Consider the following 72,089-nt stretch of genomic DNA (forward strand, 5'->3'; position numbering starts at 1 on the left):
TTTACAAGAAAGTGAGTGGGAGCTCTGTAGCATTTCTAATATTATATGTGGATGACATATTGTTGATTGGAAATGATATAGAAATTCTGGATAGCATGAAAGGATACTTGAATAAGAGTTTTTCAAAGCAAGACATCGGTGAAGCTGCTTACACATTGAGCATCAAGATCTATATAGATAGATCAAGATGCTTATTGGGCCATACGGGAATTCGCCGGGGAGTATATGGGCCTTATTGGGCCATACGGGAATAGAGGAGAGAGGCAAAAAGGAAGGAGGCATGCGCCCCCCCTCTGGTCCGAATTGGACAGGGGGAGTAGCCCCCTTTTCCTTATCCCTCTCCTCCTTTTTCCTTCTCTCCTACTCCAACAAGGAAAGGAGGAGTCCTACTCCCGGTGGGAGTAGGACTCCCCCCTTGGCGCGCCTCCTCCCTAGGCCGGCCGCCTCCCCCTTGCTCCTTTATATACGGGGGCAGGCGGCACCCCAGAGACACAACAACAATTGATCCCTTGGATCTCTTAGCCGTGTGCAGTGCCCTCCTCCGCCATAGTCCACCTTGATAATACTGTAGCGGTGCTTAGGCAAAGCCCTGCGACGGTGGAACATCAAGATTGTCACCACGCCGTCGTGCTGACGAAACTCTTCCTCGAAACTTTGCTGGATCGGAGTCCGGGGATCGTCATCGAGCTGAACGTGTGCTAGAACTCGGAGGTGTCGTAGTTTTGGTGCTTGATCGGTCGGGCCGTGAACACATACGACTACATCAATCGCGTTGTTATAATGCTTCCGCTATCGGTCTATGAGGGTACATGGACAACACTCTCCCCTCTCGTAGCTATGCATCACCATGATCTTGCGTGTGCATAGGATTTTTTTGAAATTACTATGTTCACCAACACGTTATACGTTCTACCCACTCCTGGTCTTCGATATAGTCGAGTGATTCCCATATGGTCGAGTGTGGGTGAGGAATGACGGTCAAGTGATTACATCGTCGAGTGGATTCTTGGTCTTCTTATCTTCTGGGGTAGTGACCTTGGGTAGGACGTGTAGGTCAGGCCTATGACCCTACCCCAGGTCTGTATCCTCCTCATCAGTAGCCCCCGAATGGATTAAGGTGCGAGTGCAAAGTAGGCTAAAATTGAACCTGTTTCGGGCTTTGGGACCTCGAGAGTGCTTTCTGCAAGTCTGAACGCCTGCATCGGTATTTGGTGTCGACTCAGTCGCCTTGATCCATTCAGTGGACAGTCGAGTGAACTATTGATCTCATGTTCCGAGTGTTGTGTTGGAGCGCGGGATCCTGGGCTCGATTGTCTGCAGTGTATCCCGGATTTCGCGGGATACAAAATTTCGGGGAAGTGCGCCGGACGGGGAGTGCCGAAGTGGGCGGAGCGGATAAATAGTGATTCCTCGATTCCCGTGCCGCCTTTTTCGCCACGTACGCCACGCGCGACTGTTGCGGGATTTGACGGGATCGTCCGGTCCCATGCGTCAGTCACTTGGAAATAATCACTTATAAGGTGACCGGACCGAGGCGTCCGCACTGTGCACATCTTCTCTTCCTTCTTCTTTCTCTGCTTCTCCGCGGCACCTTACTCTTCCGCTCTAACGCTGCTGCCCCATCGCCATGGTGAAGGACAAGAAGGCGGCGCTGGAGCACGCAAAGAAGACGAAGGAGGTGGCGAAGGGCAAGAAGCAGCAACGCGGGTCGTCGTCGCGCGCGGGGCTGCCACCGGGCTGGATCTAGGGCGATTGGATCCGGTCTTCGATTCGGCAGGCGGACCTGGACGAGCTGGCGGAGTCGGGGTTAATCCCCAAGGTAGCGGCGAGGCTTTCGGAGGGGGAAATGAGTCCTCAGCCTCGACCAGGTGAGTGCGTTCTGCTCGCCACCCATGTCGATCGCGGCTTTTCGCTTCCCCCGCATCCTTTCTTTCGGGGGTTTCTGAACTTTTTCGGCGCTCAACTCCACCATTTCTCCCCCAACACCATCACGCATTTAGCCGCTTTCATGTTGATGTGCGAGAACTTCTTGGGGTGTCGACCGCACTGGGGTCTTTTGAAACACATATTCACCATTTGTTCCCGATCGGTAAAAAAGGCGAAGTCGAGTGACTCGAAAACCCATGTCATCCAAATGTGTGGGGGTTTAGGTATCCAAAAGAGAAAAGGGAGTGCCTTTCCTTCCATGACTCTTCCTGGCTCTGTTAGAGGCTGGCAGTCGACTTGGTTCTATTGCCAGGATGCCGCGGCTCCAGGTCAGTCGACCGACCTCCCCCACTTCTCATTTGACCGAGTCTAGACTCCTGCTCCACTAAAAGTGACTGCTGGCGAGACCATGGAGACAAGGATGTTGGTGGATAGGGTGGTTCAGCTTATCAATGATGGCGTTACGGGTCTGGATCTGTTGGAGGTGTTCCTCAGTCGACGCATCCAGCCTCTCCAGGCCCGCGATCAACCGATGTGGCTGTATTCCGGGCCGGACGACACCGCTCGGGTCCATCCAGAAGAAGTGCTGTCTCAAACAGTAGCTTTGTGGCTGAGGAGCATTACAGGCAATCAGGACAATCCCAGAGGATCTAGGCGAGTCGTTCCCTTTAGCAGCATAAACCCACCCGATAAGGTACGCTTTTCGTTCCGACTGCTTCTCATTCATGCTCCGACTGCACTTGATATTGACTGACTCTCGTTCGACCAAAATGTTCTGCAGTTGTTCACTGAGATGCATTTGATACCCAACGGAGAACAGGCTTTGGAACAGGCCCAGGAGGGGGAGGACAGCGCGGAACATAGTGCCAAGTGGGATTCTCAGGGAGACGACGAGGAGGAGGAGAGCAAGGAATCGGACGAGGAGGAGGAAGTCGACTCGCCGCCACGCTCCGGACGTCGATCCAAATAGCAACATGATCCGGTCAGCGGGCGCAGGAAAGGCATGGGTCCGAGTGCCAGTACTCAGAAGCGCACTCGGACGTTGACTCCGGAGCCGACGGAGAAGGTGGCCAAGCAGTCTAAAGTTGCTCCCTCCAAGACCCGGAAGACATTGCCGCGAATCAAGATGGACGTCCCCGTTGCCTCAGGGTGGGTATCTTGTTTGTGTTTCCGTAAGTCGACTGAAGGTTTTCTTGATCTGACCGACCAATTCTTGGGTACTTCCAGCCCCACCTTTGCTGCCACTGACATGGACATAGACAAGGCACTAGGATACGAAGAGGCCACCTCACGAGCTGGTAAGTTCATCCAACCCAGTTCTCTTTAGTCGAGTGGGTGGTCGATTGACTGAAAACTTGATACTTCTCTTCTTATGTAGCTCCGCAAGATATCGTTGTGCTTCCTGACGACGATGAAGAAGAAGTGCCTCTACAGGAGAGGAAGAAGAAGAGTGGAGGCTCGAGCAGGAGGAGACTTGAAGTCCAAATCCCTCAGCCGACACCGGCGCCTGAGGCGATAGTTCGGACTAACGTCACATTTGCTAACCCGTTGACGACTGATCGTCCATCGGGGTCGACTGCACAGACGCCTGCTGCACCAGTGCAACTCCACTCATCTGACCCGACAACTACTTCGACCCCTCTGGAGCCATCCCTCTTTGATACATATCAAACTCCAGACGACTCGTCGGGTACCGCTAGGGAAGCTCTTCGCCAGGCGAATCTTGTCATGGAGCAGGTGAAAGTGATGCATGAAGCCAGTCAGATAGCCTACAATGCCAGCACTCTCCTTCAGACCAATGTCCAGGTCAGTAAAATTCCGACTGAACTTTTGAATGTTGCTTTATATCTGATCACCCACTGGGTGTTCCTTCGTTTAGAACTCAGGAAATCTTCAATTTTGCACTTTCCGAATCAGTGGGGGCACGTCGAGTGCACCCACTGGGTGTAGTCTCCGAGACCATGGTCGACTGCTGGCAGTTGACTGAGGTCTGATGATATTGTTGGAAATATTAAGTTATTATTATATTTCCTTGTTCATGATAATCGTTTATTATCCATCTATAATTGTATTGATAGAAAACTCAGATACATGTGTGGGTACATAGACAACACCATGTTCCTAGTAAGCCTCTAGTTGACTAGCTCGTTGATCAATAGATGGTTACAGTTTCCTGACCATGGACATTGGATGTCGTTGATAACGGGATCACATCATTAGCAGAATGATGTGATGGACAAGACCCAATCCTAAGCCTAGCACAAAGATCGTGTAGTTCGTATGCTAAAGCTTTTCTAATGTCAAGTATCTTTTCCTTAGACCATGAGATTGTGCAACTCCCGGATACCATAGGAATGCTTTGGGTGTACCAAACGTCACAACGTAACTGGGTGGCTATAAAGGTGCACTACAGGTATCTCCGAAGTGTCTGTTGGGTTGGCACGAATCGAGACTGGGATTTGTCACTCCGTGTGACGGAGAGGTATCTCTGGGCCCACTCGGTAGGACATCATCATAATGTGCACAATGTGATCAAAGAGTTGATCGCGGGATGATGTGTTACGTAACGAGTAAAGAGACTTGCCGGTAACGAGATTGAACAAGGTATCGGTGTACCGACGATCGAATCTCGGGCAAGTACAATACCGCTAGACAAAGGGAATTGTATACGGAATCGATTGAGTCCTTGACATCGTGGTTCATCCGATGAGATCATCGTGGAACATGTGGGAGCCAACATGGGTATCCAGATCCTGCTGTTGGTTATTGACCGGAGAACGTCTCGGTCATGTCTGCATGGTTCCCGAACCCATAGGGTCTACACACTTAAGGTTCGATGACGCTAGGGTTATAAAGAAGTTTGTATGTGGTTACCGAATGTTGTTCGGAGTCGCGGATGAGATCTCGAACGTCACGAGGAGTTCCGGAATGGTCCGGAGGTAAAGATTTATATATGGGAAGTCCTGTTTTGGTCACCAGAAAAGTTTCGGGTTTTATCGGTAACGTACCGGGACCACCGGGAGGGTCCCGGGGTCCACCAAGTGGGGCCACCGGCCCCGGAGGGCTGCATGGGCCAAGTGTGGGAGGGGACCAGCCCCAGGTGGGCTGGTGCGCCCCCCCACAAGGGCCCAAGGCGCCTAGGGTTGGGGGAGGGGGCGCACCCACCTAACTTGGGGGGCAAGTTTCCCCTCTCCCCCCCCTTGGCCGCCACCCTAGATGGGTTTGGGCTGGCCGCCGCCCCTAGGGGTGGAACCCTAGGTGGGGGCGCAGCCCCCCCTCTCTCCCTATATATACTTGAGGGGTTTTGGGGCTGCCAACACATGAGTTTCACCTCTCCTTGGCGCAGCCCTCCCCCTCTCCCAAGTCCTCCTCCTCTCCCGCGGTGCTTGGCGAAGCCCTGCAGGATTGCCACGCTCCTCCACCACCACCACGCCATCATGCTGCTGCTGGCTGGAGTCTTCCTCAACCTCTCCCTCTCTCCTTGCTGGATCAAGGCATGGGAGACGTCACCGGGCTGTACGTGTGTTGAACGCGGAGGTGCCGTCCGTTCGGCACTAGGATCTCCGGTGATTTGGATCACGACGAGTACGACTCCTTCAACCCCATTCTCTTGAACGCTTCCGCTTAGCGATCTACAAGGGTATGTAGATGCACTCTCCTTCCCCTCGTTGCTGGTTTCTCCATAGATAGATCTTGGTGACACGTAGGAAAATTTTGAATTTTTGCTACGTTCCCCAACAGTGGTATCGGAGCTAGGTTTATTGCGTAGATTCTTTGCACGAGTAGAACACAAAGTAGTTGTGGGCGTTGATTTTGTTCAATATGCTTACCGTTACTAGTCCAATCTTGTTTCGATTGTATTGTGGGATGAAGCGGCCCGGACCGACCTTACACGTACACTTACGTGAGACAGGTTCCACCGACTGACATGCACTTGTTGCATAAGGTGGCTAGCGGGTGCCAGTCTCTCCCACTTTAGTCAGATCGGATTCGATGAAAAGGGTCCTTATGAAGGGTAAATAGCAATTGACATATCACGTTGTGGTTTTTGCATAGGTAAGAAACGTTCTTGCTAGAAACCCATAGCAGCCACGTAAAACATGCAAACAACAATTAGAGGACGTCTAACTTGTTTTGCAGGGTATGCTATGTGATGTGATATGGCCAAGAAGAATGTGATGAATGATATGTGATGTATGAGATTGATCATGTTCTTGTAATAGGAATCACGACTTGCATGTCGATGAGTATGACAACCAGCAGGAGCCATAGGAGTTGTCTTTATTTATTGTATGACCTGCATGTCATTGAACAACGCCATGTAATTACTTTACTTTATTGCTAACCGGTAGCGATAGTAGTAGAAGTAATAAGTTGGCGAGACAACTTCATGGAGACACGGTGATGGAGATCATGATGATGGAGATCATGGTGTCATGCCGGTGACGATGATGATCATGGAGCCCCGAAGATGGAGATCAAAAAGGAGCAAAATGATATTGGCCATATGATGTCACTATTTGATTGCATATGATGTTTATCATGTTTATGCATCTTATTTGCTTAGAACGACGGTAGTAAATAAGGTGATCCCTCATTAAAATTTCAAGAAAGTGTTCCCCCTAACTGTGCACCGTTGCGAAAGTTCATTGTTTCGAAGCACCACGTGATGATTGGGTGTGATAGATTCTTACATTCACATAAAACGGGTGTAAGCCAGATTTACAGACACGAAACACTTAGGTTGACTTGACGAGCCTAGCATGTACAGACATGGCCTCGGAACACAAGAGACTGAAAGGTCGAGCATGAGTCGTATAGTAGATACGATCAACATGAAGATGTTCACCGATGATGACTAGTCCGTCTCACGTGATGATCGGACACGGCCTAGTTGACTCGGATCATGCAATCACTTAGATGACTAGAGGGATGTCTATCTGAGTGGGAGTTCATAAGATGAACTTAATTATCCTGAACATAGTCAAAAGATCTTTGCAAATTATGTCGTAAGCTCAGGTTTTAGTTCCACTGTTTAGATATGTTCCTAGAGAAAAATAGTTGAAAGTTGACACTAGCGATTATGCGATCAGTAGAAAGCTTATGTCCTTAATGCACCGCTCAGTGTGTAGAACCCCAAACTCGTCTGTGGATGTTGTGAACATCGGACATACACGTTTTGATAACTACGTGATAATTCAGTTAAACGGTTTAGAGTTGAGGCACCAAAGACGTTTTTGAAACATCACGGAACATATGAGATGTTTCGAGGGCTGAAATTGGGATTTCAGGCTCGTGCCCATGTCAAGAGGTATAAGGCCTTCGACGATTCTCTTAGCCTGCAAACTAAGGGAGAAAAGCTCAATCGTTGAGCTTGTGCTCAGATTGTCTGAGTGCAACAATCACTTGAATCGAGTGGTAGTTGATCTTCCAGATGAGATAGTGATGTTTCTCCAAAGTCATTGCCACCAAGCTACTAGAGCTTCGTGATGAACTATAACATATCAGGGATAGATATGATGATCCTTGAGGTATTCGCGATGTTTGACACCGCGAAAGTAGAAATCAAGAAGGAGCATCAATTGTTGATGGTTGGTGAAACCACTAGTTTCAAGAAGGGCAAGGGCAAGAAGGGATACTTCATGAAACGGCAAATCAGTTGCTGCTCTAGTGAATAAACCCAAGGTTTAACCCAAACCCGAGACTAAGTGCTTCTGTAATAAGGGGAACAACCACTGGAGCAGAATCACCCTAGATGCTTGGTAGATGAGAAGGCTGACAAGGTCGATAGAAGTATATTGGATATACATTTTGTTAATGTGTACTTTACTAGTACTCCTAGTAGCACCAAGGTATTAGATACCGGTTCGGTTGCTAAGTGTTAGTAACTCGAAATAAAAGCTACGGAATAAACGGAGACTAGCTAAAGGTGAGCTGACGATATGTCTTGGAAGTGTTTCCAAGATTGATGTGATCAAGCATCGCACGCTCTCTCTACCATCGAGATTGGTGTTAAACCTAAATAATTGTTATTTGGTGTTTGCGTTGAGCATAGACATGATTGGATTACGTCTATCGCAATACGGTTATTCATTTAAGGAGAATAATGGTTACTCTGTTTATTTGAATAATACCTTCAGAGGTCTTGCACCTAAAAGGAATGGTTTATTGAATCTCGATCGTAGTGTTACACATTTTCATGCCAAAAAATATAAGATAGTAATGATAGTACCACTTACTTGTGGCACTGCCATGTAAGTCATATTGGTATAAAACGCATGAAGAAGCTCCATGTTGATGGATCTTTGGACTCACTCGTTTTTGAAAAGTTTGAGACATGCGAACCATGTCTATTGGTGTATACGCATGAAGAAACTCCATGCGGATGGATCGTTTGGACTCACTTGATATTGAATCACTTGAGATATGCAAATCATACCACATGGGCAAGATGACTGAAAAGCCTCGTTTTCAGTAAGATGGAACAAGATAGCAACTTGTTGGAAGTAGCGCATTTTGATGTGTGCAGTCCAATGAGTGCTGAGGCATGTAGTGAATATCGTTATGTTCTTACTTCACAGATGATTCGAGTAGATGTTGAGTATATTTACTTGATGAAACACAAGTCTGAATTACTGAATGGTTCAAGTAATTTCAGAGTGAAGTTGAAGATCATCGTGACAAGAGGATAAAATGTCTATGATATGATCATAGAGATAAGTATCTGAGTTACGAGCTTTGGCACACAATTAAGACATTGTGGAAATTGTTTCACAATTAATACCGCCTGGAACACCATAGTGTGATGGTGTGTCCGAACATCATAGTTGCACCCTATTGGATATGGTGCGTACCATGATGTCTCTTATCGAATTACCACTATCGTTCATGGGTTAGGCATTAGAGACAACCGCACTCACTTTAATGGGGCACCACGTAATTCTGTTGAGACGACACCGTTTGAACTGTGGTTTGGAGAAACCTAAGCTGTCGTTTCTTAAAAGTTTGGGGCTGCGACGCTTATGTGAAAAAGTTTCAGGTTGATAAGCTCGAACCCAAAGCGGATAAAATGCATCTTCATAGGACACCCAAAACAGTTGGGTATACCTCCTAATTCAGATCCGAAAGCAATAGGGATTGTTTCTTGAACTGGGTCCTTTCTCGAGGAAAAGTTTGTCTCGAAAAGTTGAGTGGGAGGATGGTGGAGACTTGATATGGTTATTGAACCGTCACTACAACTAGTGTGTAGCAGGGCACATGAAGTTGTTCCTGTGGCACCTACACCAATTGAAGTAGAAGCTTATGATAGTGATCATGAAACTTTGGATCAAGTCACTACCGTACCTTGTAGGGTGACAATGATGCGTACTGCTTCAGAGTGGTACATTAATCCTGTCTTGAAGGTCATGTTGCTAGACAACAATGAACCTACGAGCTATGGAGAAGCGATCGTGGGCCCAAATTCCGACAAATGGTTAGAAGCCATGAAATCCGAGATAGGATCCATGTATCAGAACAAAGCATGGACTATGGTGGACTTGCCCAATGATCGGCAAGCCATTGAGATAAATGGATCTTTAAGAAGAAGACGGACGTGGATGGTAATGTCACCATCTATGAAGCTCGACTTGTGGCGAAGAGTTTTTCACAAGTTCAAGGAGTTGACTGCGATGAGATTTTCTCATCCGTAGCGATGCTTAAAGTCCGTCGGAATCATATTAGCACAAGCTACATTTATGAAATCTGGCAGATGGATGTCAAAACGAGTTTCCTTACCAGTTTTCCCAAGGAAAGGTTGTATGCGATACAATCAGAACGGTTTTGTCGATCCTAAGGATGCTAAAAGGTATGCTCTAGCGATCCTTCTAAGGACTGGAGTAAGCATCTCGGAGTTGGAACGTACGCTTTGATGAGATGGTCAAAGATTTTGGATTTATACAAAGTTTATGAGAAACTTGTATTTCCAAAGAAGTGAGTGAGAGCACTATAGAATTTCTGATGAGTATATGCTGTTGACATATTGTTGATCAGAAATGATGTAGAATTTCTGGAAAGCATATAGGGTTATTTGAAAAGTGTTTTTCAATGGAAAACCTTGATTAAGCTACTTGAACATTGAGCATCAAGATCTATAAGGATAGATCAAAAACCGCTTAATGGTACTTTCAAATGAGCACATACCTTGACATGATCTTGAAGGTGTTCAAGATAGGATTAGTCAAAGAAGGAGTGCTTGCCTGAGTTGTAAGGTATGAAGTTAAGACTTAAAGCTCGACCACGGCAGAAAAGAGAGAAAGGACGAAGGTCATCCCCTATGCTTTAGACGTAGGCTCTACAGTATGCTATACTAAGTAGCGCACCTGATGTGTGCCTTGCCACATGTCTGGCAAGAGGGTACAAAGGTGATCAAGGAGTGGATCACCAGATAGCGGTCAAAATTGTCCTTGGAGAAATAAGGACAAGTTTCTCGATTATGGAGGTGATAAAGAGTTCGACGTAAAGGGTTACGTCGATGCAAGCTTTAACACCTATCCGAATGACTCCGAGTAGCAAACCGGATACGTATAGTGGAGCAACCATTTGGAATAGCTCCAAGTGGAGCATGGAAGCAGCATTTACAATATGACCTAGAGATTTGCGAAGTACATACAGATCTGAATGTTGCAGATCCGTTGACTAAAACCTCTCTCACAAGCAAAACATGATCAAACCCCAGAACTCATTGAATCTTAATCACATGATGATGTGAACTAGATTAGTGACACTAGTAAACTCTTTGGATGTTGGTCACATGGCCATGTGACCTGTGAGTGTTAATCACATGGCGATGTGAACTAGATTATTGACTCTAGTGCAAGTGGGAGACTGTTGGAAATATGCCCTAGAGGCAATAATAAGTTAAGTTATTATTATATTTCCTTGTTCATGATAATCGTTTATTATCCATGCTATAATTGTATTGATAGGAAACTCAGATACATGTGTGGGTACATAGACAACACCATGCCCCTAGTAAGCCTCTAGTTGACTAGCTCGTGGATCAATAGATGGTTACAGTTTCCTGACCATGGACATTGGATGTCGTTGATAATGGGATCACATCATTAGCAGAATGATGTGATGGACAAGACCCAATCCTAAGCCTAGCACAAAGATCGTGTAGTTCGTATGCTAAAGCTTTTCTAATGTCAAGTATATTTTCCTTAGACCATGAGATTGTGCAACTCCCGGATACCGTAGGAATGCTTTGGGTGTACCAAACGTCACAACGTAACTGGGTGGCTATAAAGGTGCACTACAGGTATCTCCGAAAGTGTCTGTTCGGTTGGCACGAATCGAGACTGGGATTTGTCACTCCGTGTGACGGAGAGGTATCTCTAGGCCCACTCGGTAGGACATCATCATAATGTGCACAATGTGATCAAAGAGTTGATCATGTGATGATGTGTTACGTAACGAGTAAAGAGACTTGCCGGTAACGAGATTGAACAAGGTATCGGTATACCGACGATCGAATCTCGGGCAAGTACAATACCGCTAGACAAAGGGAATTGTATACGGGATCGATTGAGTCCTTGACATCGTGGTTCATCCGATGAGATCATCATGGAACATGTGGGAGCCAACATGGGTATCCAGATCCCACTGTTGGTTATTGACCGGAGAACGTCTCGGTCATGTCTGCATGGTTCCCGAACCCGTAGGGTCTACACACTTAAGGTTCGATGACGCTAGGGTTATAAAGAAGTTTGTATATGGTTACCGAATGTTGTTCGGAGTCGCGGATGAGATCCCGGACGTCACGAGGAGTTCCGGAATGGTCTGGAGGTAAAGATTGATATATGGGAAGTCTTGTTTTGGTCACCGGAAAAGTTTCGGGTTTTATCGGTAACGTACCGGGACCACCGGGAGGGTCCCGGCGGTCCACCAAGTGGGGCCACCGGCCCCGGAGGGATGCATGGGCCAAGTGTGGGAGGGGACCAGCCCCAGGTGGGCTGGTGCGCCCCCCCCCCCCCACAAGGGCCCAAGGCGCCTAGGGTTGGGGGAGGGGGCGCACCCACCTAACTTGGGGGGCAAGTTTCCCCTCTCCCCCCCTTGGCCGCCACCCTAGATGGGTTTGGGCTGGCCGCCGCCCCTAGGGGTGGAACCCTAGGTGGGGGCGCAGCCCCCCCTCTCTCCCTATATATACTTGAGGGGTTTTGGGGCTGCCAACACATGAGTTTCACCTCTCCTTGGCGCAGCCCTCCCCCTCTCCCAAGTCCTCCTCCTCTCCCGCGGTGCTTGGCGAAGCCCTGCAGGATTGCCACGCTCCTCCACCACCACCACGCCATCATGCTGCCGCTGGACGGAGTCTTCCACAACCTCTGCCTCTCTCCTTGCTGGATCAAGGCATGGGAGACGTCACCGGGCAGTACGTGTGTTGAACGCGGAGGTGCCGTCCGTTCGGTACTAGGATCTCCGGTGATTTGGATCACGACGAGTACGCCTCCTTCAACCCCGTTCTCTTGAATGCTTACGCTTAGCGATCTACAAGGGTATGTAGATGCACTCTCCTTCCCCTCGTTGCTAGTTTCTCCATAGATAGATCTTGGTGACACGTAGGAAAATTTTGAATTTCTGCTACGTTCCCCAACAGATATATCTCTCTGTTTTTTTGAACTCATGCTGAGTATTGATCTGATCCAGTGGGGGCACGCTAAGTGCACCCACCGGGTGTAGTCCCCGAGACTACTGTTGAATATTTGATTCGGCAGTAGTCCTAGAGTAATTCCTTTCCTTCACTGTCTCTTATTTCTGTCGACTGAAATGTTTGTCTTTCTGGCTGCAGAGGTCTTGTGATCTTGGAGCTCGACTCACCGAGTTGAAGAATAAGCATATCAGCGTTGAACTTGACCTCGAACTGGCAAAGAAGAATCTGAAGACTGCCCAACAAGAAACGACCATCATGGGAGGTAACCATTCGACTGTTTCGTCTGCTTGGTGGACTTTCCGCTGATTTTCCTTCAGTCTCTTTGAACCGAGTGACTTCACATAAGCAGATGTGCATAGTGAAAACCGCCAACTTCAGTCTCATCTGAAGAGTGTTGTTTCTTTAGAGAGAATGAAGGAGGCATTGGAGAAGAAGGACCAGGATCTTGCTGCTGCTCAAAAAGAAGCTCGTGAGAAGATGACGCTTGCGGACCAGAAACTGGCTTCAGTTGGCAAGTTGGAGGATGAGAACGCGGAACTGAAGACGGCCGTCTCAGACGCCAATCGTGAAGTCGAGCAACTGAGGAAGGACAAGGAGAACCTGGCCACTGAAGTTGACGGTCTCAGGGCCAAGACGGGCAAGCTAGAGTCCTATTTGGAATAACTTGCGGCGAAGCTTGTCTTGAAGCTCGAAGGTATGACTATTCAGTTAGATAACTGTCATCGACTGAGAATTGCAATATTGTCGACTCATTGATTTTTGTGATGGAACAGAACTCTGTCAGGACTTCGAAGCTGAAACTGGACGGGTCGAGACAGGTCTCGACCCCATCAACTGTCCCACATCAACTGTCCCATCAAAGATGAAGTTGCAATGAACTTGCTTTGACTAGAATCACGCTTGGACGGTGCAATCGACTATCTGGCTTGGCTGAAGGCAGCGATGGCCCGAGTGGACGCCGAACTCTGGCCTCAGGCGGAAATGTCTCAAGACCTCGAGTCCTTGATGACTCGGCTAAATCAGATTCCAGGCCGAGTGCAAGAGTGGAAGAAATCTTCTGCCCGCTGTGGCGCTGATGTCGCCTTGTCTTTGGTCTGAGTGCACTGCAAGGAGGCTTAGGAAGACAAGCCGACAGCTCTCAAAGTGGCAAACACTAACAAGCACTCCTTCGAGGACATCATGGACACTTTCCTTGAGGCAGCCACTCGCATCGCCGACATCATCGATCTCGACAGCTTCTGCGACCCGGACAGTCCTTCTCCCGCCGAGTGATTAAAAAACATTATGCCATCGCTTTTATTTGCCGCAGAATGCCGAGTGGATTTGTAACCGTTAAAACTCCTTCGGGCCTGATGCCCGAGCACTTTATTCCGCAGTTAAGAAACTTTGGATTGATCATCTCATATATTGCGTCTGTCTTCGAACGAAATTCGTTTTTCTCTCGAATTGTTGTCCGTTTGCTTGATGCAGCTTCTGGAAAAGAATGGCCGGTTGTCTGATCGGGCGATCCTTGAGCAACATTGATCAGCTCATCAGTGAGGCATTTCAGCAATGGTCTTGGCGTTCCAGTCGACCGATCGGGCGATCCTCGAGAAGCATTGGTCGGCTCATCAACAAGGCACTCATCAATGGTCTTGACATTCTAGTCGGCCGATTGAGTGATCCTTGAGTAGCATCGATCAGCTCATCAGCAAGGCACTCAGCAATGGTCTTGACGTTCCAGTCGACCGATCAGGTGATCCTTGAGTAGCATTGATCAGCTCATCAACAAGGCACTCAGCAATGGTCCTGACGTTCCTGTCAATCGATTGGGTGATCCTTGAGTAGCATTGATCAGCTCATCAGCAAGGCACCCCGCAATGGTCTTGACATTCCTGTCAACCACCCGGTAAGGTTTTTCAAACTTAGGCGAGCACTGGGCTACAGCTAAGCCCTCGAGTGGGAGGATTGCTCCCCACTCGGTAGGATTTTTCAAACTTAGGCGAGTACGGGACTGCAGCTAAGCCCCGAGTGGGAGGATTGCTCTCCACTCAGTAGGATTTTTTCAAACTTAGGCGAGTACGAGACTGCAGCTAAGCCTCCGAGTGGGAGGTTTGCTCACCACTCGGTAGGATTTTTCAAACTTAGGCGAGTACGAGACTGCATCTAAGCCTCCGAGTGGGAGGTTTGCTCACCACTCGGTAGGATTTTTCAAACTTAGGCGACTACGAGACTGCAGCTAAGCCTTCGAGTGGGAGGTTTGCTCACCACTCGGTAGGATTTTTCAAACTTAGGCGAGTACATGACTGGACCTAAGCCCCTGAGTGGGGGAGTTGCTCACCACTCGGTAGGATTTTTATCACTTAGGCGAGCACTGGGCTGCAGTTAAGCCTCCGAGTGAGAGGCAGACTCGTCGCTTGGTAGGATTTTTATCACTTAGGCGAGCACTGGGCTGCAGCTAAGCCCCCGAGTGAGAGGCAGACTCATCACTCGGTAGGATTTTTATCAGTTAGGCGAGCACTAGGCTGCAGCTAAGCCCCCTAGTGAGAGGCAGACTCATCACTCGGTAGGATTTTTATCACTTAGGCGAGCACTGGGCTGCAGCTAAGCCCCTGAGTGAGAGGCAGACTCATCACTCGGTAGGATTTTTGTCACTTCGCCTTAGGCGAAATAGATTCGCAGCTAAGGTAATGCGCACAAAAGAAACAAACAACAATCATTCGGAAGAAGTAAATTATGTCTTTTGATAGCCAAACTAAAAGGTATTTCTTATTACATCTCATCAGTCTAAATATTTAAGAATAGAAAGGGCGGAGCAGATCCGGATTCCAGGCGCGTGGATCATCTTTATTGTGTTCGACGTTGAAGAGACGGTATGCTCCGTTGTGGTGCACCTTGGTGATGACAAAAGGGCCTTCCCAAGCAGGAGCGAGCTTGTGAGGTATCTGCTGATCCACTCGAAGAACCAGGTCTCCTTCTTGAAATGCTCGACCCCTCACGTTTCTAGCATGAAATCGATGCAAGTCTTGCTGATAAATGGTCGACCGGATCAAGGCCATTTCTCTTTCTTCTTCTAAGAGATCGACCGCATCTTGCCGAGCTTGTTCTGCTTCTTCTTCTGAGAAGAGTTCGACTCGAGGCGCATTGTGGAGCAAATCACTGGGGAGTACGGCTTCAGCTCCATAGACTAAGAAGAATGGAGTCCTTCTAGTCGACCGGTTAGGGGTTGTCCTCAACCCCCACAGTACTGATGGAAGCTCGTCGACCCAAGCTCCTGCTGCATGTTTCAGGTCACACATCAACCGAGGTTTCAATCCTTTAAGAATCAATCCATTTGCCCGCTCGACCTGCCCATTCGACTGAGGATGAGTGACCGAAGCGTAGTCGACTCTCGTACCTTGGGAGGCACAAAAGGCTTTGAACTCTTCAGAATTGAAGTTTGAGCCGTTATCCGTGATGATGCTGTGCGGGACGCCATATCTGAATATAAGTTATCTGATGAAACTCACGGCTGTGCTTGTTTCAAGGCTTTTGATGGGCTTGGCTTCGATCCATTTGGTGAACTTGTCGACTGCTACCAGCACATGAGTAAATCCACTCCTGCCCGTCCTCAGAGGTCCAACCATGTCCAGTCCCCAGACGGCAAAAGGCTAGACAAGTGGAATTGTTTTCAGAGCTGACGCAGGTTTATGAGACATGTTGGAGTAAAACTGGCAGCCTTCACACTTGTCCACTATTTTCTTAGCCATCTTGTTGGCCCGCGGCCAGTAAAATCCGGCTCGGTATGCTTTGGCCACGATGGTCCGAGAGGACGCGTGGTGACCATAGGTTCCCGAGTGAATATCATTGAGGATCACTCGACCTTCCTCTGGTGTGATGCACTTCCGGCAAACTCCAGTTGCACTTTCTCTGAACAACTGCCCCTTTATCACAGTAAAAGCCTTGGATCGCCGGATGATCTGTCGAGCCTCTTCTTCATCCTCTGGAAGTTCTTTCCTAAGAATGTATGCAATGTACGGCACTGTCCAGTCGGGAGTGATGACCAGAACCTCCATTACTAATTCGACCACAGCTGGGATTTCAACTTCAGTTGGATCTGTGGCACTCTTGGGCTGTGGCGACTCTTCTGTGAAGGGGTCCTCCTGAACCGAAGGTGAATGAATGTGTTCCAAAAACACGTTGCGGGGAATGGCCTCTCTCTTTGAACCTATCTTCGCCAACTCATCTGTAGCTTGATTTTTCAATCGGGGCACATGGTGAAGTTCCAACCCCTCAAACTTCTTTTCCAGCTTCCTAACAGCATTGTAGTAACCAGTCATGGCTGGACTTCTGACATCCCACTCCTTCATCACCTGATTAACCACCAAATCTGAATTACCATATACCATGAGGTGACGGACGCCGAGTGAAATGGCCATATGCAACCCATATAAAAGTGCTTCGTATTCTGCTTCATTATTGGAGGAATCAAAATGAATCTGGAGAACATAGTTGAGCTTGTCTCCACGGGGGGACACCAATACTACTCCAACACTTGCTCCGTTTAGCATCTTGGAGCCATCGAAGAACATAGTCCAATGTTTCGAGTGAACTTGAGTCGGTAGTTGCTGCTCAAACCACTCGGCAAGGAAATCCACGATTGCTTGGGACTTGATAGCTTTCTTTGCCTCAAACTTGATGTCCAGTGGAAGGAGTTCAATCGCCCATTTTGCTACTCGACCAGTTGCATCTCTGTTATTCAGAATCTCAGACAACGGTGCGTCGCTGACGACCGTAATAGAGTGATCAGAGAAGTAATGTGCAACCTTCTTCATGGTCATGTAAATTACATAGACAAGCTTCTGATAATGAGGATATCGTTGCTTGGACGGAGTCAAAACTTCGGAGAGATAGTAAACTGGGCGTTGAACCTTGTAAGCTTTTCCTTCCTCTTTCTCACTCGACCGTGAGTACTATACTGATGACCTGTCCAGTGGCTGCAATGTAAAGCAGTAAAGGCTCTTTGCTGATTGGCGCAGCGAGCACCGGCTGGGTGCAAAGCAGGATTTTGAGCTCTGCAAACGCTGCATCAGCTTCCTCAGACCACTCGAACTTATCAGATTTCTTCGTCAATCGGTAAAGAGGCAAGGCCTTATCATCGACACGAGAAATGAATCGACTCAAGGCGGCCAAACAACCAGTCAGCTTCTGAACGTCATGCACTCGCACGGGGCGTTTCATTCGGAGGATGGTATCAACTTTTTCTGGATTGGCGTCGATCCCTCGTTCGGAAACGAGGAAATCGAGCAATTTTCCTCCTGGAACTCCGAATGTGCACTTTGACGGATTAAGCTTGATATCGTACCTTCTTAGGTTGGCAAAGGTTTCTGCAAGGTCAGTCAATAGGTCGGAACCCTTGCGAGACTTGACCACGATGTCATCCATGTACGCCTCCACATTTCGACTGATTTGGGTGAGCAGGCACTTCTGGATCATTCTCATGAACGTGGCTCCGACATTTTTAAGACCGAATGGCATGGTGACATAGCAAAAACACCCGAATGGGGTGATGAAAGTTGTTTTTATTTCATCGGGACCATACAATCGGATCTGATGATACCCGGAATATGCATCAAGGAAAGACAGGCGCTCACACCCCACAGTCGAGTCAATAATCTGATCGATACGGGGGAGAGGGAAGTGATCTTTCGGGCAGGCCCGATTGATATGCTTGAAATCAATGCACATGCGAAGTGAATCGTCCTTCTTGGGGACCATGACGACATTGGCAAGCCACTCGGAGTGGTAGATTTCACGGATGAACACTGCTGCCAACAGTCGAGCCACTTCTTCGTCGATTGCTTTTCTCTTCTGAACAGCGGACCGCCGAAGGTGCTCTTTGACGGGTTTTACCTTGGGGTCGACGCGCAAACGGTGCTCAACCAGTCCTCTCGGTACACCTGGCATGTTAGAGAGTTTCCATGCGAAGATGTCCCAGTTCTCACGGAGGAACTGGATGAGCGCTTCTTCCTATTTGCTGTCAAGTGTTGTCGATATATGAGTCGGGGCGGCATTGGGGTCGGTCGGTGAACATGAATCGGTTTTGTTTCACCAGTCGACTGAAATGCAGAGTCTGTAGCAGGCTTCTTGGCTCGGAGCAAATCACTCGGATCTGCACTCTTCTGGTACTCCTGGAATTCAACTGCCGCCATCTGTGCATCGGTGATTTTGGAACTTTTCTGGAAACATTCTTCTGCTTTCTGCCGATTGCCAGTGACTGTGATCACACCTTTGGGGCCAGGCATCTTCAGCTTGAGGTACACATAACATGGTCGATCCATGAAATGTGCGTATGCCGGCCTCCCCAGGATGGCGTGATAAGCACTCTGGAAATCCACGACTTCAAATGTCAACTTTTCTTTTCTGGTAATGCTTGGAGTCACCGAAAACCACGTCGAGAGTGATCTGACCGAGTGACTCGGCCTTCTTTCCGGGGATAACGCCGTGAAAGCTCATGTTGCTCTCGCTAAGCTTGGACATCGGGATGCCCATCCCCTTCAAGGTTTCAGCATACAGGATATTCAGACCGCTGCCTCCATCCATCAGCACTTAAGTCAGTCGAGTGCCACCAACCACTGGGCCGACCACCAGCGCTTGCCTCCTGGGGGTGACTACGCGAGCAGGATGGTCTGACTGGTCGAATGTGATGGCTGTCTGGGACCATTTTAGGTACGTGGTCGTCGTTGCCGGACCAACCATATTCACCTCTCTGTTGATGACCTTCAACCGACTCTTGCTCTCAACATCAGCAAAAATCATAAGAGGGGAATTGACCTTGGGGTAACCGTCATCTTCCTCTTCCTCATCATCTCTGTCCGACTCCTTCTCCTTCTCATTGGGTTTTTCTCCCGGAACTGTTGGATCAAGAGTCGACATTGCCGAGTGGTATGTTTTGGGTAAATCAGATTACCTTCTTCATCTTTCTCTGTGTGGATGTGACACGGCAAATCCAGCACGTCATTACCATCTTGATCTTTTGCCTTCTTAGGGGGCCAGGGCCCCTTAGGTTTTCCCTTAAACCTTCCTTGATTCACTGCCGCAATCTCTCCAGGTGCCGCTGGCTTGGCCTTGCGCTTCTGTTTTCGATTGGAGTTACCTCCACCGGCCTCTTGACCAACTGGTTTGCTCTTCCCTCTACAGAGTCGATCCTCTTCTTCCCCGTTAGCGTACCGGGTGGCTATCTCCATCATTCGAGTTAGAGTCATATCCCTAGTCCGACCGAATTTCAAGACCAACTCCCTGTATTTGACACCTTCCTTGAAAGCACAAACAGCTTGATGCTGTGAAACATTCTCGACGGTATGATGCAAAGTGGACCATCTCTGGATGAACTCCCTCAAATTCTCATTCGGTTTCTGCACACAATGTTGCAACTCGGGCAATCCTGCTGGTCGCTTGCACGTGCCCTCAAAAGTTCTCACGAACACTCGAGATAGCTCTTCCCAACTATGAATACTGCCTCGAGTCAACTGGGTCAGCCACGCTCGGACCGATCCTTCCAGCATAAGAGGAAGATGCTTCATCGCTATCTCGTCGTTGCCGCCTCCAATCTGCACAGCCACTCGGTAATCCTCAAGCCAAGTTTCAGGCTTGGATTCACCGGTGAACTTACTAACCCCGGACGCCAACCTGAAGTTGGGAGGTATCACTGCTGCCCTGATGGCTCTGCTAAAACTCTCGGGACCAGAAACATACACCCGGCTGCTGCTTGGACGATCTCTGCCAGCGTCTTATCTGTGTGCTCTATTCCGGTCGACCAGGCCTTGAACGAGGATAGACCTCGCGTCGAAGCCCGGTTCTCTTGGGTCAACTGAAATCCCGTGCTCACCACTGTGACGGCGTCTGTCATCGTTCCGCCGAGGCACATACGACACACTCCTCGGAGGAGGCATGGGTCCCCGACGATGATTGTCGCGGTCGAGTAGATGATCATACTGTCCACGGCCTTCACGCCGCAGAGGTGATCTTGGCCTGTGTGCCGACTGAACCATGTCCGCTGCAACAGATCTGCTGTGAATCATATTCCGCGACTGAGATATTGTTGTATTCCGCTCTCCTGCTGCCCTGAGCAGGGCCCGGATCTACATCAACCCTCTGCCAGCTTCTGACTGGGAAGGTTGGATCGACTCTGCTATTCGGGCCGCCGCTGTGAGATTCTGAATCAGAGTGCGGTATACCTTAGGTGGAGGCGGAAAACGTTGTCTTTGACTGGACTCATGGATCCGCTCCTGGGCGCGCTTGTCGAGAGCATGCTGAAGGTTATCCAGTCGAGTGCGCTCAACCAAGTTAGCTAGGCGCGCCTCCTCCAAGGCCCAAGCCTCGGGGGTTTCTCCAACGATGGGCGTGTGGAGTGCATCCATGTTGCGGCGACGAAGTTCTTCCATCTGCTGCGAAGAGAGGGGCTCGGGTCAGTATTCCTCATGGACGTGCAATGGATTGCTGCCTCCGTCCCCGTCGCCCTCGCGGAGGAACCTGGGCGGGCTGTGAGGACCATCGACCATCAGGACTTTGGCTGCAGGATCGCTGCTATCGCACTCGGATGAGTCTCCGCGGAGCCAGTCGACAGATCGAATAGGCCGTGGAGGGTTTCGTCGGGCTTGATTGTTGTGACTTGATGGGTGGTCGAACACCGAGCCACCATGTGTTTCACCCGGCGCTGAAGCTGCGATCGACTGGACCGCTTGCAGTGGCGAACAGCGGGGAGAGAAAACACCGTCGGAGCCGACTGATACTGAGTCGACGACTGCCGGAGAAGGACGCCACGAACGCACGCGTGAAAGTGCGTTGCCCCTCGGACGGGGAGCGCCTCAACATCGAGCGGAGCTTCCTGAAGCCACGCCGAGTCGTCGGCGACGAAAACGAGCGCGCCGAGACGGATCTCGCGGCCCTCAGCCATCTCGCCGCCGGAAACCATGATGATGATCGGAAAAACTTGCAACTTCACCAATAAGTCGCTAAGACACCTGCCCCACGGTGGGCGCCAACTGTCGTGGTTCTAAGTCTGACAGTAGAAAGGGGGGGTAGGTATGGAGAGGCAAGATCTTAGCTATGGCGAAGATGTACACACGAGGTTTACGAGTTCAGGCCTTTCTTGGGGGAAGTAACAGCCCTACGTCTCGGTGCCCGGAGGTGGTCGATTGGATTATGTGTGTTGTGTTACAGGGAGTGCGAACCCTTGTCTCAGAGGAGGGGGTGGCTTATATAGAGTGCGCTAGGACCCCCGCCCACCTCCATTACAAAGGGCTTAATGTACATAAAGTGGGGGCATTACAGGTAACGGCAGTCTTAAATGTTCTTAATGCTCATGAAGACTAAGGAGTGAACGCCCGGCCGTTGTATGTTCTACCGACTCCTGGTCTTCAATATAGTCGAGTGATTCCCATATGGTCGAGTGAAGGTGAGGAATGACGGTCGAGTGATTACATCGTCGAGTGGATTCTTGGTCTTCTTATCTTCTGGGGTAGTGACCTTGGGTATGACGTGTAGGTCAGGCCTATGACCCTACCCAGGTCTGTATCCTCATCACCCGGCGTGGATCTCAATTCTAGAAAGACCTTATTAAAGCCCGACCTCTTTTCCTCGAACATGTTAAGTTTTGTCATAGAAGATGGTTCCTCGGTTCGTTTTTGGCTTGACTGGTGGTGCGGAGACGCTCCTCTCTCTGTGAGATTTCCTATTCTTTTCTCTTACTGCCCTAACCCGAATATCTCCATCGCGGAGGTGTCGGCTAATAATTGGGACCTGGCTTTCCGCCGTTCCCTCTCTCCTAAAGAGTTGGAAGATTGGCAAAGTCTCTCTGCCTTATTCCCCACGCTCTCGGAGACTCCGGATTCGGTGGTTTGGCCTCATACCGCCTCGGGCCGTTTCTCGGTTAAGTCCTTGTATTCTAAACTTATTGGTGGTTCCCCTACTAATAGATTTTCTAGCATTTGGCATTCTCGTGTGCCTCCGAAAATCAAAATCCTCCTCTGGCAGGCCTTTAGAGGACGTCTCCCCGCGGCTAACCAAATCTGTAAGAGGAATGGACCGGGCTCGGAATTGTGTGCTCTTTGTGGTGTCTTGGAGGACACGAATCATATTTTCTTCCATTGTGTGCTTGCTAAACTTGTTTGGATCTGTGTCAGATCCTTGCTTCAGGTTACTTGGGATCCCTCCTCCTTTATTGAGCTGAGAGGCCTTGCCAATTCATTGGCTGGTGTGACAAATATGGTCTTCTGGGTTGGTCTGGGTGTCATATGCTAGTCATTATGGACCATTAGAAACAAATTTACGATCGAATATGTCTTTCCTACTAAAGCAGCTGATTGTTTATTTAAATCTTGTATCTTCTTGTAGCAGTGAAGATTATTGACTAAGGTGAAGGACCGGAATGCTCTTGATCTGCTCATATCTAAAATTCGGGCCTCGGTGTCGTCTCTTACTGGGCAGGATCCTGATGTCCGATCTCGCATTTTTGTGGTTCTTCGACTTAGTTGCTGGCTTTGTCTTTCCTAAGTTATCCGGCCTGCGTGTTGTGTCTGGCAAGGTGCCATGTATTTGTCATACTTTCGTGCTCGTCGTTGCGTGCCCGTGTTTGGGTGAACTGGTGGGGGCTTTGTCCCCCTTGTTGTTGTGGTTGTTCTGTGACTCTGCCGTGTGGCTTTATTTATAAAGTCGGGTCTAGGCCTTTTCTCTAAAAAATAGTATCTCCTCAAAAGTCTCCGTACGCACAGCTTGCAAATTTGTCCATGCATGTTCATCCTACAAACATTTTGTTTTTTATTGATGATGTGTCGAGGATCGAATTGAATATCGTTATTTTTTTTCTGGGATGGTAGATGCCAAGCTATGCCATTAGTCTCCGGAATGGTAGACCGATCAGGGGTGACGATGTAACTTGAAATACACATGGGTCGCTCTCGAAGAAGAAACGGTACGTGGCCTCTGGCCTGAGCTTGAGCTTAAGCCTTCTCCAAGCACCACGAGAGCTTTTGCTGAGAACGAGCTCTCGAGGACGTCGCGGTGGTTCTTCCGGGCACGGATCAGCTGATGGCGATGAGACCTTGTTAGTTGGCCCCGATTAGGTGAGGGGTTAATCATCAGCTTCGTCATCACATGCTCCCTCTGTTCAGAATTACTTATTAAAAAAATAATAAAAATGAATGTATCTATAACTAAAAAACATCTAAATGCATTTATTTTTTAAACGAGTAATTTCAAACGGAGGGGGTAGCTAGTAGCCAAACACCATCTTCCCTAGCTAGTTGGAAGCTACGGCTGCCCTCACACGGTCATGGCTCACCCATCAATCCAATATCCGCTTCCTACGATGCACACCACGACACCCGGCCATGCATCAAAGGCAACGGCTCCGGTACGATCATGCCCCACTTTTGATGGCAAAACTATTCTCGAGTCGAACTAGAAAATGGGCTAGCCAGCCAGAACAGGTCCGCGGCAGCAGGCAGCTCCCCGTCCACGTCGGTTCACTGGTCGATGCTACTGGTAACTGCGACTTGTGCCGTCATTTCGTGCCCCGATTCGCAACCTAGCTGGCTAGCTAGCCAGGAAGCTTCACGTATCACAGTCGGTCGACGTGGACTCCATCGCACGTGGAGGAGACACAACAATAGATGAAGCAGGGAAATTCAGAGACAGGGATCGGTAGTTGGATCCTATAAAACGTACTGTTCACACTAGCCATCATACCAGTACTCTGTTTCACAAACTTGATCAAAATTTAGAAAGTTGGACATTAAAAAATATTCTATACGCACTACATTTTGAAACGGGTCTCTTTTTAAAATGAAGACGTCAGATGCGTCCGGCTTTAAATTAATAAAGCCCTAACGGCAGAGTGACAGCAATAAGTCTTACACCACAAAAGCCACATTAGCCCACGCACAAAGTTCGGGCGACAAATTAAGAAGTTACTGACGCATTATAAGGCATAGCCCGTACAGAGCGCGCAGGCTCGTCAAGCACGCAAAAAGACCACGTGAACCACCGTAGTCACGACTCCCTAGCCGCCGCGTACACTTGCAGAATTCGTTGTTGAGCTGTCTTGATCAAATCAGCATACTTGCGCCTCCCTAACGGACTCCACTGCTGCAAAAGGAGATTGCATTTGAAGGTAATATTAGCCGGATGAGTTGGCAAAATCCCATCAATCGTGAGTTTATTCCTAGTTAGCCACATGGACCAGAGAAGTGCCCGACACAGCTCCACACCACCCGTTTCGTTGGGCCTTGCAACGCGTCTAAAATGTGAATCAGCTCTGCTGCCGTACGGGGGTCCCAAGTGACCCTAGCCGCAGACCTCACTGCGCTCCACGCAAACCGCGCCAAGGGGCACCGAAAGAAAACGTGGTTCGCGTCCTCTGGGTCCCCGCACAACGCACATGGCCCATCGGCCGGACCATTGCGTTTGGCCACGTTCAGGGAGGTTGGTAACTTATCGCGGAACATTTGCCAAAGAAATAATTTGATCTTAAGAGGCAACCGTGCTTTCCATAACCCTGCCACCACAAGTTGCGTCGGCCCCCGGCACAACTTACGGTATAGGGAGTTGACCGAGAACTTCCCAGAGCTGGTGAGCGCCCAGCTCACTGAGTCCGGTTGGTCCGAAAGATCCACCCGAGCAATCAGCTGCCGCAGACGCTCGAGGCTGGCCTGCTCTTGCCCCTGAAGTTCACGTTTGAACCGAATCTCTGGAGGGACTGATCGCAGCGCATCAGCGACCGACATGCCTGGATTCACCGCGATGTCGTACAGATCGCGGAATTCCTCCCATAAGGGGCGGGATCCTATCCAAAGATCTGTCCAGAAACGCGTTGATCGCCCATCTCCAATCATGAATTTAGCCCCCAAGGCAAAGGCCGCCTTGATCGACTGGAGATCGTTCCAAAAAGGCGAGCACCTTGCCCTACCTTCAAAGAAATTCCCATTCGGGAAGTACTTGGCCCTTAGGATATCTACCCACAGACTAGACGCCCCCTGGACGATTTTCCAGATCCACTTACACATCATCGCGATGTTAAGCAATCTCGTGTTGGTGATCCCAAGGCCCCCCAGGTCCTTGGGTCGACACACCCATGCCCCTTTATCCATATGGTATTTGCGGTTCGGGCTCGTTCCTTCCCAAAAGAATTTAGCGCGGGGTGTGTCGAACTTTGCATGCACTCCCTTTGCAAGCAAAAACAGGCCCATAGCAAACATAGGCAAGGAAGAGAGGCTTGAGTTCATGAGAACTAGCTTGGCCGCTTTTGAAAGGAATTTACCCCTCCAAGGGCACACCCTACCCCTCACCTTTGCACATAGAGGTTCCCAATCCTCTATCGTAGGCCTTTTGGTGTCAACTGGGAGGCCGAGGTATGTCATCGGGAATTTGCCCATCTTACAGTTGAGCAAATCAGCAATGCGCCTATCCTCCTCCGGCTCAACCCCCATCGTGAGCACCTCGCATTTGTGGAAATTTATTTTGAGCCCCGACATGAGCTCAAAACAGATAAGAATCGCCTTGACCGACGCTATACTGTGGTGGTCTGGGCGAAACAGAAGCAACATGTCATCTGCGTATTGTAGATGCGTCACTCCCCCTGGAATGAGGTGGCCTACCAACCCCTGGATATGGCCAGCTGCGGCTGCTTTCCGAAGCATTGCGGACAGCGCATCGACAACAAAGTTGAACGGGAGAGGGGACATTGGGTCCCCCTGCCTGAGTCCCCGTTTGTTCCGGAAGAAATGCCCTATTTCTCCGTTCACCGAAACTGCAGTTTGGCCCCCTGATACCAATTGCATCGTGCGGTGAACCCAAACCGCGGAGAAACCCCTACCGATAAGCACTTGACGCAAGAAATCCCAATTCACACGATCGTATGCTTTTTCGAAATCGAGTTTTAACAAAACCGCCGATTCCTTAGAGCGCTTAAGTTCATGGATGATCTCTTGAAGGGCGAGCGGACCCTCTAAAATGTTGCAGCCGCGAATGAAAGCAGATTGGCTACGGTTAATCGAGCGGTGCGCCACCTGACCTAGTCTATTGGCGGACGCTTTTGCACAAATTTTAAAGGGCACGTTAATGAGCGCGATCGGCCGGAATTGTCTGATGTTGTCTGCCCCTGGACCTTCGGGATGAGCATTAAGACACCAACGCGATATGTCAACCGTCCCCCGCATGAAACCGTTGCAAATATCAAAAATATGTCCCCTAAGGATAGGCCAGAAGCGCTTGAACATAGCCACCGGCCACCCGTCTGGGCCCGGCGCCGTGTCCACTTTCATACCAAGGAGAGTTGCGTCAATCTCTTCTGGCAGGAACGCGAGCCCTAGCGCGTCGTTCTCACAGTCCAACACGCGTTGTGAGTCCTCCCAGACGTCCGCACGAAGGCCTGTCCCCTGGGCCTCACACGAGCCCATCAAATTGATGTAGAACTCGTAAACATGGTGTGAGATGTCCTCCTGTCGCAACAGAAGCCCCTGCTCTGATTGCAACCTGAGGATGGAGCACTTTCGACGGCGCCCGTTAGCATACGCCTGGAAATACTTAGTATTTGCGTTGCCTTTCAGAATCCATTTCAAACCACTTCGTCTGCGCCAGTATTCTTCCTCCGCGCAAAGTGAAGCTTCGACCTGACCCTCTAGATCGTAGCGGTGAGCCCAATCCTGTTCTGAAAAGGCCCGAGCGTCGGCCATCGCATCAATCCTTGCGATATCCGCAAGGATCGCGGCACGGTGCTCTTTGTCATTCCTCCCTAGGTTCGCTCCCCATCCCTTGAGGCTAGCCCTGAGACGACCCCCAGCCGCATTCCAAAACTCCATCGGGCCCCTCTGGGGACCCAACGAATCAACACACGCCCGCCATTTCTCCCTGAAAATCACCTCGAAGCCTGGTACTTCAAACCAGGCTGTTTCGAAGAAGAAGCGTGAGCTACGTCGTATCCTCACCTCCCCCGAGGAATATACGAGCGGTACATGGTCAGAGCCTATGCGTGTCTCCGTGACCAATGTACAGAGAGGGAAGCCCATTTCCCACTCCAGCGACATGAACACCCTGTCCAGCACTGATCGCACCGGAGCAAGTTGTTTGTTAGTCCAAGTGAATCTCGCGCCTGACCTGGCCACCTCCCTAAGGGCCATGGAAGCAATGGCGGAGTTAAACATAGCCACCCTAGGCCAATTTATGTTGCTGTTGTTCTTATCGGCTCCCAACCTGATAAGGTTGAAATCTCCACCCACCAGAACCGGAAGCGTGGCAGCGGTCACCATGGTGACTTTGGCCTAGAGCTCCGCCAGGAACTCCGCCGAACGAGCGTGATCGGCCGGTCCGTAGACTTGGATGACAACTAGCTCGCGAAGCGAGGCGCAGATGCGAAACTTAGCCGCGATGAAAAACGAACCTACATCCCAGTCGATAACCTCGTACAGGGCTCGGCTCAAGCCCAACAGCATGCCACCTGAGTGCCCTACAGCAGGTACATGCTGCCACTCGAAGCACTCCAGAGGATCAAGCGCAAGCAGATCGTGGTAACGCAATTCCGCCTTAATCATCTCTTGAAGCCCTACGATATCTACGTCTTCTTTGCGCATGTACTCCTTAAGTTGGGTGCGCCGTCCTACGTGGCCGAAGCCACAAATATTCCAGAACAAGGCTCTCATTTAGGTCACGCGGTTGCGAAGCCGGACACCCCTGGAGGTGACCGCTTTTGCCACTCACCTCATCTTGCCCTTGCAAGGCGAGGGAGAGGGGGCAACCCCTATTGCTTGTCCCCCCTCATCAGGCGCAGAGATCACCATGGCGTCCCCTCCCTCGGGTACCAGGGTTCTCTGCTCAGCACACTCTGCAGCGGCTGCCGCTAGCGCGGCCTGTGCCAACTCCTTAGTGCGCACAAGCGAAACTAACTCCCTAGTCCCTCCTACGCAGGTGGGATCCACCCCGCTCGCATCCAACACCTCATGCAAATGATCGTCCGAGAAGTCATCAAGAATCGTAAACCGGGGAGGTGGGTTACCTGAGATATCCATGTTCTTCTAGGCTTGGAGGAGTTGCGCCCACTGCAGCGACGACATGTTGCCCTTGGCCCCCTTGGAACGCAAGCTGGTGTGCACCGGCGCCGCCGGCACCGTCTTAGTGCGCTTGGCCTTTGAGATCAACGCCGTCTTGGAGGCATCCAGCAGCATCATGTCCACCGGGGGAGGCATCGTCGGGGCCGCCAACGCCATGACATACTGCCTTGGAGTGACAGGCACCCCCAGCGTCTCCATCGCCCGCACCGCCTCCGCGCCGACCTTGACCACCGCCGTCTTCTTCATCGGCTTCACCGAGCCACTGAGGGTGGAGCCACGGCCACCAGAGGCCGGAGACCCAGCCGGGCGGGGGCGCGAGGGGGCGGGGGAGAGGCCAAGCGGGGACTGGCCACCATCCGCACCCGCAACCACCATGGGGGGAGAGGAGACCGACCCCAAGTTCGATCCATATTGGTTGGGGATCGAGATCGTCACCTCATCCGAGCCCCCAGCCACCGCCGCCCGCACCTTCGAAGCCCCGTCCACCTGCGCAGTAGGGCCCGCGCGGAGATCCCAAGCTTATCCCACGCCACCGTGTCGATAGGGTCGTCATCCTCCATGCTTGCATCCTGCTCATGATCCTTGTCCTTTGGCTTGTCCTTGTCCTTGTCCTGATCTTTGGGCCCGCGGCCACTAGGAGGGGGCAGGGGGGGTGGGAGAGCAGGGGCCGCCGGACGCGATCCCAACTCCGGCTCGAGCTTGATGTTGTACCCGTCCCCGTTGAACCAGATCTGCACGGAGCCACAGAGCTTGGCCGGCACACGGCACGCAAAGAGCATGTGCACCGAGCCCGAGCGAATCAGAGACAGCTCATCCACCACCAGGGGGCGCCCGATCATGGTCGTGGCCGCCATCAGCCGCTCCGCGCGCCGCTGCTTTGAGGGGATGCCCCACATATTGACCCAAACCTCCAGCATCTTCAGCGCCTTGGGCTCGGCAAGGACAGCATCACGGATGTTCGCCGTGATGTTGTTGATGGGGAGAAACAGCTTGCCGCTGCGCGACGCCATCCTCAACAAGGCCGGATCGGGGAATGCCACAGAGAAGCAATCCACGTCGAAAGGGGCCACCTGCCAATCCCACGCCCCTTCGAAGAGGTGGTGGAGCTCAGCCTCCAGAATTTCCTTCGACAGGACGACGGGCGCAGCCGACACCAGAGCGGCATTGACCCCCAGCAGCTCCGACGCCCCCGTGTCCGCCTCCTCGGGGTACTGCAGGGAGAAGAAGACGCCCCCAGCGAAGGTGTGACCCATGGTCTGGAGCACCATCTGCTTGCCGCGCGTGGGGCAGTGCGCCGACGCATGGCCCTCTATGCTACAGAGCACGCACAATTGCTGGAAGGCGCACTCGTTCTGGTAGTGGCCCGTGCGCCCGCATCTGAAGCATTCCGGTCCCGCCAACTCCTCGATGGGGATTGGCTCCGCCGCCGTGCCCTTGGAGGAGGAGGGCTTGGAGGCCGCCTTCATCGTTGGCTTGGAGGCCGCCTTCATCGCTGGCTTGAATTTCTTCATCTTCGGCTTGTTGAAAGGGTCGCCGACACGGTCGCCGCAAAGAGGATGGAGCGATTTCTTGCACTTGAGCTCCAGCCCCTTCTTCTTGTATTCCTCTTTCCTTTTCTTCTTGCGCTCTTGCTCTTTGAGCCACCAAGCAGGGGAGGCCCCCAGCCGCCCTCCTCGCCGGCGCGCTTCGCCGCCCGCACCTTAGCTTGCTCGCGCAGATCTCGCTCGCGCCGCCGATCCGCCTCCGGATCCGGCGCCGCCCGCCGATCCGCCTTGGATCCCATGGCGACGACCTCCGCGAACGAGCGATCTAGGGGAGGGGGAGGAGGAGGTGGGGAGAGAGAGCATGCGGCACGACTGAAGCGCCGCACCTCTGCGGGAGTGGCTGGAAACCCTAGAGCACGGTCAGTGGTGCCCCGGCGAATCCAGAGCCACTTAAGTACTGGCCGAGCCATGGCAGGGGCGGGCCTGGGCCTCACTGGGCCGTCCGCGACCGCCCGTACCGTTGAAACGGATCAAGTATTGTTTTTTGCTCATATGCAACGTTCAAAAAAAGATGACGAATTGTCACTGATGGAAACGTCATTTTGTGTGTTTAATGTGATGAAAACATCATCTTCCATCCATGAAAACGAGTCCCAGAAAGGAATACTGGCATCGTCGCACAGATGTACATCATGTCCCTAAAGAATGGCAACCACGTTTTGCTCCGGTGATCACTCGAACCATACTATGAAGATGGCCGTCGACATATCCGTGTTTATTGTATGTTGGATTACACTCCGTGCATGTCATATTAATTGTAGTTCAAATGGATGTATCTAGCACAGAAATACATTTAAATATATTCATTTAGCGACAACTAATATGGGAAGAAGGGATGATCTGCAAGTGCAAAGGTCAGTTGTAGATTTACGGTGTTCATATTATTGCACTAATCTACAATTGATTAGTAGAAAAAAACATATAATTAGACACGATCATATCTCAAGGGTATTATAATCTTTTCAACAAACAAAGGACATCAGCCAGAAAAACCTAAACTACTTTCTCAGGGCTGAGCGTGTGTTGGTGAACCAATCTGTGGTTGAATGTTTAGGAGGACAGTGGTATCCTCAACCCATCAGAGTTCAGTCCTGGTGCTAAATATTTTTGGATTTATTTCAAGATATCTGACGGTACGCGTTTAGTGGGAGGAGGCGTTCATGTCGATTATGACACGCCTATGCTGACTTCATAAATCTCAAGATGATAGGCCGACTCAGTCTCTCACAGAAGCTCACAGGGATAAGGTGTACATGTGTGCATTTATAAAAATGAGTGTATGCGCGTATAATGAGCGCTTACATCTGTGCTGTGTTCGAAAAATGCAGGGTGTGTGTTTTCACCGTTGTTTCTATGTATAGGTAAATTTAAGCCATTCCGGAAATTAAAAACTCGGCCAAATTACATTTAAACCATGCGATCTAAAATGCCCCCGAGAAAATGTGATCTTAGTGCATCTCCAAAGCTGACTCTCAAACCACCTGCAAACGCCCGGACTGCACGGTTCAGACGTGTTTAGCCTGTATCGGTCCACCGCTGGGTTCAGACGCACTTTTTCCTGTAAACCCAAGACAAATAAGGGGGCTCTACCGAATCCGGACAGCAGCCGCGCAGGACTCCCACACCCCTGGCCCATCCAAAACCCCTCCCAGACCTCGCACATCCATCCTCCCATTTTTTCTCCTTCCATTTTTCTCTTGCATCGCCGCCGCTCCACCATCCCGGCCGCCCCGTCACATCCCTACCAGAACTCATGAAGTCCATCATTTCTAATGGTGCACCTAGGCCTCCACGCCACTTCTCCTCTGTAGCCGTTTCACATCTCCTCTCCTATCGCCGCACGTACCATCCGCTTCTACCATACTCGCCTTGCCAGACAACTATTCGGTGAAGTGCACGTGCTATAATTTTGTCCCTTCTTCTTTGAAGCAATGGATTCAAATATGGAGTACATATATGAGCACTATGTTGAGTCGCTCGTCGGTTTGTCCGATGAAGAGGACTACATGGATGAGTCGGCTATGATGCAAACGGTCATGGCAGACGCAGAGCATGCGCAAGCACATGTTCTCAATTTTAAGGGACCGATCAAGGGTCACCGAGTGCTTATCCACAGCAGGGGGTGCGGTCATTTGGCGCTGATGAACAACTACTTTACCCCTGATGCCCTCTTTGTTGACAATTTTGCCGGCGCTTCCGGATGCACAAAATATCTTTGATCGTCTTTACCATGGCGTTTGGTCCGTCATCTTGAAGAAGGACGTCATGTGAAGTACATCTATCCTCTAGCTTTGTGAACACCATCTCTAAACCAGTTGGCCAGAAAAAGTCTCAATTTGACCAAAGACAAGAAGTAGCTAGAAAGGATGTTGAGAGGGCATTTGGTGTTCTGCAGCACTAGTAGAAAAGGGGGCAATGGTCCAGGCCGGGTCAGCCCATTAGTCCCGGTTCAATCCAGAACCGAGACCAATGAGGGCATTGGACCCGGTTCCTGAGCCCCGGGGGCCGGCCGGGCCACGTGGGCCATTGGTCCCGGTTCGTCTGGACCTTTTGGTCCTGGTTGGAGGGAGGAACCGGGACCAATGTGCCTTGCTCCTGGCCCACCACCATTGGTCCCGGTTGGTGGCCTGAATCGGGACCAAAGGCTTCCCTTTAGTCCCGGTTCAAGTCACGAACCGGGACCAATTAATTGCCTATATATACCCCTCGCCCGCGAGCAGAGCACTCTCACTGCTCTGTTTTTCGTGGCCGGCGAGGATAGAGCTTTGTGGTGCTCTAGCTCACCTCCTATGCACACGAGGTGTTCGATGGAATGCCCGAGCCACACTACTTAAGCTTTCTCCTCTCCAAGTTCGACCTCCAAGCTCCATTTTCCTCAATATTTGTCTCGGTTTAGCGGTCTGTCACGTCCCGTCCCCGTCTTCACCGCCGTCGATCGCCCGCGCCGATCTCATCGCCGGCACCACCGTGGTGAGCCTCTTGTTCTTATCTTCTTTCTGAAAGGAAAAAAATTCTTACTTGTATGTTTATATAGATACTTGTATAATTTTCTTACTTTTGTTATTGCATCTTATATAGTGTGATGGTTTTGGTATCCGCCCCCGTCGGCCCTCGTCCTGTCTATGATTCAGATGTGGTATATATTATCTTTTCATAACTATTGGTTCATCTATTGTTTATGACAATTATGCCGACCAACGTGACATAGATTTTATTTATCTAGGAGGTTGTTGAACCGGAAATTCCAACCGACCCTATTGTCGAGAGGTTAAATTTAGTTGAAGAAGAAAATAATTTCTTGAAGGAAAAAATAGAAAAATTGAGGAGGAGAAGATGATATTGGAGTTGCATGTTGCGGATGTCGTGGATGATCACAAGATCAAGATGGATGCAATGCGCTTGAAGATTAGAAAGATTAGAAAATATGCCATTCATACCGAGGCTTGGTATCATTATGCCGTTGGATCAGTTGTTACATTGGTTGCGATTATGATCGCATTTGTTTTCGCATTGAAATGTTTTACATAGTTTCAATGTATGGTTTAATTAATTTAGATGCTCTGCAGAGCTTTATGTTGTTAGATGAGAACTATGTATGTACTTTGGTTTTAATGTGATGATGAACTTCTATTAATTTGGTCACTTAATTATCTATTCATGATGTTCTGTAATGATTTTTGACACACTTAATTATATATAATGCACGCAGATGAACCGGCAATGGATGTACGGTTCAAGACACACCTCCGAGTACATTAAGGGCGTGCATGAATTTCTCGAAGTGGCTGAGGCAAACAAGCAGAATGGTTTTATGTGTTGTCCATGCCCTATATGTGGGAATACGAAGTCTTACTCTGACCGGAAAATCCTTCACACCCACCTGCTTTACAAGGGTTTCATGCCACACTATAATGTTTGGACGAGGCACGGAGAAATAGGGGTTATGATGGAAGACGGCGAAGAAGAAAAGTACGATGACAACTATGTGCCCCCTGAATATGGTGATGCTACTGAAGATCAAGAGGAACCAGACGATGTGCACGATGATGCTGCAACAGGCGAAGCTGCTGAAGATCAAGAGGAACCAGACGATGTGCCCGATGATGATGATCTCCGCCGGGTCATTGTCGATGCAAGGACGCAATGCGAAAGTCAAAAGGAGAAGCTGAAGTTCGATCGCATGTTAGAGGACCACAAAAAAGGATTGTACCCCAATTGCGAAGATGGCAACACAAAGCTCGGTACCGTACTGGAATTGCTGCAGTGGAAGGCAGAGAATGCTGTGCCTGACAAAGGATTTGAGAAGCTACTGAAAATATTGAAGAAGAAGCTTCCAAAGGATAACGAATTGCCCGACAGTACATACGCAGCAAAGAAGGTCGTATGCCCTCTAGGATTGGAGGTGCAGAAGATACATGCATGCCCTAATGACTGCATCCTCTACCGTGGTGCGTACAAGGATCTGAACGCATGCCCGGTATGCGGTGCATTACGGTATAAGATCAGACGAGATGACCCTGGTGATGTTGACGGCGAGCCCCCCAGGAAGAGGGTTCCTGCGAAGGTGATGTGGTATGCTCCTATAATACCATGGTTGAAACGTCTGTTCAGAAACGGAGAGCATGCCAAGTTGATGCGATGGCACAGTGAGGACCGTAAGAAAGACGGGAAGTTGAGAGCACCCGCTGACGGGTCGCAGTGGAGAAAAATCGAGAGAAAGTACTGGGATGAGTTTGCAAGTGACCCAAGGAACGTATGGTTTGCTTTAAGTGCGGATGGCATTAATCCTTTCGGGGAGCAGAGCAGCAATCACAGCACCTGGCCCGTGACTCTATGTATGTATAACCTTCCTCCTTGGATGTGCATGAAGCGAAAGTTCATTATGATGCCAGTTCTCATCCAAGGCCCTAAGCAACCCGGCAATGAAATTGATGTGTACCTAAGGCCATTAGTTGAAGAACTTTTACAGTTGTGGAATGGAAACGGTGTACGTACGTGGGATGAGCACAAACAGGAGGAATTTCACCTTAAGGCGTTGCTGTTCGTGACCATCAACGATTGGCCCGCTCTCAGTAACCTTTCAGGACAGACAAACAAGGGATACCACACATGCACGCACTGTTTACTTGACACCGATAGTATATACCTGGGAAGCTGCAGGAAGAATGTGTACCTGGGCCATCGTCGATTTCTTCCGAGCAACCATCAATGTCGAAAGAAAGGAAAGCATTTCAAAGGCGAGGCAGATCACCGGAGGAAGCCCGCCATGCGTACCGGTGATCACGTACTTGCTATGGTTAATGATTTACACGTAATCTTTGAAAAGGGTCCTAGCGGACTAGCTGCTCCGAGTGACGCTGGGGGACACGCACCCATGTGGAAGAAGAAATCTATATTTTGGGACCTACCCTACTAGAAAGACCTAGAGGTCCGTTGTTCGATCGACGTGATCCACGTGACGAAGAACCTTTGCGTGAACCTGCTAGGCTTCTTGGGCGTGTACGGGAAGACAAAAGATACAGCTGAGGCACGGGAGGACCTGCAACGTTTGCACGAAAAAGACGGCATGCCTCCAAAGCAGTATGAAGGTCCTGCCAGCTATGCTCTTACCAAAGAAGAGAAGGAAATCTTCTTTGAATGCCTTCTTAGTACGAAGGTCCCGACTGGCTTCTCGTCGATATAAAAGGAATAATAAATATGTCAGAGAAAAAGTTTCAGAACCTAAAGTCTCATGACTGCTACGTGATTATGATGCAACTGCTTCCGGTTGCATTGAGGGGGCTTCTACCGGAAAACGTCCGATTAGCCATTGTGAAGCTATGTGCATTCCTCAATGCAATCTCTCAAAAGGTGATCGATCCATAAATCATACCAAGGCTAAGGAGTGATGTGGTGCAATGTCTTGTCAGTTTCGAGCTGGTGTTCCCACCATCCTTCTTCAATATCATGACGCACGTCCTAGTTCATCTAGTTGACGAGATTGTCATTCTGGGCCCCGTATTTTTACACAATATGTACCCCTTTGAGAGGTTCATGGGAGTCCTAAAGAAATTGTCCGTAACAGCGCTAGGCCAGAAGGAAGCATCTCCATGGCCATCAAATAGAGGATGTCATCGGGTTTTGTGTCAACTTCATTCCTGGCCTTAAGAAGATAGGTCTCCCTCAATCGCGGTATGAGGGGAGACTGACTGGAAAAGGCACGCTTGGAAGGGACTCAATAATATGCAGGGACGGATATTCTTGGTCTCAAGCACGCTACACAGTTCTACATAACTCTACCTTGGTGACCCCGTATGTCGATGAACACAAGAACAGTCTGCGCTCCAAACACCCGGAGCAGTGCGACGACTGGATTACATGAGAACACATCAGGACTTTCAGCAGTTGGTTGGAAGTACGTCTCAGAGGTGACAACACTGTTTGTGATGAGCTGTACTTGTTGTCCAGGGGACCATCTTCGACTGTTACGATTTGGAAAGGATACGAGATAAATGGGAATACATTTTACACGATTGACCAAGATCAAAAGAGCACCAACCAAAACAGCGGTGTCCGCTTTGATGCAACAACTGAGAGGGGAAAGGACACATATTATGGTTACATAGTGGACATATGGGAACTTGACTACAGACATGATTTTAAGGTCCCTTTGTGTAAGTGCAAATGGGTCAATCTGTCAGGAGGCGGGGTACAGGTAGACCCATAGATCGGAATGACAACAGTGTATCTGAAAAATCTTGGGTACACTGACGAACCGTTCGTCCTAGCCAATGATGTGGCACGGGTTATCTATGTGAAGGACATGTCTACCAGACCGAGAAAAAGAAAAGATAAGGAAGCGAATACATCATACGATGAGCCAAAGCGCCACATAGTTCTTTCAGGAAAAAGGGACATCATGGGAGTGGAGGGCAAGACAGACATGTCTGAAGATTATGAAAAGTTTCATGAAATTCCTCCCTTCAAAGTCAAGGCTGACTCCAGCATCCTGATAAGCGATGAAGATTATCCATGGTTACGGCGCAATAAGCAAATGACATAAGCGAAGAAAAAGTGAAGACTTTCTCCCGCAACTATTATGATGATACCATGCCAACTTTGTAACACACGAGTACGATATCATTGTCCGTTTTGTACATGCACATGCTATGTGGGTGAATTTATGATACCATGCCAACTTTCAACTTTTTCATAGTTCATTTGAAATGCTTTAATGTCTTATGGTTCGGCCCTCGTAATAATTAAAAATAGCAACAATAAGTATTTTGTTGTAAGTAGAAAGAAAATAAAATAAATAAAGCAAGAAAGAAAACAAAAAAACAAAAAAACAAAAAAAGTGTTTTCAAATTTGAAAACTAATGGCACTAACAGAAAGTTTATAATTTTTCTAAAACTAAAAGCAAAAAGAATTTAAAAATAAAGCAAAAAACAAAAGAAAATAAATAATGCAGAAAACAAAACAAAAAAACAATTAAAAATAGCAACAATAAGTATTTTGTTGTAAGTACAAACAAAATAAAATAAATAAAGCAAGAAAGAAAACAAAAAAACAAAAAAAAGTGTTTTGAAATTTGAAAACTAATGACACTAACAGAAAGTTTATAATTTTTCTAAAACTAAAAGCAAAAAAGAATTAAAAAATAAAGAAAAAAACTAAATAAAATAAATAATGCAGAAAACAAAACAAAAAACTGGAAAATAATTAAAAATAGCAACAATAAGTATTTTGTTGTAAGTAGAAACAAAATAAAATAAATAAAGTAAGAAAGAAAACAAAAAATGCCTCCTACTGGGCCCCCATGGCCTGAATACGACTAGAAACCCAACCATGGGCCAGAAGGCCCATCAGGCAAAGCAGTAGCAAATAGGCCCGCAAGCCTACGGTGGAGAGGAGCTCAGGAGGGGTGCGGCAGTGGGGCTTATAAACTACTGCGCGCCCCTCTCAACTAGCGAGGTGGGACTAAACTTTGGCCCCGACGCTGGCAGCACAGGGTCCTTTGGTACCGATTCGTGGCACCAACCGGTACCAATGCCCACCCTTTAGTCCCGGTTGGTGCCACCAACCGGGACCAAAGGTCGCCGCTTCAACCGGGACTAAAGGTGGCATTAGTCCCGATTGGACTCACGAACCGGGACCAATGCTCTTGCTATATATACAACACTTAGGAAAATTTGACGAACACATCGCCAGTTGCCCCCGGCCCGCCCGACGACGCCGAGCTCATCGACGCCACCAGGCTGCCCAGATCGACGTCGTCCGCTGCCCCGACGCCGCCCGTCGCCCCGACACCGTTCGCGCGCCCCCGCCGACGACGTCGTCGTCGCCCGCGCCCGTCGTCGCTGTCACTATCGCCGTCGTCGCCGGCCACGCCCCTGCCCCGGCCCGCCGTGGTCGTCGCCGTCACCCTCGCCGCCGCCGCCGTCGCCCTCGCCGGCTGCCCCCGTTGTGAGCCGCCGCCATCGAGGCTCTGTTCAGTGCTTTTTTTTTCATACATACATGTGTATTTTTTGTTCATTGCATTTTTTCATATATATAATTAATGTATATATATATATATGTGGTAGCTATATGATGAATGGATGTGGCTATGTATGTATGACTATAATGTTCATAGCATTTTATTGTTTATATATGTTTTTTCATATATGTATTAATTTTTTATTTAGGTTGTTAGTAGATATCGATTTTAGGTTAGTGCATTTTAATTAGGTTAGTGTAGAGGAAAAAGTAAAATAAGGAAAAGGAAGAAAAGAGGAAGAAGGAAGAAGGAAGAAGAAGAAGAAAAAGAATGAGAGGAAAAAGGGAAATAAGAAGAGGAAGAAAGGAGAAGAAGAGGAGAGGAAAAGAAGAGAAGAAATAAATAAGAAGAAGAAAAAAGAAGAAAAAGAAGAGGGGAAGAAGAAAGGAATAGAGGAGAAGAAGAAAAAATAGAAAAATTCTATTTTTTCTTCTTGTCCTCTATTCCTTTCTTCTTCTTCTTCCTTCTTCCTTCTTCCTCTTTTCTTCCTTTTCCTTAATTATTTTCCTTTCTCGAGGGAGAAGAAGAAAAAGAAGAGAAGAAGAAGAAAGAAAGGAATAGAAGAGAAATAAATAAGAAGAACAAAAAAGAAGAAAAGGAAGAGGAGAAGAAGAAAAAAAATAAAAAAATAGAATATTTTTCTATTTCTTCTTCTTCTCCTCTTTTTTTTTCTTCTTTTTTTCTTAGATCTTCTCCTCTATTCCTTTCTTCTTCTCCTCTTTTTATTTCTTCTTCATTTTCTTATATTTTATCGGGTCTGTCGCCGTCAGGCTGCTCGCCTTCGCCCTCGCCGCCCCCTCGAGATTACTTCGACATGAGGGGCGGTCGATATATATACCCCCTCTCGACCGTGATAACCTATACAACGGCAGCACCCCCCTCGGCCCTCTCGCTCGACCAAAACTCTCGAGGCCACCCAAATTTACCAAGTTAAAAGAGTGTTGTCGTCGAGGCCACCCCAAACCCTTGAAGCGTTGTGTCGAGGCGATCCCAAACCCTAGAGAAGCAACATCGAGGCCACTAACATGATTCCTTATTGTGATTAGCTAGCTAGTTCCACGTTTGCCACTAATATATATCCATCTGTACCATGTTTGAATAATAATTGACATGTTGTAAATATTTGCAGAAACTATGAAGCACTACCGAGACGAAGCAACAGAAGCGATGTTGGGGGAGATAATCGCAGAAGGAACTGATGTTATTGCGTCATTTTTTAACGACGTCGTTGGTCAGGAAGGACTGGGTGAAGAAGAGGGCTATGTTCATGATGGCTCCGGCCCATTAATGCCGGTACAAGAAGAGGGCCATGTTTATGATGGCTCCGGTGATGGCCCAATGAAGGTACAAGAAGGAGACCGTGCTGACTGCTCCGGTGACCGAACCGAGTCCGGCCAGATATATATATATTAGTTAAGCCTGTGCTGACTAGTTAATTGATGCATTCATTGTTTTGGTATATGTACACATATTAATTACTCTCGTCTTTCTTCCTTTTAATTACCTCGTTTCAAATGATCTGTTGTGTGTTCCATTTGATGAGTTTTTCGCGTTTTTCAATCAAAAGGCCCTCGATAAATTAATGGTTTTTTGCTACTGCATGCAAGTACTATTTCTGTCATTAAGTCTCTATATATAGCTCGGCTCTTTCATTGCATATATTTATAATTAATTATCCTCAATATATTATGCAGATTGAAGATCGTCGAGTGCAAAAAACAAGAAATTTATGATATTGGGTTCATTAACACAAATATCATAGATGAATTTCTAGTTAAAAAGGACATCAAAGAGGCCGAGGACAACTTGCTACGATCGTTGATAAAAAATCAAAACAAAGATACCATACTCTTTCTTTACAATGGCAAGTGAGTGTTACTGTCGTGTGCATATTCGGTTTCCCTTATTACTCGAGCGAGGTTATAGTAATGTAATTGATGAGTTATGCATGCGTGCGCAGGTACCACTATGTTCTTCTGGAGATTAAGCTTGAGTGGGGACTAGTAACCGTCTTAGACTCGAGACGGAAAGATCCCGAAACCTATGCGGATATGACTGAATTGCTCAACAAATAAGTTCAATCGATCATTATCGCACCATATCGGCAACTTTTTGTTCATTTCCTAATATCTCAAGTAATAATAATTATTTTCTTTGTCTTGCAGGGTTTGGAAACAGTTCACCGCAGAAGCTCCGGGACTGCCGAAGGAGCTGCGATATACATACCCGAAAGTAAGTACTACTGGCTAGCTCGTTGCGCGCATCTCCCGTTGATTCTATAGCTATACTTTCATCAATGCCATTTATAATGCTTCATTATCAGTTTGATTGACCTCTATTTCTCGTAAAGTGCTTGTGGCAGGAACAAGGGAATGATTTCTGTGGATACTACGTGTGCGAGTTCATCCACACCACGACTTTGAAAAATAAGCAGGGCTACTCTAAAAGACAATATGAAGTGCGTAAGCAATAATATTCACAATTTCATTTTATTACACCAACATTTCTGTTGAGTTTCATTCATATATATGTATTAATTAACCCCCTTCTTCAAATTAGACGTGGCAGATGCGGAATGAACTCCTAGAACCAGATCGCATGAAAGCAATTCAAGAGGAATTGGCGAGATTCTTTCTTGACCACGTCATCAGTAAAGCCGGAGAATACCATGTGGAAATTGATTTCAATTCCTAGGGGTTTGTAATTAAGAGATCTTATACATATTGTACATGTATGTAGTCAGTAACGTCGGATACATGATAGGAAAACTTGTTGTTCGACCAATCTCTCGGAGAAGGAGAGATCGATCGATCACTTCTCTCGGTATGCATGACGAACTTCTGTACTCAATGGTTCTCTCGATCACTTATGTATATATAGTACGTAGCGTCGACCAAGCACGGACATAAGAGTGGACACTTCTCTCTATTAATTAGCTAGCTAACACAATATATGAAACACCTAAATTAACCCCCCAAAACCCCCAACCCCCCTCCTTTCGAAAAAAAAACAAAAACCCCAGCCACTGGAATGCTGACGCGTGGATGCCTTTTGGTCCTGGTTGGAGCCACCAACCGGGACCAAAGGCCCCTTGACTGGGCTTGGCGCACAGGGCCACATGGAGGCACATTGGTCCCGGTTCGTGTTTGAACCGGGACTAATGGGTGGAGGTATTAGTAAGGACCCATTAGTCTCGGTTCATGAACCGGGACTAAAGGCCCTTACGAACCGGGACTATTAGGTGTTTTTCTACTAGTGCAGGCACGTTTTGCAGTTGTTCGTGGGCCTGCTAAACAAAATAATCTGTAGCCTTTGTGGGAGATGATAACCTGTTGTGTGATCATGCACAACACGATCGCGAAGGATGGGGGTGAGGATACTGTTGGAGGTCTTGAATTTGAGAATATGGCGATCCTACTGAACATCCAGACGAGAATTCGGCCACATTTGAAGAGCTTGTTCAAATGCATCAATAAATTTGGTGTCGAGCAACTGAAGAAAAATCTGATTGAACATCTATGCACGGTTAAAGGGGATAACAATATTGAATTGTAATATTTGAACTTGTTTACATTAGAACTATGGTCACATTTGAACATTTGAACTATTCTATCTATATATGCGGCTATTTAAGCGTGTGTGCTAAAAAATAAGACCAGATATATGTGGATGGTTTCAGATGATTGGCTCACGTATGTGTGTTCGTGGATGGATGTGGAAGAAAATTTCATGCGCTAAAAGCGGTCACTTGTTCTTTCGAGATGCTACCGTTCGCTCATCGGTTGCACACCTTGCGTGGTCAAAACCCCGTCATTTGAACTTGTCTCGTAGCCGTAGCTTAGCATATGTGACAAAGCCAGGGTAGCCGTAGCTTAGCACATGTGACAAAGCCAGGGTATTGATCCTCTGGAGCACCCCGCGGACGGCCCGGGAGAGGGGGACCCGTCTGCGGGGCAACGGAGACGCGACGGACACCGACGGCGACGCTACGGCACCCACCTGCACTTCCTTCCTTTTTTTCTTGGTGGCGCCTGGAAGCTTGTACCATATGTGTGCTGTATTGACACGATCGAGATTGACAGATGGGACAACATGCATATATGTAACGCAACTTGCGGTGGCACGTGGCGTTGAATCGATCTTGCAATAGGAAAAACAGAGACAACACGCTATAATATTCTCATCATGTTATGCTAGTATTGTGCGCCTGTGTTTTAAAAATATATTATATGCTAGTATAAAAAATGTTTTTATATTATAGGACGAGAAAATAGTACTTTCTGTTTTTCTTTGGAGATAGGCACAAGAACGTTATGTAGAGTACCACATACGTGGCCGGGAAGTGAAGGGGAGACTTGGTAGCCAGACTTAACAAATCCGGCCCCTCAAACACCCATGGACGCGCCCGAGCACTATCTCCACTACTATTAAACAATTGAGTTGTGGCAGAAACATTACATCTCAACCATATATCCGTCATCTCTCAATGGACCGGATTGCCTCAGTGTTGTATCATATCATTTCTCATAATCAACTAGCAATAATTACCATGATCTACACTATCATATTTACGAAATAATTATCACGATCTCACTCCAACCTGAGCCTATTTTAATCATATCAGTTAGCAATAGGTACCATGATCTACGTCATCATAATTTTTTAAACCCAGCCTTGTGTACTCCGTACATAGAAGGAAAATATCAATTAGCAATAATTACCATGATCTACGCCATCATTTTTTTTCAAACCTAGCCTTGTGTACTGTGTACATAGAAGGGAAAAACAAAAAGGTTTGGCCCATGTTCGCATGTACGCACAGACAAACGTGGAAACCAAAACGCTCGTTTCCCTGTTTGTTCGGATCACAGGATCGATCAGACCCTGCCCTTGATTTCGATCGTTCCTTGACTTTCGTCACTTCCTTCTTTTTGTTCACCTGTCTGAGTGTTCGTTGCCTTCGACAGCTCGACTCTTGGTTTGACTCTCCTGGTCTTCTCGTCCTGAGGAACGACAACGACGTGGGCCTGCAGTGCTACGCGACCACGGCAGGTACAAGCACGTCTCCTTGTGCACTCGCGCCCAGCGTCCTATGCATTCGCATGTACTGTTTTGCTATTCTTCCTATTTTTATTCTAAACCTAAAAACTTAAATCTCGATTGATTGAACAAGGAAAGGAATTTTCGCATACTTGCATTATCGATGCTAATTTTAAAAGCTAAGTATTCCTTTTAATTTCAGCATCATCATGTCAGGCTTAGGCAGAAACTACGTATGTAATATTTTATTCGATATGCACACCGATTCATCATCATCATGCCTTGTCAAGGGGTGTTCCAAGGTGGACGACACAGATTTTGGCCAAGCCGAACAAACAGATTGATAAATCAGAAAAAACAGCAAGAATATCGTCTATAAAGATGTTTCAGAGGGATGGTGCACGCTCGCTCTTCTTGGTTAATATTTATTCAAGCTATTTTGTAGTCAACCATACTTTGTTAGTTTTTTTATTCGAAACATCATTTTATTTGAATACATATGGGCATGCTGTGAATTCTGAAATGTTTTGATGGTTTTTTATTTATGAAATGTGTTTACAAGTCTAAAATGGTTTCATGTTGTGAATTATGAAGTAGTCACCTATCGCTTATGGAGATATGACCTTCCTAATTGATTAGCCACATACATAACTTTCCAAAATTGCTACCAATATTAATCAATTTACATTCCAAAATTGTGGCGTCAGGTATGTCTTTCACTCCTAAATAATATCAATGTTTACCTAAGAAATAAATATGGATTCTATAGTTAATGACTTGGTAGAACTCTTGCAAAATTACATATAAATACTGCAATCTGACCCAACTTTACACAATGAAGATATGAGATGGAAAATCCAAATTGATGTGATCTGGGATTCACACTGATGTTTCATGACCTTTGGTCTCTGTAATACTGGAGGCAATCCAATCGCTTGTTCAGTTGGCAAATAAAAGGATGTGCATGTTTCCAACACTTATCTTTAGGAGTGAAATTGTTTTGCCACTGAAAAGGAGCATGTATCAGTTTTCTTCCCTATCATGTCAAAAATATGTTTAGTAACCTTAAATTAGAGTGAAATACAGGGTAGACTATTGCCTAAGGTTAATGTGATATTCTATTTTTGCCAAATGGCTTGAAATTTCTTTAACATCACCTTTAATGTTAATGTCATGTACCATCATATTTATTTCCAAATTATGGCATGAAGTTATATTGCCAGTTTATGTCATGTTCGGTTTACAAATATATATTGCCAGCCCATGCCTTGAAGCGCTGTTGGTAGATTCTATCATTTACAGTGCATAACATCTATTTCTACATTTAGTGTAAAATTGACTTGTACATAGTTTGACATTTTCAGACATTGTGCTTACATGTGCTTGCTTTCACTATATTTATTATAGATAGTGTTCTGACACATTTTATAAAGTATGTCAATAGTTGGATCACGTATCCTTGACTTGATAGACAAGTTCAAATATTTACATTCTTCAGAGTGCACAACTGAGTCGCTAGACCCTAACTTCGACAGCTTGCAAAACAACCTTTCAGTTCAAGGAAGCTTCAGGTCTTACCTTGCAAATTTCTTTTGCCTCTTCCATCCGATTACTGATTGTACACAAAAAATGTTCCCAATAATCTTTTCTACAATAGTCCAACATAATCAAAGGAGTCACTAAAAGTAGCTGGGAAATACCAAGGAAACCTGCAAGCATGGACGCCGCAATAATCAATCCTCCTCCCTCGACACTTATGCCACTCCTCCCCTTCCTCCGATCCAATTTTCTCTATTTCATAACTCTATGATACATGCGTTGCACGTGCACACTTACTAGTTTAAAAAATGCAATCCACATTCGGACACCTCAATTATCATATCTCAAATACATACAAACTCATGCAACTACGTCAACGTACAAACATCGTTCGCCTACTCCATCATACTCCACTAAACATGTCATTGGACTATCAAAATTTGGCATTTTTGGCTATGGTGGAGTTCATCCGTGGCTGCACTTGCCCTTCCCGGCGCCATTGTCGTCCTTCTCGCTGAAGTACCGGTCGAAGACGCAGTACGGATCGAGCCGGATTTGCACGTCGTCGGAGTTGTCCTCGTCGTCGTTGTCCTCCTTCTACTCCTTCAGTGGTAGTCCGGCCATGGCATGGACTGCCCGATTGTGCTCACGGGCAAGGGCGTGTGTTTCCTCCTCTGCCGTTTCTTCACAATGCGGGCGCGGATGGCCTCCTCCTATATGGCCGCACGCGTCGCCGCTTCGCTCGCCTCCGCCGCCGCCATTTCTGTCGTGAGACGGGCCTCGGGGGCCCTTATCCTCCCCTTCCCACAGCGGGCCGCCCGTTCTCGGGGGGACTCGTACTCTGCCCGACCGGTGGTGGGGAAGGAGAGGTGTTCCGGCCGGGACCTCGAGGATCTAGCACTAGAGAACCCGAGCGCCCGGTGAGCCGACTCTATGGCGTCGCGGCGGACGGCTCCGTCCGTCGGTCGGGCACTGTCCACCCGGGAGCGGCGGAGTGCAATGCGGACTGCCATTGCCTCCTCCAACCCACACAGGACGCCACCCCAATCGACGGATCCGGACTGTTCGGAGTCAGATCCGCTGCCTGCCATGGCGGAGAAGGCCGCAAACTGCCGGAGGTGAGCTCGGGTAGCAGATGGGAGTGGAGGGGAGGAGATGGGAGTGAAGTGGCTAGGGTTTGGTCCAGCGAAAGGATGGAGATGAATATAAGTGGGGTCGGGTGGGCCAGCATGGGCCGGGTCCGACGTGGCGGGCGTTCCCGGGCGCGCCCGGGCGCCCCCATATCCGCCCCATATTTGGGCTAGATATGGGGGGTGCCGGTCAGCCCGCGCGTTTGAGGGCCGTTTGAGAGGCCCATCTGGATCCAAATTTTGTGACCGGGCAGGGACCGGGTGGCCTACCCGGACATTTGAGACGGGTTTGAGGGGTTTGGTTGTAGATGCTCTAAGAGAATCTGTAGCCGGACTTGACAAATCCGGCCCCTCAAATGTCCGTGGACGCGTCCGGGCACATCCGCGTGCACTGACCGGGCACTCCTCAAAAAAATACAATCCACATCCGGGCACCTCAATTACCGTATCTTAAATACATACAAACTCATGCAATTATGTCGATGCACACGCATCGTCCGCCTACTCCATCTCACTATACTAAACATGCCATCGGACTACCAAAATTTGGCATGTTTGGATATGGTGGAGTTCATCCACAGATGCCCCTTCCCGGCGCCCTTGCCGTCCTTCTCACGGAAGTACCTGTCGAAGACGCAATACAGATCGAGCCGGATCTGCTCGTTGCCGGAGTTCTCCTCGTCGTCGCTGTCCTCCTTCTCCTCTTTCGGTGGCAGTCCGGCCATGGCACAAACCGCCTGATTCTGCTCATGGTCGAGGGTGCGCGTGTTCCTCCGCTGCCGTTTTTTCACAATGCGGACGCGGATGGCTTCCTCCTCTGCCGCCGCCCGGGCCGCCGCATCAGCCGCCTCTGCCGCCGCCATTTCCGCCTCGATACAAGCGTCGGGGGCCCTTATCCTCTCCTTCCCACGGTAGGCCGACCGTTCCCGATGGGACTCATACTCTGCCCAGCCGGTGATGGGAAAGAAGAGGTGTTCCGGCTGGGACCGTGAGGATCCAGCATCAAAGGACCCGAGCGCCCGGTGAGCCGACGCTATGGCGTTGGCGCCCGGTGAGCCAATGATATGTTCACTTTTTTTTTACCCCTCGAGTGAAGTATGCGCACAGGGTGGAGGAACCCAATGCCTATGGCTTAGCGGCAGGTCGCTGACACATGGATCAGGGGCCATCAAACGTGTTTCTATTCCGATAACACACTTTTCTTTAGACGAAGCCGTTGTGCTGGACCCTCAAAAAGGTGATCGAACACAGGGTAGTTTGCACGTCGCCGGCACGCTAGTCTCGTCCCGGGCTAAACAACAAACTGGGATCCATGAGGCACGTGGTCCATGTCAACATCATTAGTTCTCTAAGCGTAAACTAATTTTATGGGATGCATCGGAGAGACTTGTATGAGATTTCATATTTAGATGAAATCGTGAGGTCAACCCAAAAACTCATATTTCGACATTATGAAAAAAAATCTGAAATTATTTGACAACATCCATGTGGGTTATGTCTACAACTCCAAAAAAATCAGCTCAAAACTCAATGTACATTTAAAGATTAAAAAAACAAATTCGAATGTGAAGAGTAGCAGCATTGGGTGAATAATACTTTGACACTATTCATATCCGATGTTCTCTTTTTTTTGTTTCTAATAATGTAAGTTGAATTAGGAGCTGGAATTTTTGGAGGTTGTACATCAATTGTTTGATGTGTGTCTATAGAAAAGTTGAGAATGTTTGAACATGTATTTTCTTTTACAAAAAATCTATCTCATAGAGCTCACCTAATGTGAGATCTCACACAGGTCTCCCCGAGGGTGCATCGGAGGTTGCCTTCTTTTTGCGGGTAAAGGACTTTATTTCATATAGAATGGTTATATCATTTACAAGAAGAAGAGAAATAAAATCTGAAGCGGAATTCTCCCACACTCCAGACGATCAGCTGTCAAATGAATATCTAGCTAAACCATGAGCATGGGATTAGGACCTCTAGGCCCCATCATCTCCTTACGACGAGACGATTGATTGATCGATTTACGAAATTTAACAAATCATCATTAAATAATTACATGACATATGATATGTGTGTGATCTTTTTCAGCTCGGCGGACCGTCACCAGGTGAGATGCCGAATTTGTGGCCTCGTGGGACACGACTTTGATTACCGGATTTAAATTTGGTGTTCACATTTAATTATTTATTTACATACAAGCGAGTACAGTTTGGCAGAAATTACATGAAATTTACAATTTAGAGCCCTTCTCAATTGTAGGATCTTTTTTGGGGGCAATTTTTGGTTCGTAGGAAAAAGTAGATGAGAAATATAGGAATATAAATTTTCTCTTGGCAAATGGAGCAGATGAAAATGGAGGAATTCTTTATCATCTTACTTTTATTAAAACCCCAATGTAAACTATTTTTCAAATACTAAGCTTTCTACTCCCCCGTTCCAAATTACTCGTCGTGGTTTTAGTCCACGACGAGTAATTTGGAACGGAGAGGGTAGAATTGAAGTCTCATGTGTCAAGGGCTGTGGGGTTATCTATGGATCCGGCCTGTAAGGGTGTGTGTCGCTTATTGAGAATAATGCACACCTATATAGCCATAATACGCTGAGTGTTTTCCCCGATTTGAAGAATGTATTGCATGATTTTTTTAGTGTTTTTCAACCTTTTTTTGGGTTTAATTATTACTAACAAGGTATGTCATGAAGGGTGTGTGTCGCTGATTGTGAGTAATGCACACCTATATAATCGTAATGGGCTCACTGATTTTCCTAGTTTTGATATTTCCAAGTTTTTGGTTTATTTTACCGGTTTAATAGGTTTTCTTTATCTGTTTACTATTTTCTCTTTTTATTTTCCATAATTCATCAATATTTAAAGTTCACCGATACTTGTAAATATGTGAACCTTTTCCCAAATTCGTGAATATAATATGTTTTAAATTCATGATTTTTTGAAGTCACAACATTTTTAAACGTCAGTGAACTTCTTTTGATTTACAAACAAAAATATGATATTCTTATTTTAGCTAGCAATGGAGCAGGCAAAAAACAAGCTAAGCGAGCCAGCAAAACAGGGAGCCGAGGTAAGGTAGCGAGAGATACATGCACCAGCCCATGTGCACGTTATAGCAACAAATAGACGATTTCAACATGGAATAAGACCTCCCCGAGGCTCACACATCCTTTTTTTTGTTTGTGTAGTGGCGAAAAAACAGGTTATAACTTTCTTTCTTTTTTTTTTGAGGGAAGGTTATAACTTTCTTTTGTTTATGCTTGGTTCGCCTCTTGACTGTATTTTGTTATTCATCACGTGAACCAAGCAAATAAGTCTACAAAAAATCTTTTTTTATCTTTTTTGTGCAACTCCTTTGCTTGTTCCATCCACATGTTTTAAGAATCCTCCAAACCAAAGAGACCTTCATGGGAATTTTGGACGATTGGAATGCTAAAATATTTGCCTCCTATGAAAACCCTTCGGACCACGTGAACATATGTTGCGCTCTCTCTCTCTCTCTCTCTCTCTCTCTCTCTCTCCCCGCACGCGTGTGCTGTATAAAGTTATCTCCGAAAAGAATCTCACGTTCAGAAAATCGCTTGTTCTAATATATTTCGACGTTTTCAAATGTTTGCTGTCCAAAGAGGCCCTTGTCTGGGCATGTATGTGTCCTTGGTTGGTTACGTGTGCCTATCATGTAATCCGAAGAAAGGAATACAACCTGTAATTACTACCTCCGTTTTACTAGTCCTTGTAGTAAGGACTAGAGAGATATTTAAACCAGTTCAACCGCCACAGCACACGGCCTCCTTCCCATCCTGGCTGGATGCAAGCATGCCATGTTCAGTTCCCATCTTAATTTACATTTTAAGTACTTCAATGCCTTTTCACATGTTCCTCAGAGGGATCATCTTCGGACCAGCCCGTGTATCTCCTAAAAGGTCTCCGTACGTACAGCTTGCAAATTAAACCAAGTGTCCATGTTCATCTGACAAACATTTTGTTTATCAATGCGAGGACGATCTAACTGAATCTCGTTATTGTTTTCTGGAATGGCAGATGCATGCATTCGAATGCAATCTTCGGCATTGAGTCTCCAGGATGCCAGATCGACATGGACCTTGAGCATGAGCCTTCTTCAAGCCCGAGCACGAGGGCTTCTGCTGACAACGAACTCTCAACTCTCAAGGTCGTTCTTCTGGGCACGTATCAGCTGATGGCGATGAGACCACGGCTGCGCTCCCTCGATTATTAGGTGAGGGGTTGATCATCGGCTTCATCGTCACACATCACTAGCTAGCTAGAACTACTCTGACACGGTCATGGCTCACCCATCAATCCATGCATCATCCTTCCCTTGACGATGCACACCACGACACCCGGCCATACATGAAAGGAAACGGCTCCCGTACGGTCGTGTCCCACTTTTAGTGGCAAACTTATTCTCGAGCTAGTGCAAAGAAGCTAGCCAGAACAGGTTTGGGTAACTGCGACTTGTGCGATCATAGCTCATACTGCTCCGTTCCCCTCCCCTCCCCTCCCGTGTCGCTCTCGCGAGCGACCGGTGGGAACCCTAGCCGCCGCAACCCACCACCCCCTCCTCTGCTCTCCTCCCTCGCCGCCGCCCAGCAACGCCGGCGGGCGAAGCCCGGCCGGTGGGGGCGGCGGCGGGGCCTCTTCTTCCTCCCCCTCGTGCTCCGCGGCTGGCGCGAGACGGCCGGTCGAGTGGGGGCGCCGGGCTTTGGCGGGGCCGGCGGCGCGGCGGTCGGCTCGGAGTTCGGCGGTCGGGTTGCCTATTGGGGACGCGACGTCGAGCGGCGAGCTCGTTTGTGGCGTGGCGGCCGCGGGGGTTCCCGATCTGGGCGGTGGCGTGCTGGCGCGGATCCGACTCCTGGCACTACAACGATTCGGGTCTATTGCAATAAAATCGTTTGTTGCAATACATGATGTTTCGTGGTGATAAGTACTTATTGCCACGAAACGACATTAGTTGGCAGCCGTTGTGACTAGACACATGGTAATAGGTTATTACTTCCTCGTAGTCAAGGTTTTTAGGTTGTTCATCGTCTTTACTTCGGCGGTGACGATGACGGTGCTGAATAAATATTCTTCGGATCCTTTCCTGACGAGGCCAGCAGTCCTATGGTTGGGGATTGATTTGGAAACCAATATGTTCAAGCAAGGATGGCATGGCGGCGGCGGCATCCTCGTGGTGGACCTGTGTCCTCGGGCTTCGCCGTTGCGACGACGTTTGCTCCATCGTTAGCACGGAGCTTGGGAGGTAGTCCAGGAGCGGATGCAGATTGTGATCTGCATCGACGACATCTGGAAGACGGAACATGTGTTGGGCTCGTGGTTCGTGGATGGCAGGTATGGTTTCCTCCTTCAATGTCTTAGTTGTGGTGGGGTGCCAGATTTGGAGTTCGATGGTGTGTCCGTGGTGTTTCCCCAGTCTGATTCGTTTAACGGCAAGGGTTTCACTCTTCGTCAGCCCCCTTGGAGGTCCGTAAAGCTACATATCAGCGATGGAGTCGCGTCGAGCTCGGATGAGGTGGTGATTCATCATTCTTTTCTTCGGTGCCTGCTGAGGTGGTGTCGGAAGCAGGTGGCGGGCGTTGGTGTCAAGCTCAGAGATGTTCTGCTATCTTTTCAGTTTTGTCATGTCGGTCTTTACGTGACTTGTACTTTGTTCTTTATGACATAAATGGGACACGTATTACTATGAATTTTTTTAGAGAATATGCATAATAATTTGTAATACACATGTTGGACTGTTTAAGTGCACGTAAATTTTAGGGAAAAAATTATGTTTACCTCTTCAAGGTACACAATAATGAAATATATTAGACATTTGAAATACATAATAATTATGTATTAATAGTTACTGCAACTTTTACAAAAAAAATGGTGCCGAGTGGCTACCTCCTTCCGTCAATTACACAAAGCAAAAAACTTTCCTTCTTAAATCTGCTTGGTGCTAGAGACAAGCGATAGACAAATTGTTATATATGTATTTCTAGATGGATTATATTAACATAAAGCAAACATTAGCGTGATGGGTAGCTGTTTCGGTCTACAAATAGTTCGTCTGGGTTTCGAACCACCAGACGCGCAATATTTACTTTGCTGTTATTTTTTGGGGCCCACACTCTAGGGCAAGATGCCATGGCCTCGGTCTGGGCCCACGCTCACACTTACACAGGGGCCCGCTCAGATGTGACAAAAGACATGAGAGGATTTCAATCGACATGCAAAGAAATAAGGAACGAAATGATATTGAGTACGGAAGGAAATAAAGAGGGGATTTGAACATACATGTAAAGACCAAAGAAGGAAATAAACTGAAGCCTTGTGACAGGAATATAAGGAAGGAGCGCTCTGTCCACGCCTTCTATATAAATCTCAACATGAAGAAAAATAAGAAAGGAAAGGAGACCATGCCTTTTCTAATTAAAAGGGATTTCCGAAGAAATAATAAGGAAAGAAAGAAATTCAATCCTTGTGACAGGAAATAAATAGAGGGAAAGCCTTCAAGATAAGGAAGGGAGTCTATGCACACCACGCCTTCTAATTAAAAGAGATTCCCGAGAGCATGCATAATCAAAGGAATGGTGGTTAGCTCTTAGATCTAATTAAAATTAAAATGAGATTACAGGCTGGGTATATTGGTAGTTGGAATATAGCCGGGTTTTTATTTTTTGAAAGCTTGTTAGCCGGTTTATTCCCTCATTCTCGAGTAGATCTTTAAAAAAAGAACAATGCATACATTTAAAAGATGATCTACTGGAAAGAACTTCATGTTAGGGATATTTGACAATACTTATAGTTTTTTAAAGAAACATTAGTCATTATATTTAGACATATATATCTTGATATAGTGTTGTTCATCTGCTGCTGAATTCTTGCTGGAAATATCAGGGGACAGAGAGAACAACCAGCCTGTCTAAGAATACAAATCAGACAACTAAACTAAATAGAGAAGCGCGTTGTATCTTGGGTGAGAGAATTTTGGATGATATACATTTTTATTAACAACACATAAATGCATACAATCACATCATGAAAGATACAGAAAAATTAGAAAGGAAGAGAATGTGAGGATTTGCTGCCCAGTGCTCAGGACTCACCTTGGTGAGAAGGGAAGTGAGCTTGCCGTCTTTCCGGTGTTGAGGAGGACCTTGCTAGGAAACCCTAGCAGTGCAAGAAACCCTAAAGTGAAGGGCGTCCGCGAGTGTGCAACGTTTTGCACGCGTGTAAGCGAGCGTTCCTTCAAGCTGTGGTACCATCGATGTCCACTTTGCAAGATATGTGACTAAAATACAACTTAGGTGCAATTTGTGGTACCAAATGTGTTCACACATCTATGAACTAGTAAGCCCCTTTAATAAGATCCTGAGAAATAGTATAATAAATAAATGAAAAAATCAGGGGCACTGTAGAGAATATTGTTGCAATATACTACTGCTTTTTTCACAACACTAGAGGATTGTTGCAATATGTTGTACGTATTACCATACATGCACAAGTTATTGCAATATATAATGGTTATTGCAACACAACGAAGGTGAGGCAAAAAGTCGCCCTATTACAACCAATACATGTTTTGTTGGAATAAGAAGCCATGTATTTTGCAACAGTATCTATGGCTAGCGCCACATGTCAGAATTGTTGCAATATATGTCTAAATATTGCCACAAAGATTTACATTGTCGCAATACCTAGTCTTTATTGCAACAAAATGACCACTTCACGCAACAGGTCGCAACTGTCGCAATATCACCACCATATTGCAACGCTGATGCAGCTTGTGGCAATATGTCGCTTCTATTGCAACAAAAATGAGTACCTAGCGCGATGGAATGGAACTGTGGCAATATGTAGATCCTATTACCACGAGCTGAAATTTTGTGGTAATATAGCATTTTATTGCAACGAAATATAGTTGTAGCAATAAATTTTGTTGCAATAGACCGGAATCCTTGTAGTGTGGATGGCGGCGGGCGGCGCGGGGCGGTGGCCGAGGTCGGTCTTGACCTCGGAGTGGGGTGGTCTGCAGCGGTGCTGCTGCGGCCTGGTGGTTGTCCGATCTGCGCACGGCAATGGCGGCTCTCTCCGGTGGCGGTTCGTCTGCGTCGGACTCGGGTGAGCTCCCTCCCACTTCTTTGGACTCAGCGACGGGCTCGTCAGGCCGGGGTGGCGCCATGGTGTGGTGGTGCACGCGAGGCCTGCTGGTGGTGGCAGGGGACTCCGGGAAGGGGCAGGGTGCCCCCTCCGTTGCATCTGGCGGCTGCTGCGGGTGGCCGCCGGAGTTCCCCTGGCCCTGATCCGGCCGCCGAGGTCATCGATCATGCCAAGGTGTCGACTTTGGGGTGGAGGGCGAGCTTCCGCTTCGTTCTGGTCAGCCGCGTCCGTTCGGTGTGTCCTGGTTGAGGGTGGGGCTCGGATGCCGTGGCGGCGGCCCGGTTGGTGGTAGCTGGGGTGCTCTTGGGCGGAGCACGCGGCTCGGGCGTTGTCCGGTCAGCATGGCCGTGTGGGCGGCATGTTGACCGGGGTGGGTCGTTCATCCAATTCGGTGACGATGAGTGTTGGCCGGGGTGAAAACCCGTTCTGCTCTGCCAAGCCGATGGCGGCGGCGTTCCAGCGTCGTCCCCTTCTTGAAGGCACCGTCGCGGCATCTCATTTGTCGTCGGAGTGCTCCGGGGGAAACTCTAATCCTTGGATTGGGCGATGGCGACACGATGGTGTCGTTTCCTTACTGAAGGCGCCGCTTTGGAGCTCATTGTTCGTCCTACTCGGCTTCTCCTCTTCGCGATGGCCCGCCCACGGTTGAGGGCCCCGACATCATCGTAGTAGTACTGATTGTGTTCATCTGATGTTGGCTAGGATTTTGTCGGGGTAGTGTTGCTGTTATCAGCGTCCTTGTATTCAGCACTGGGTGTGTGTGTTTGTATCGGCAGGATTCGATTATTCGATGATGCTTTATCTATAAAGCGGGGAAAACCCTTTTTCTCAACTGCGACTTGTGCCGTCATTTCGTGCCCCGATTCGCTCACGGTTAACCTAGATGGCTAGCTAGCCAGGAAGCTTCACGTATCACAGTCGACCGACGTGGACTCCGTCGCACGTGGAGGAGACAAAACACGAGAGGAAACGGGGAAACTCAGAAGTAGGGATCGGTAGTTGGATCCTATAAAACGTACTGCTCACACTAACCATCCTACTACTATACTACCACCACCACCACTACTACTACTACTCCCTCCGTCCCAGTTCGCAAGGCAAAATCCCAAAAACTATTTGTCCCAAAATCTTTCACCCCTTAGGCATATTTGTATTCAATTTGGCACTAGTAGTCCATCAATGTTTGCATGCAAAAGCTGATCCACTCCTCTTTCACCGTGGGAAACCACTCCACTAAATCTGCATGCACCAGAACAGCAAAACAGTAAACAACTACAAGGAAGGAGATCAGCGGAGGCAAACATCCTGCAGCAGCGACTCGCAGGCAGTTTCCTGATGCAATCGTCGAACGAGACAACATATCCTGATCAGGCAAGAAGGACTACGTACCTCTCGTGCAGAATACGGACGAATTTGGTCCAACGCAGATGGAGCCGTTCATGATGTTCAAGCCGACGTAGGAGGACGTCCTTCCGGCGGCGCTTGCACTACCGCTCCCGCCTGGCAAGGTGGCCCAGTTCGACGAGCCTGCCTGATTTGGAGAAGGAGATCGAGGTGGGCGCGACAGACCGACGCGGCGTCTCCCTCCGACGCTGGGGCTGGACACCGGTGTAGAGGCAGCTGTTCCAATGGAGAACGACGGCAGTGGTCCTCGACCTGCAAGACCAAGTGGAGGAAGGCCACCGCCATGACGAGTACGAAGTGGAGGAACGCCGCCGCCATCGCCGGAACGAGGAAGGAAGGCAGCGCGAGTCAGGCCTCGGAGGCCAAGAGGCGGCGGACGACGATGTCCCTCGTCTCCCCCGTCCGATGCCATGAAATCGAGGAGGAGAGGAGATGAGATTGGCGCTAGACTGGGCTGTTCGTCTACGTAAGTCCATGGCTATATAAAGAAATCTGGGCGCTGCTTTCGTTTGAGTTTGGAACGAAATCCTTGCGCGCGGAATCAAATCTCTGGTTTAGGAAAGAAATCTGGGCGTGATAGCAAAATTTAAGGGGAAAATATCACGCCGAAGGAGGAAGGAGCGCGCGAGGCGAAAACAGCGCGCGGGGCAGAGGAAAATATCGCGCCGAATCAATTAAAGACTAGAAAATAGAGTTCTTTTCACTTTCCAAATTAATTGCAGCGCCGATGGTTAACGTTTTTACGTGGAAAATCAGAGCCAATGGAAATTCACCTTGGGCCAAGATATTTGAAAACTTTGCCTTGCGAACTGGGACGGAGGGAGTACTTTGTTTCACAAACTTGATCAAAATTTACAAAGTTGAACATTTAAAAAAATTATATACGCACTAGACTATGAAACGGATGAAGTATTGCTTTTGCTCATATGCAACGTCGAAAAAAAAGATGATGAATTGTCACTGATGGGGACGTCATTTTTTTTCTTTTGATAATGATGGGGACGTCATTTTGTGTGCTTAATGTGATGAAAACATCATCTTCCATCCACGAAAACGAGTCCCGGAAAGGAATATTGGCATCGTCGCACAGATATACATCATGACCCTAAAGAATGACAATCACGTTTTGCTCGCCTGATCACTCGAACCATACTATGCAGATGGCCGTCGACATTTCTTTGTTTATTGTATGTTGGATTATACTCCATACGTCTCATATTAATTGTAGCTCAAACAGATACATCTAACACTAAAATACATTTAGATACATCCATTTCAACGACAACTAATATGAGATGGAGAGATGATTTCCAAGTGCAATTATCACTGGTATATTTAAAGTGTTCGTATCCTTGCACTAATCTGCAGTAGATTAGTAGAAAAAACGTGTTATAATTAACCAGTCAGGACACGATCATATCTCAAGTGTATTATAGACGTTTCAACAAACAGATGGCATGAGCCAAAGACCTAAATTACGTTCTCAATGGTGGGTATGTTTTTCCACCGTTGTTTCTATGTATAGCTAAACTTAAGCTATTTCGATCCTGCAATCCGAGAAAATGGCCGCTAAAAAATGTGATCTAGAAATGACACCTGTGTCTCCTAAAAAAAGAGCTCTTTTATGGTACCCTGTATTGAATACAGGCCGTTCAATGGCAAAGATCCAAGGGTTGTTAGATATCTGTACCGGTGAAAACGGATCAGCAGTATCGCTAGTACTGCGTATCTCTCGGCCACCGGTATATGCGCTTGCAGTTCATTATTCGGCGACTCTGCATCTCCGGGAGACATCCCCGGACGGTCGTCTCCCTTCAACCGTGCGCCTACCGGCCGGGCCACTTCCCCTTAATCTGTCGTGATCGTAGATTGATGCTTGTGCAGTTATGACGTTATGGCCCGTCACCGTGCGCCCCATCCTCACCCTAGCATCACGCTTGCCGCCATGCACGAGGCACAATCAGCGCATGCCAAACCATCCTGCGCCGCGGACGAGCTCGCCGCCGTGGACGACGAGGCCAGGATGCGCAAGATGTGCCAGTCTTCTGACGCCCGAAGAGCTGCGTCTAGGTGAGTGCCGGAGCGTGCCCGAACCTCTACTTCAGCCGCATCTCGCAGGACGTGGAGCTGCTTATCTACCTTTGCTGTGAGGTCGACAACCACGTCGTGTGCTAGAATGCTCACACAGGCATGACTCAACCTGCTTGTGTCCTGGTCGTTCAGAAGTATTGGCCCACCAGAGCAATTCCCTTTGTGATCAACAGTGGGATCACACATATACTGCTCCCTCCCTAGTAGCAGTATAGGGTACCGTAAAAACCCTTTAAAAAAAATGCCACTTGTTCTTTCCAGAATGCTACCGCGCGCTTGTCGGCTGCCCACGTTGCGTTGTCAAACCCCGTCATTTGAACTTGTCTCGTAGTCATAGCTTAGCACTGTGGAGCATCTCGGCTGACGGGACGGGACGGGACGGAGAGGGACTCGTACGCGGGACGACGGAGACGCGACGGACACCGACGGCGACGCTACGGCACCCACCTGCACTTCCTTCCTTCCCTTTTCTCTGAGTGGCGGCCGGGAACTTGTAATAGCTGCCGGCCCGTATGTGGGTCGAAAGCCGCCTCAGACAATTCGTTACGCACCTAAGGCGGTTGGATCGATGGCCACGTGCTACCTACCGACGTACACGTGTGCAGCACAGACACGATCAAGATAGCCAGATGGGACAAGATGCATGTATCCAACGCAGGTTGCGGTGGCACGTGGCGTTGAATCGATCTTGCCATAGAAAAAACAGAGGAAACAGACGTTATAATACACACCCTTTCTTTTTCGGTAAAAAAAACCTTTTTCAGTAATACACACCTTTTTTTTCTTTCGAGATACTAGGCACTATGTAGAGTACCACATACGCTTCCGTGGCCGGGAAGCGAACGGCTTGGCTGGTTTTGTGGTAGGTGGTCGGTACACGCACGCAGCTTGACCAACAGCGAAGCAGTTCGTTCAGTCGCATGCTCCGTGCACGTACGTACTGTACATCCGCTCCGCTGCACTCTGGTTCGCATGCCAGGTCGCTGTTTGGCGCGGCCGTCTCGCCGAAATAGTAGCAGAGGTTTTGGAACCGCCTGCGTACGTATGTCGACTTACCAACGGCTGCGAAAATTTATTTATGTATGTACGGGCAGAAGTGAGTGTGACTCGGAAGCAGCGGCCGGCCTGCGACTGTTTATAAATCTTCCTAACCAAGACACGCTGATTAATTCTGAACAAGAGATAGAATGTACAGTGCATAGGATTACGAAGGCATGCCGTTCATGCCTTGCATCCTGCTGAAATGGTTGTGAAGGCAACCAAAAATGTCACATGCTCTGAAATCTCACGATAATTTCCAAGGATTCCAGTCTAGGAAGATGCTTTCCCAATATCCGTTTGTTCAGGAAAAAAAATTAACCAGGAACCAAGTAATTCGAGGCAAGCTGCTTTGAGTCGAAAATGATTGGGAACAGAGCGCCAAACAAGAATGGGATGCCGAGTCCCCGACCATCAGCTTTCTTCCCGTGACCCATATATCCAGCCACATGTTACTGTGTTAAACCACCCGAGCTCCCAATTATTTTCCACTTATTTCCTGCACATGGACATTGGCGTTTGTCCCAACATGAAGAGACACGGAAGTACGCCGCCTGTACCGCGTCACCAAAACGAAAAGGAAAAGGGGTTATATACAACGAGAGGTCAAATTTTGTTTCACTTTTCGTTTTGAGAAGCCAAATGTTCTCTTCGTGTGTGCGTGCGCGTCTGTAATACAAAGTTAGAGCATCTACAACCGAACTAGGCAAATCTGACCTTCAAACGTCGGTCCGCGTCCGTGAACAGTGACTGTCACGTCTCAAATAATGCATTCCATATTCGGATGCCTCAAATTAGAAAACTCAAATCCATATTATTACATGAAACATAACGATCTTTGAGCGGAGCTCGTCCGGCTCCGCCGTGTTCATGTCCGGTGATGAGGATACAGACCCGGGATAGGGTTATAGGCATGACCTATACGCCCTAGCCAAGGTCACTATCCTAGAAGCAAAGAAGTCCAAGAGACGACAAAGAACCCTCAGTCAAAGGTGTCGAGTGCAATTCACTCGACCAATCATATCACTCGGGTACCCTTCTTACCTGATGTCACTCGACCATACAAGGAGCCACTTGACCTACTGAATATCAGGAGTCACTCAACACTGCAATGGTCAGGCATTCGCTCTGGAGTCTTAAAGGTCATTAATAGCATTTATAGTTGGCGTTACCAGTAACGCCCTGTCTTTACGTACATTGAACCCCTTGTAATGGAGGATGGCTGGGGTCCTGGCGCACTCTATATAAGCCACCCCCCTCCTCTGGCACAAGGGTTCGCACCCCCTGTAACACTACACACATATAATCGAGTCGACCGCCTCCGGGCACCGAGACGTAGGGCTATTATTTTCTCCGTGAATGGCCTGAACTCGTAAATCTTGTGTGTACGCCTTCACCATAGCTGAGATCTTGCCTCTCCATACCTACCCCCTTTCTACTGTCAGTCTTAGGACCACGACAGTTGGCGCCCACCGTGGGGGTGGTGTCTTAGCGACTTGTTGGTGAAGTTGCAATTTTTCCGATCCCCATCATCATGGTTTCCAGCGGTGGATTGGCTGAGGGCCGCGAGATCCGTCTCGGCGCTCTCGTTTTCATCGCCGATGACTCTGCCTGACTTCAGGAAGCTCCCCTTGACGTTGAGGCGCTCCCCGTCCAAGGGGCGACGCTCTTTCGTGCATGCGTACGCAGCGTCCTTCTCCAGCAGCCATCGACCCAGTATCGGTCGGCTCCCATGGTGTCTTCTTTCCCCGCTATTCGCTACCGCAAGAGATCTGGTCGGTCATGGCTTCAGCGGTGGGTGAAACACGCGGTGGCTCGTCATTCGGCCACCCAGCAAGTCGCGACAATCGAGCCCGACGAAACTTTCTACGGCATGTTCGAGCTCTCGACTAGCTCCGTCGAGACCGCATCCGAGTGTGATAGTAGCGACCCTGTGGCTGAAGTCTTGATGGTCGACGGACCACGTAGCCCGCCTGGTTTCCGCCGCGAAGACAGCGGGGATGGTGGCGGCGATCCGTCGCGCGTCCATGAGGAGTACCATCCCGAACCCCTCTCTTCGCAGCAGAGGAAAGAACTTCGTCGCCGCAACATGGATGCACTCCACACGCCCATTGTTGGAGAAACCCCCGAGGCTCGGGCCTTGGAAGAGGTGCGCTTGGCTAATTTGGCTGAGCACACTCGACTGGAGAACCTCCAGCGCGCAGTCGATGAGCGTGCTTGGGAGTGGATCCCTGAGTCCAGTCGACGACAGCTTGTTCCGCCTCCACCTAAGGTATACCGCACTCCAATTAAAAATCTCACAGCTGCAGCCCGAATAGCAGAGTCAATTCAGCCTTCCCAATCGGAGGCTGGAAGAGGTTTGATGCAGATCCGGGCCTTACTCTGGGCAGTAGGAGAACAGAAATCAGCGGTGTCTCAGTCGCGGAATAGGATTCATAGCAGATCCGTGGTGGCGGATACAGTTCAGTCTGCCCACAGCCCAAGATCGCCCCTGCGGCGTGAAGGTCGTGGGCAACAGCAGGATCAATACAGGAACCAGGGGCAATATGATCACCAACTCGGCCGTGACGACCGTCGTCGACTGCCCACACCTCCTCCGAGGAGTGGGTCATATATGCCTCGGCAATACGATGACAAACGCCTTCACAGTGGCGAGCGCAGAGTCCCGGCCGACCCAAGAGAGCCAGGCTTTGATGCGAGATCTATTCTCGTTCAAGGTCTAGTCGACCAGAATAGAGCACATAGAGAAGACCGCGACAGAGATCGTCCGACTGACAGCAGAGTTCATGTTTCAGGTCCAGAATGTTTCAGCAGATCCATCAGGGCTGCAGTGATTCCTCCCAACTTTAGGTTGATGACCGGAGTCAGCAAGTTCATCGGAGAGTCCAAGCCGGAAACTTGGCTTGAGGATTACCGAGTGGCTGTGCAGATTGGTGGTGGAAATGATGAAGTGGCCATGAAGCATCTTCCTCTAATGTTAGAAGGGTCAGCCAGAGCGTGGTTGACTCAGTTAGCCCCAGGCAGTATATTTAGTTGGGAAGAACTTGCCCGAGTATTTGTCAGAACTTTCGAAGGTACTTGCAAGCGGCCAGCAGGGTTGACAGAATTGCAGCATTGTGTGCAGAAACCGAGTGAGACTCTAAGGGATTTCATTCAGAGGTGGACCACTTTGCATCACACAGTGGAAAATGTATCTAAGCATCTGAAGGAAATATGCCCTAGAGGCAATAATAAAGTTATTATTTATTTCCTTATAATCATGATAAATGTTTATTATTCATGCTAGAATTGTATTTACCGGAAACATAATACATGTGTGAATACATAGACAAACAAAGTGTCACTAGTATGCCTCTACTTGACTAGCTCGTTAATCAAAGATGGTTATGTTTCCTAACCATGAACAATGAGTTGTTATTTAATTAACGAGGTCACATCATTAGCAGAATGATCTGATTGACATGACCCATTCCATTAGCTTAGCACCCGATCGTTTAGTATGTTGCTATTGCTTTCTTCATGACTTATACATGTTCCTATGACTATGAGATTATGCAACTCCCGTTTACCGGAGGAACACTTTGGGTACTACCAAACGTCACAACGTAACTGGGTGATTATAAAGGAGTACTACAGGTGTCTCCAATGGTCGATGTTGGGTTGGCGTATTTCGAGATTAGGATTTGTCACTCCGATTGTCGGAGAGGTATCTCTGGGCCCTCTCGGTAATACACATCACATAAGCCTTGCAAGCATTACAACTAATATGTTAGTTGTGAGATGATGTATTACGGAACGAGTAAAGAGACTTGCCGGTAACGAGATTGAACTAGGTATTGGATACCGACGATCGAATCTCGGGCAAGTAACATACCGATGACAAAGGGAACAACGTATGTTGTTATGCGGTCTGACCGATAAAGATCTTCGTAGAATATGTAGGAGCCAATATGGGCATCCAGGTCCCGCTATTGGTTATTGACCAGAGACGTGTCTCGGTCATGTCTACATTGTTCTCGAACCCGTAGGGTCCGCACGCTTAAGGTTACGATGACAGTTATATTATGAGTTTATGCATTTTGATGTATCGGAGTCCCGGATGTGATCACGGACATTACGAGGAGTCTCGAAATGGTCGAGACGTAAAGATTGATATATTGGAAGCCTATATTTGGATATCGGAAGTGTTCCGGGTGAAATCGGGATTTTACCGGAATACCGGGAGGGTTACCGGAACCCCCCGGGAGCTATTTGGGCCATAGTGGGCCTTAGTGGAAAAGAGAAGGGGCTGCCCTAGATGGGCTGCGCGCCCCCCCCCTTCCCCTAGTCCTATTAGGACTAGGAGAGGTGGCCGGCCCCCTCCTCCTCTTTTCCCCTCCGAGGAATCCTAGTTGGACTAGGATTGGAGGGGGAATCCTACTCCCAGAGGGAGTAGGACTCTCCTGCGCCTCCCCCCCTTGGCCGGCCAGCCTCCCCTCCTCTCCTCCTTTATATACGGAGGCAGGGGCACCTCTAAACACACAAGTTGACACAAGTTGATCCACGTGATCTATTCCTTAGCCGTGTGCGGTGCCCCCTGCCACCATATTCCTCGATAATACTGTAGCGGAGTTTAGGTGAAGCCCTGCTGCTGTAGTTCATCAAGATCGTCACCACGCCGTCGTGCTGATGAAACTCTTCCCCGACACTTTGCTGGATCGGAGTCCGGGGATCGTCATCGAGCTGAACGTGTGCTCGAACTCGGAGGTGCCGTAGTTTCGGTGCTTGATCGGTTGGATCGAGAAGACGTACGACTACTTCCTCTACGTCGTGTCATCGCTTCCGCAGTCGGTCTGCGTTGGGTACGTAGACAATACTCTCCCCTCGTTGCTATGCATCACATGATCCTGTGTGTGCGTAGGAAATTTTTTGAAATTACTACGAAACCCAACAGTGGTATCAGAGCCTAGGTTATTTATGTTGATGTTATATGCACGAGTAGAACACAAGTGAGTTGTGGACGATACAAGTCATACTGCCTACCAGCATGTCATACTTTGGTTCGGCGGTATTGTTGGACGAGACGACCCGGACCAACCTTACGCGTACGCTTACGCGAGACCGGTTCCCTCGACGTGCTTTGCACAGAGATGGCTTGCGGGCGACTGTCTCTCCAACTTTAGTTGAACCGAGTATGGCTACGCCCGGTCCTTGAGAAGGTTAAAACGGAGTCTATTTGACAAACTATAGTTGTGGTTTTGATGCGTAGGTGAGATTGGTTCTTACTTAAGCCCGTAGCAGCCACGTAAAACATGCAACAACAAAGTAGAGGACGTCTAACTTGTTTTTGCAGGGCATGTTGTGATGTGATATGGTCAAGGCATGATGCTGAATTTTATTGTATGAGATGATCATGTTTTGTAACTGAGTTATCGGCAACTGGCAGGAGCCATATGGTTGTCGCTTTATTGTATGCAATGCAATCGCGATGTAATGCTTTACTTTATTACTAAACGGTAGTGATAGTCGTGGAAGCATAAGATTGGAGAGACGACAACGATGCTACGATGGAGATCAAGGTGTCGCGCCGGTGACGATGGTGATCATGACGGTGCTTCTGGAGATGGAGATCACAAGCACAAGATGATGATGACCATATCATATCACTTATATTGATTGCATGTGATGTTTATCTTTTTATGCATCTTATCTTGCTTTGATTGACGGTAGCATTATAAGATGATCTCTCACTAAATTATCAAGAAGTGTTCTCCCTGAGTATGCACCGTTGCCAAAGTTCGTCGTGCCCAGACACCACGTGATGATCGGGTGTGATAAGCTCTACGTCCATCTACAACGGGTGCAAGCCAGTTTTGCACACGCAGAATACTCAGGTTAAACTTGACGAGCCTAGCATATGCAGATATGGCCTCGGAACACGGAGACCGAAAGGTCGAGCGTGAATCATATAGTAGATATGATCAACATAACGATGTTCACCATTGAAAACTACTCCATCTCACGTGATGATCGGTCATGGTTTAGTTGATTTGGATCACGTAATCACTTAGAGGATTAGAGGGATGTCTATCTAAGTGAGAGTTCTTAAGTAATATGATTAATTGAACTTAAATTTATCATGAAGTTAGTCCTGGTAGTATTTTGCAAATTATGTTGTAGATCAATAGCTCGCGTTGTTGCTTCCCTGTGTTTATTTTGATATGTTCCTAGAGAAAATCATGTTGAAAGATGTTAGTAGCAATGATGCGGATTGGATCCGTGATCTGAGGTTTATCCTCATTACTACACAGAAGAATTATGTCCTTGATGCACCGCTAGGTGACGGACCTATTGCAGGAGCAGATGCAGATGTTATGAACATTTGGCTAGCTCAATATGATGACTACTTGATAGTTTAGTGCACCATGCTTAATGGCTTAGAATCGGGACTTCAAAGACGTTTTGAACGTCATGGAGCATATGAGATGTTCCAGGAGTTGAAGTTAATATTTCAAGCAAATACCCGAGTTGAGAGATATGTAGTCTCCAACAAGTTCTATAGCTAAAAGATGGAGGAGAATCGCTCAACTAGTGAGCATGTGCCCAGATTGTCTGAGTACAACAATCGCTTGAATCAAGTGGGAGATAATCTTCCAGATAAGATAGTGATTGACAGAATTCTCTAGTCACCATCACCAAGTTAGTAGAACTTCGTGATGAACTATGATATGCAAGGGATAACGGAAACGATTCCCAAGCTCTTCATAATGCGGAAATTGACGAAGGTAGAAATCGAGAAAAACATCAAGTGTTGATGGTAGACAAGACCACTAGTTTTAAGAAAAGGGCAGAGGGAAGAAGGGAACTTCAAGTAGAACGGCAAGCAAGTTGCTGCTCAAGTGAAGAAGCCCAAGTCTGGTCCTAAGCCTGAGACTAAGTGTTTCTACTGCAAAGGGACTGGTCACTGGAAGCGGAACTACCCCAAGTGATTGGCAGATAAGAAGGATGGCAAAGTGAACATAAGTATATTTTATATACATGTTATTTATGTGTACTTTACTAGTGTTTATAGCAACCCCTCAGTATTTGATACTAGTTCAGTTGCTAAGATTAGTAACTCGAAACGGGAGTTGCAGAATAAACAGAGACTAGTTAAGGGTGAAGTGACGATGTGTGTTGGAAGTGGTTCCAAGATTGATATGATCATCATCGCACACTCCCTATACTTTCGGGATTAGTGTTATTTGGTGTTTGCGTTGAGCATGAATATGATTTGATCATGTTTATTGTAATACGGTTATTCATTTAAGTAAGAGAATAAATTGTTGTTCTGTTTACATGAATAAAACCTTATATGGTTACACACCCAATGAAAATAGTTCGTTGGATCTCGATCGTAGTGATACACATAATCATAATATTGAAACCAAAAGATGCAAAGTTAATAATGATAGTGCAACTTATTTGTAGCACTACCGTTTAGGTCATATTGGTGTAAAGCGCATGAAGAAACTCCATGCTGATGGGATTTTGGAATCACTTGATTATGAATCACTTGATGCTTGCGAACCATGCCTTTTGGGCAAGATGACTAAAACGCCATTCTCCGGAACAATGAAGCAAGCAACAGATTTGTTGGAGATCATACATATTGATGTATGTGGTCCGGTGAATATTAAGGCTTGCAGCAGGTATCATTATTTTCTGACCTTCACAGATGATTTGAGCAGATATGGGGATATCTACTTGATGAAACATAAGTTTGAAACATTTGAACAGTTGAAAGAATTTCAGAGTGAAGTGGAAAATCATCGTGACAAGAAAATAAAGTTTCTACGATCTGATCGCGGAGACAAATATTTGAGTTACGAGTTTGGTCTTCAATTAAAACAATGTGGAATAGTTTCACAAACTCATGCCACATGGAACACCACGGCATAATGGTGTGTCCGAACGTCATAACCGTACTTTATTGGATATAGTGCAATCTATGATGTCTCTTACCGATCTACCACTATTGTTTTGGGGTTATGCATTAAAGACAGCTACATTCACGTTAAATAGGGCACCATCTAAATCCGTTGAGGCGACACCATGTGAACTATGGTTTGGCAAGAAACCTAAGCTGTCGTTTCTTAAAGTTTGGGGTTGCGATGCTTATATGAAAAAGTTTCATCCTGATAAGCTCAAACTCAAATCGGAGAAGTGCGTCTTCATAGGATATCCAAAGGAAACTATTGGATACACCTTCTATCACAGATCCGAAGGCAAGACTTTTGTTGCTAAATTCGGAAACTTTCTGGAGAAGGGGTTTCTCTCGAAAGAAGTGAGTGGGAGGAAAGTAGAACTTGATGAGGTAACTGTACCTTCTCCCTTATTGGAAAGTAGTTCATCACAGAAATCTGTTCCTGTGACTACTACACCAATTAGTGAGGAAGCTAATGATGATGATCATGTAACTTCAGATCAAGTTACTACCAAATCTCGTAGGTAAGCCAGAGTGAGATCCGCACCAGAGTGGTACGGTAATCCTGTTCTGGAAGTCATGTTACTAGACCATGACATACTTGCGAACTATGAGGAAGCAATGATGAGCCCAGATTCCGCGAAATGGTTTGAGGTCATGAAATCTGAGATATAATCCATGTATGAGAACAAAGTATGGACTTTGGTTGACTTGCCCGATGATCGGCAAGCCATAGAAAATAAATGGATCTTCAAGAGGAAGACGGACGCTGATAGTAGTGTTACTATCTACAAAGCTAGAATTGTCGCAAAAAAGGTTTTCGACAAGTTCAAGGTGTTGACTACGATGAGATTTTCTCACTCGTATCTATGCTTAAGTCTGTCCAAATCATGTTAGCAATTGCCGCATTTTATGAAATCTGGCAAATGGATAAACAAAACTGCATTCCTTAATGGATTTATTAAAGAAGAGTTGTATATGATGCAACCAGAAGGTTTTGTCAATCCTAAAGGTGCTAACAAAATGTGCAAAGCTCCAGCGATCCATCTATGGACTGGTGCAAGCCTCTCGGAGTTGGAATATACGCTTTGATGAGTTGATCGAAGCCTATGGTTTTATACAGACTTTTTGAGAAGCCTGTATTTACAATAAAGTGAGTGGGAGCACTACAGCCTTTCTGATTAGTATATGTGAGTGACATATTGTTGATCAGAAATGATGTAGAATTTTTCTGCAAAGCATAAAGGAGTGTTTTAAAGGAGTTCTTTAAAAGGAAAAAACCTCAGTAAAAGCTACTTACATATTAAGCATCAAGATCTATTGAGATAGATCAAGACGCTTGATAAGATTTTCAATGAGTACATACCTTGGCAAGATTTTGAAATAGTTCAAAATGGAACAGTCAAAGAAAGAGTTCTTGCCTGTGTTGCAAAGGTATGAAATTGAGTAAGACTCAAATCCCGACCACAGCAGAAAATAGAAAAAAAATGAGAAGTCATTCCCTATGCCTCAGTCATAGGTTCTATAAAGTATGCTATGCTATGTACCCGAACTATTGTATACCTTGCTCAGTATTTGACAAGGGAGTACAATAGTGATCTAGGAGTAGATCACTGGAAGCGGCCAGCAGGGTTGACAGAATTGCAGCATTGTGTGCAGAAACCGAGTGAGACTCTAAGGGATTTCATTCAGAGGTGGACCACTTTGCATCACACAGTGGAAAATGTATCTAAGCATCTGAAGGAAATATGCCCTAGAGGCAATAATAAAGTTATTATTTATTTCCTTATAATCATGATAAATGTTTATTATTCATGCTAGAATTGTATTTACCGGAAACATAATACATGTGTGAATACATAGACAAACAAAGTGTCACTAGTATGCCTCTACTTGACTAGCTCGTTAATCAAAGATGGTTATGTTTCCTAACCATGAACAATGAGTTGTTATTTGATTAACGAGGTCACATCATTAGAAGAATGATCTGATTGACATGACCCATTCCATTAGCTTAGCACCCGATCGTTTAGTATGTTGCTATTGCTTTCTTCATGACTTATACATGTTCCTATGACTATGAGATTATGCAACTCTTGTTTACCGGAGGAACACTTTGGGTACTACCAAACGTCACAACGTAACTGGGTGATTATAAAGGAGTACTACAGGTGTCTCCAATGGTCGATGTTGGTTTGGCGTATTTCGAGATTAGGATTTGTCACTCCGATTGTCGGAGAGGTATCTCTGGGCCCTCTCGGTAATACACATCACATAAGCCTTGCAAGCATTACAACTAATATGTTAGTTGTGAGATGATGTATTACGGAACGAGTAAAGAGACTTGCCGGTAACGAGATTGAACTAGGTATTGGATACCGACGATCGAATCTCGGGCAAGTAACATACCGATGACAAAGGGAACAACGTATGTTGTTATGCGGTCTGACCGATAAAGATCTTCGTAGAATATGTAGGAGCCAATATGGGCATCCAGGTCCCGCTATTGGTTATTGACCAGAGACGTGTCTCGGTCATGTCTACATTGTTCTCGAACCCGTAGGGTCCGCACGCTTAAGGTTACGATGACAGTTATATTATGAGTTTATGCATTTTGATGTACCGAAGGTTGTTCGGAGTCCCGGATGTGATCACGGACATGACGAGGAGTCTCGAAATGGTCGAGACGTAAAGATTGATATATTGGAAGCCTATATTTGGATATCGGAAGTGTTCCGGGTGAAATCGGGATTTTACCGGAATACCGGGAGGGTTACCGGAACCCCCCGGGAGCTATTTGGGCCATAGTGGGCCTTAGTGGAAAAGAGAAGGGGCTGCCCTAGATGGGCTGCGGGCCCCCCCTTCCCTTAGTCCTATTAGGACTAGGAGAGGTGGCCGGCCCGCTCCTCCTCTTTTCCCCTCCGAGGAATCCTAGTTGGACTAGGATTGGAGGGGGAATCCTACTCCCAGAGGGAGTAGGACTCTCCTGCGCCTCCCCCCCTTGGCCGGCCAGCCTCCCCTCCTCTCCTCCTTTATATACGGAGGCAGGGGCACCTCTAAACACACAAGTTGACACAAGTTGATCCACGTGATCTATTCCTTAGCCGTGTGCGGTGCCCCCTGCCACCATATTCCTCGATAATACTGTAGCGGAGTTTAGGTGAAGCCCTGCTGCTGTAGTTCATCAAGATCGTCACCACACTGTCGTGCTGACGAAACTCTTCCCCGACACTTTGCTGGATCGGAGTCCGGGGATCGTCATCGAGCTGAACGTGTGCTCAAACTCGGAGGTGCCGTAGTTTCGGTGCTTGATCGGTTGGATCGAGAAGACGTACGACTACTTCCTCTACGTCGTGTCATCGCTTCCGCAGTTGGTCTGCGTTGGGTACGTAGACAATACTCTCCCCTCGTTGCTATGCATCACATGATCCTGTGTGTGCGTAGGAAATTTTTTGAAATTACTACGAAACCCAACAGCATCAAGCAGTGTGTGCCTTCAAGGAAGGCGTTAAATATCGAGAGCTGGTCCTGAAGTTCGGTCGGATTGGAGATATGACTCTGACTCGGATGATGGAAATAGCCACCCGGTACGTAACGGGGAAGAAGAGGATCGACTCCGCAGCGAAAAGGGTAAACCAGTCGGCCAAGACGCCGGCGGGGGTAATTCCAATTGGAAACAGAAACGTAAGGCCAAGCCTGCAGCACCCGGTGAAATTGCAGCAGTGGTTCAAGGAAAGTTTAAAGGAAAACCTAAGGGGCCCTGGACCCCTAAGAAGGTAACAGATCAAGAGGGAAATGATATGTTGGATTTACCATGTCACATTCATACGAAGAAGGATGAAGAAGGTAATCTGATTTATCCTAAACACACCACTCGACAATGCCGACTCCTGATCCAGCAATTCCGAGAGAAACAACCCAGTAAGAAAGAGAAAGAATCAGACAAGGACGAGGACGAAGTGGAAGACGATGGATATCCTAAAGTCAATTCCACCCTGGTGATTTTTGCTGATGTTGAGAGCAAAAGTCGATTGAAAGTTATCAACAGAGAAGTAAATATGGTTGCTCCGGCGACGACGACCACATACCTGAAATGGTCACAAACAACCATCACATTTGACCAGTCTGATCACCCAGCGCGTATAGCCACCCCTGGGAGGCAAGCGTTGGTGGTCGACCCAGTGGTCAAAGGCACTCGACTGACCAAAGTGCTAATGGATGGTGGTAGCGGCCTGAATATCCTTTATGCTGAAACCTTGAAGGGGATGGGCATTCCAATGTCCAGACTTAGCGAGAGCAATATGAGTTTTCATGGCGTTATCCCTGGAAAGAAAGCCGAATCACTCGGCCAGATCGCCCTTGACATGGTTTTCGGTGATTCCAAGAATTATTGTAAGGAAAAGTTGACATTTGAAGTTGTGGATTTCCAGAGTGCTTATCATGCTATTCTGGGTAGGCCTGCCTATGCGTGCTTTATGGCTCGACCATGTTACGTGTACCTCAAGCTGAAGATGCCTGGCCCAGAGGTGTGATCACAGTCATTGGCAATCAGCAGAAAGCAGAGGAATGCTTCCAGAAGGGTTCCAAAATCGCCGATGCACAAATGGCAGCAGTTGAATTGCAGGAGTATCAGAAAAATACAGATCCGAATGATTTGTTACGGGCCAAGAAGCCTGCCATAGACTCTGCATTTCAGTCATCTGGAGAAATGAAGCCGATTCATATTCACGCGACCGATCCCAATGCTGCACCGACTCATATCTCAACAACGCTCGACATCAAATAGGAAGAAGCGCTCATCCAGTTCCTTCATGAGAACTGGGACATCTTTGCATGGAAACCTTCTAAGATGCCGGGTGTACCCAGGGGACTGGCTGAGCATCATTTGCATGTCGATCCAAAGGCAAAACCCGTCAAAGAGCATCTTCGACGGTCCGTCGTGCAGAAGAGAGAAGCAATTGGCGAGGAAGTGGCTCGGCTCCTAGCATCAGA

This window comes from Triticum aestivum, chromosome 6B (genome assembly GCF_018294505.1).
Source record: "Triticum aestivum cultivar Chinese Spring chromosome 6B, IWGSC CS RefSeq v2.1, whole genome shotgun sequence".
Taxonomy (NCBI): domain Eukaryota; kingdom Viridiplantae; phylum Streptophyta; class Magnoliopsida; order Poales; family Poaceae; genus Triticum; species Triticum aestivum.